At 41.5% G+C, this 72,089-nt stretch overlaps 1 protein-coding gene across 1 annotated transcript; it reads right to left on the reverse strand.

Moving 5' to 3' along the window:
• Window positions 1-20,445: 20,445 nt before the first annotated feature.
• On the reverse strand, window positions 20,446-53,956 carry LOC134602777 (pendrin-like). The gene is made up of 20 exons (XM_063448086.1): window positions 53,814-53,956; window positions 52,397-52,536; window positions 50,417-50,527; window positions 49,777-49,958; window positions 48,974-49,138; window positions 46,166-46,318; window positions 45,968-46,050; window positions 42,780-42,927; window positions 40,392-40,505; window positions 35,526-35,603; window positions 35,186-35,281; window positions 30,659-30,765; window positions 30,488-30,557; window positions 29,786-29,878; window positions 29,584-29,679; window positions 28,157-28,396; window positions 27,554-27,608; window positions 25,747-25,892; window positions 22,256-22,339; window positions 20,446-21,895 (listed from the first exon to the last, which is right to left on the reverse strand). The coding sequence occupies exons 1-20, from the start codon at window positions 53,948-53,950 to the stop codon at window positions 21,872-21,874; spliced, it is 2,322 nt and encodes a 773-aa protein (XP_063304156.1). The 5' UTR covers window positions 53,951-53,956; the 3' UTR covers window positions 20,446-21,871.
• Between the last annotated feature and the right edge of the window lie 18,133 nt (window positions 53,957-72,089).

The raw sequence follows: 72,089 nt of genomic DNA on the forward strand, positions 1-72,089 counted from the left end.
GTGATTTTACATAGCCCTATAGAGTGTGTAGCGGTTGTGCTTTGTTAAAAGTTTGGCACATGTTTATACTAGTGTTGTCAGTCTATAGGCATACAAGAGAGTTGCAGTAGGTTAGCGTGTGAGTTGTAGAACATAGCATATGAGCATAGGAGTAACACTATATTTCTCAGGGGAACAAGAAAAAAACTATGCCGTGATTGAGGGTGTGTCACTGGTGTGAGTTATAAGTCATCATTTAAGTAGTAAGAAATTACCATGAAGATGCCTAACAATTAAACACTTAAACATATAAAAACGATTGAACAGTTAGGAACATTCACGCTTTGAGGGTTGTTGTAAAGTTCTCTCCCGCTGTGAATCTCAGTTAGGGAGGCTGCGTGTTGGTCTGGTCGGCGTCTGTCATGGCATAACGGTCGATTAAGTGGGCCAGGTAGCGTAAATAGTCCAGGTGTGGATCGGTACAAATCAGTCTGTGAGAGAAGAGCGTGACGGTAACTGAAATGTCCAAGCTGCATATTAGTGGTCGATCACCCCATCCCTTGTCTTGGTACCTGGCTTCTTCGGGGTGTGAGAGTCTCAATGGCCCTGATCTTGTCGTGTTATTTTTCCCATACTTGAGTCGGGCTCCGGTTCCTGCGGGTCCGGCTGCGTGCAGCTCCTTCGCTGGCTCATTGCGGTGCAGTGCCGGCATGCTCTTGAAGCCTCATCTTCTGGAGGTGCGAGATGTGCGCAGGGAGGCTCACCCTTGCTGTTTTTAGCCCGGGGTAGTGGTGCTGAAGTTTAGTTGCTTTTGGGCTCCTGTAAGTGCCCGGGGGTCGATTGCGTTGCCTCTGCTGGTGTAGAGTGCATGGCGTGGAGTTTGCATGTTTAGCAGGTCGGTGAGTGGCAGTCGGCGAGCCTCACGGTGAGCTGTCGCCCCTTTCCCTCTCCTCTCGTTGCTCTTGCCTGACAGCGAGTTTGCGCCAGAAGTTGGCGAAGATTTCGTCCAGGCGCTTCATGGAAGTCGCAAGGCTGCCTTCACATGGCGCGTCCGCCATTTTGGGAAGGCTGATTTGAAAGGCCTCAGCTTACTAGGGTTTCTGCGGGATTACATGGGCCCCCTCTTTGCGATGGATAGTCGATTATATACCGAGATGTCTCTCACCGGCAAGGGGGGGAAAGGGGAGTCCGATCACCACTCCTTGTCAGGAAGAGTTTCAGCAAGGAGAACGGCCGTTTCTCACCAGCTGCTTCCACTGATATTTCTCAGAGATGCGTCGAGGTAAAATCACCATTCGATCGGCAATATGCCGTAGATTGTGGTGCAGGGTGTCCTCAGCAGGTTTTGTCAGATTTGCTCGGGTATTGAGTCAGTTTATCAGCTTTTTCTTATAGTTTAGCCAGGAGCTTACTTCTTGTGCGACCGCTCAGAAGGGCGGTTAACCCCCGCCCCACACTTTTGTTTTTGCCCCATTTTTCTTGAGCTGAACTCAAAGACTTTTTCTATGTACACAAAAGGCCTATTTCTCTCAAATTCACAAATCTGTCTAAATCGGTGTTAGTGAGCACTTCTCCTATGCCGAGATAATCCATCCACCTCACAGGTGTGGCATTACAAGATGCTGATTTTATTAAAGGACACGCAGGCTCATATTATGCTTTATCTACTTCTTTATTCCTCAGCAGCAAAGAAAGGATACTGTAACATTTTTAGGAGAATTCAAACATGCACCCTCAAAGGGTTAATAATATAAAATTACATCCAATAAGAATGCTCCTTGCACCAGATGTCCCCATGTGACCCTAAGTCACTCCTCTTTATTTGCTGCTGCCTCCTCAGCTAAGTTCAATTTATTTTTCTCCTGTCATTACCAGTAATTTTAGTGTAATTTTGTGTTTTCATAATTGATGTTTCATGACTTATGTTCCGTTTACCCAAGTCACTGGTTCTGTGCTTGGTGTTGTGTTTTTTTAGTGAGCTCTGTTGGCTCCCTCATTCTTCCCCTCCCTCCCCCTCCTCTCTGTGCTCATTGATGGGGTCCTGGTGTCTCACAACCCACTCCATTCTCTATCGGTCCAAGTGGACTGCGGCTCCAGGCATGGCCGGCGCCACCCGCGCATGCGCATGATGCGAGTGCGCATTGCGGCAGCCATATTGGGGTTGGCGATTTTGTAGTTTGGGGGCGGGTGCGTGACGATTGGCTGGCACAGTAACAAGGCAGCTCATTGGTGCTCTCCAGTGTGCTCTCCAGGGGCCATTCCTGAGGGAACACTCGTGAGCTTGCCTTTTTCAGATTGTCATCTGTGTTTATATTAGTGGCCAGTGTGGGTATCCCCTGCCTTGCCTGTGCTACTGAATTTGCACTGTACTAGATTCTCTAGGAGTCTTACCTAATCCCCCTTTGTGTTTTGTCCTGCCATTGTTACCCCCTTTTGTGTGTTTGGCACTTTATAATGCAATCACAGAAAGACTTGGACACTGCCACTAATGTTTCTACCTCTAGTGCCACTAGGCACCTTACACCCTAGGTGGTATCTAAACCCCCTAGCCTGTCTACCCAGCGGACATATACCTACATTTCTCCTAACCGAAGAAATCAGTTACCACTGGTGGGCGCAAAGCGGCCAAAAAATCCTGTCACCTAGTCGAAGATGCCTCCAAAACAGGACAATCGGACAGAGAATGTCCGGTCATAGATGATGTGGTTGCACCACAACAAAGAGCCACCCACCGGGCAAAATCGGTGAGGAGTTAAAAAAGGGCAAAAGCCCTAAGGGAATCATCAGATTCTGAATCTGAATCGATTCCACTCTCCTCGCCCATCAGGGTGAACCACTTTTTGATCCGGAAGCACTGCAACATCAGAGATCTTCGGAGTGGTACCCTTTGGGTCACGTGGCAAAGTATATCACCTCACGTATCAGGAAGCCACTTGATGAAGTGGCATGGAATAATGCGTCCCCCCAGACGTAGACCCCAAACTGCCCAATTTCTGAACAAAACTGTGTGGAAGGCCAAGAAAGGCCTAGATTTTTCTTTACGTAACTGCCAAGACAAAGTAGTGGACGTCCTTGGACCCAGTACTGAAATATTTGACATGGTCGAAATGGCCCTGGCAGGGGGTACTCCTGCAGATTTGCTGGCCATCAGGGATTGGATCCAGCGATCTGTCTGATTGGCAATGCTAATACAGCTTTGGCCACTGACGTAAGGCAATCCTTATTAAGATCAAACCAAATTTAGTGAATTTGGCTATATCTGAGCCTGGGCCACAGGCAAAAGGCCTCCTTTTTGGGGACAATTTTGTGAAGGAACTGGGCACATATGTGGGGATTTCTACCGCACTTGATAAGGTGCAAGCCAATATGAAAAAGGTATTCTCCCAAAGAGTTTTTGGCAGGGCCGGCAGATATCTGGGCCGTCTGCCCGGCCGCTCCTCACGGGGTTCCCGAGGCTCAATGCACTCCCGATTCCCAGTTCCTGATCCTAAAACCACCTCACCATTCTTCCCAGTTTGTGGCAGGCCGTGGCAATCTCGTGGAACCAGAGGTTCTTCCTATGGCCGATGCCTTTATGGCAAGTTCGCTCCATCACATCTTTCTTCACTAGCAATTGTGGGGGGCAGATTATACCATTTTGTAAATGCCTGGCGCATGTTAACTTCGGACTTGTGGGTCCTACAAACTGTCCTGGGTTATTCCATAGATTTCGTACAATACCCTGTTCAAATGTGTCTACCCAACCAAATTGTTTTTTCTTCACACGACCGTTCCTTCGTAGCAACAGAGATAGTCTCTTGCTACAAAAGGCGCAATCTCAGAGATGCATTCAAACGCCGCGGTGTTCCTAAGCAGTCTCTTCATCGTACCCAAGAAAGGCAGGGGCGTCCGACCGGTCATCAATCTATGCCCCCTAAGCGCATTTGCGGCATACCACTTCCTCCGAGACCTACTTCAGCTGGGGGATTGGATGGTCAAGATTGACCTGAAAGACGCATACCTCACAGTTCCTGCAATTCCGGTCGGAGAGGACAATGTGGCGTTTCAATTGCCTGCCCTTCAGGCTCTCATCGGCCCCTTAGTGCTTCACAAAACTAATGAAACCAGTAGTTGCCCTCCTACGAAGCAGGGGAATTCGTCTGATTGTATACTTGGATGATATACTCGTGATGGCGCAGGACCCTCACATAATCTGCACCTGGCTTGAATGCTGACTTTACTATGCAATCTTGGCTTCCTTCTCAACTGGGACAAGTGGATCCTCAAACCCTCCCAGTCAATGGAATACCTCGGTTTCACCATCGATTCCATAGTGGGGGCTCTCCTACTGCCACCTTCCATGGTCAAAGCCATGTTCTTACACTGAGGCAACTAGCCAGGATCATCGGCCTTCTCTCAGCCTCAATCCAGGCCATTTTTCCAGGTCTGCTTCATTGCAGAGCCCTTCAACGCTTAAAAGCAAAACACCTTCTTTGGGGCACTCTTATTCAGACTCTGTTCCTCTCGACTGCTCAGCCAAATAAGAACTCAATTGGCTGCAGCACATGGAGATGTGAAACGGACGAGCAATCTTTGAGACTGCCTCATATCTCTTAGTGGAGTCAGATGCAAGCATGCTCGGTTGGGACGTGCACTGCGGTCCTATTTCCACCAGAGGGAAATGGTCCCTAAATGAACAGGGGTTACACATTAATTGCCTCGAACTACTGGCAGGCTCGTTTGAATTTCGGAGTCTATTAGGGGTGTCGACCAACTGCATCTCGGAGGCACGAGGTCCACAGTTTTGGCAGAACTGGCCAAGGAATTCTGGCAATTCTGCCTGGATCGCAATATCTCACTTAAAGCGGAATACATTCCCGGGATGTCCAACATAGTAGCAGATTGGAACTCCAGATACCTATGGGATGCCAGCAATTTGCAGCTGAATTGTGCCATTTTCCTACACCTGCAGTCACTCACTTTGAATATCAACCTTTGTGCATCACGGTTGAACTCCCAACTACCTAAGTTCTTCAGTTGGAGACCAGACCAAGAGGCCCTGGCGTCGGATTTTTTCCTTCGGCTGTGGCTGAACACTCGTCATTACGCTTTTCCTCCCTTCTCACTGATAGCTCGGACACTACTACATCTGAGACGTTGCCGGACCTCCTCTGATCCTCATATCTCCATTCTGGCCAGCTCAACCATGTTTCCCTAGACTCATGGAAATGTCCATAGACTATCTGAGGTTGCTCCCTACTTCACCAGACCTCTTGCTGGACCCCAACGGGAACTAACACTCCCTTCTATTACAAGGGCACCCCAGGTTACTGGCATGGCTCCTCTCTTCATCCCAAATGTTCCACAGTCAACTCTGGACCTCCTGGCAGGAGCTTGGGCTCCAGGCACACGAAAGTCCTACCTGCAAGCCTGGAATTCATGGAATAGTTGGTGCATGGAACAACACGTGGATCCCATATCGGCACCTGCGAGTCATGTGTTGAGGTTCCTCACTTCACTGCTTGACCATGGCCTAGCCTACCGTACGATAAATTTATACCGATCAGCTATTTCTGCCGGACACAATGGCTTGGACAGCTACCTGACAGGAAAACATCTCTTGGTGTGCCGTCTTTTTTGCGGCATCAGATTTGCACGCCCACCTCAACCTAAATACTCTTTGTTATGGGAAGTGGACCTTGTCCTTCGACTCTTCGAAAACTGGTCAAGGAATGAAGACCTTTCACTCAACTCACGGCGAAGCTGGTAATGCTGTTTTGCCTAATCTCCTGTAAACGTGTATCAGATATGTGTGCATTGGACCTTTCTGCACGTTCATTTACTCCTGAGGGTGTTTTTTTCGATATCTCAAGATGTACCAAAACGTAAATCTCCTATCTCTTCTTCCTAGCTTTTCTTTAGAATGTTAACTTGTGCCCAGTGACCTGTCTCGAGGAATGAGAGTCTAGGAAGTCCCTTCATGATCCATCACATCCAGACTTGTTAATAGTGATGTCGCGAACACAAAATTTTCGGTTCGCGAACGGCGAACGCGAACGTCCGCAAATGTTCGCGAACCGCCATAGACTTCAATGGGCAGGCGAATTTTAAAACCCACAGGGACTCTTTCTGGCCACAATAGTGATGGAAAAGTTGTTTCAAGGGGACTAACACCTGGACTGTGGCATGCCGGAGGGGGATCCATGGCAAAACTCCCATGGAAAATTACACAGTTGATGGAGAGTCTGGTTTTAATCCATAAAAGGCATAAATCACCTAACATTCCTAAATCACAATGGATATGGATTGACATATGACATATTGACACCTTGACATATGGATTGACACCTGTCCTCAGAGACCCTGATACACACTGACACAGAGCAGAATAGGGACTGTTCCCCCTACATAGGGTCACTTGGCAGATATGGATTGACACCTATCCTAAGGATCCCTGATACACACTGACACAGAGCAGAATAGGGACTGTTCCCCCTACATAGGGTCACTTGGCAGATATGGATTGACACCTATCCTAAGGATCCCTGATACACACTGACACAGAGAAGAATAGGGACTGTTCCCCCTACATAGGGTCACTTGGCAGATATGGATTGACACCTGTCCTCAGGGACCCTGATACACACTGGGGGGGGACCTACTGTCCTCCCCCCGCCCCCACCGCTGCGTGGTGGGTGGGGGCCATAAAAATAATGAGGGGGTACCTACTGTCCTCCCCCCGGCCCCCACCCCTGTGCGGGTGGGAGGGCCATAAATCACAATAGGGGGAGGACCTACTGTCCTCCCCCCACCCCTACGCGGTGGGTGGGGGCCATAAAAATAATATGGGGTGGGAGCTACTGTCCTCCCCCCCCTGCGCGGTGGGTGGGGGCCATAAATCCCTCCCCCTGCCCCCACCCCTGCGTGGTGGGTGAGGGCCAAAAAAATAATGAGGGGGGGACCTACTGTCCTCCCCCCGGCCCCCACCCCTGCGCGGTGGGTGGGGGCCATAAATCACAATTGGGGTAGGACCTACTGTCCTCCCACCGCTCCCACCCCTGCACGGTGGGTGGGGGGCCATAAAAATAATGAGGGGGGGACCTATTGTCCTCACCCCCGGCCCCCACCCCTGCACGGTGGGTGGGGTCCATAAAAATAATGATGGCGGGGACCTACTGTCCTTCCTCCTTGGCCCCCACCCCTGAGCGGTGGGTGGGGACCCTAAACAAAACAATAAGGGGGGGACCTACTGTCCCCCCCAGCCCCCACCCCTGAGTGGTGGGTGGGGGCCCTAAATAAAAATCCCCCCGCCAATCAAAGTTGACTACAGGTCCCCAAGCCCCTAGTCACCCACCCCAAAAAAGTTACCCCCTACCTACCCCCCTCACCCTAAAAAATAGTGAAGGGGGAATAAAATAACTAACCTGTAAAGAAAAATTCAACTTACCATTTGACGTCTTCTTTTTTCTAAAATCTTCTTTTTTCAGCCCCCAAAAAGGGCAAATAAAAAGCCATATGAACCGACGCAATTAAAAAAAATAAAAAATTATCCATCTTCACCCATGGAGGGCTCCGCGCAGACTGAGCTCTGCAGGGCGGGGGAAGGCTTATAAAGCCTTGCCACGCCCTGAAATTAGGCTAAGAACACTCTGATTGGCTGGTTTAAGCCAATCAGAGTGCTCCTTGTCATTTTACACAGCGTGGGGAAATTCCAAAGAACTTTCCCACGCTGTGTAAAATGACACAGCGCACTCTGATTGGTTAGATTCCAAGCCCACCAATCACAGTGCTCTGTGTCATTTTACACAGCGTGGGAAAGTTATTTGGAATTTTCCCACGCTGTGTAAAATGACAGAGAGCACTCTGATTGGTGGGCTTGGAATCTAACCAATCAGAGTGCTCTTTGTCATTTTACACAGCGTGGGAAAATTCCAAAGAACTTTCCCACGCTGTGTAAAATGACAAAGAGCACTCTGATTGGTGGGCTTGGAATCTAACCAATCAGAGTGCTCTGTGTAATTTTACACAGCGTGGGAAAGTTCTTTAGAATTTTCCGACGCTGTGTAAATTGACAAAGAGCACTCTGATTGGCTTAAACCAGCCAATCAGAGTGTTCTTAGCCTAATTGCAGGGCGTGGCAAGGCTTTATAAGCCTCCCGCGCCCTGCAGAGCTCAGTCTGCGCGGAGCCCTCCATGGGTGAAGATGGATTATTTTTTTTGGCGCTCGTTTTTTTTTTTTTTTTATTGCGTCGGTTCTTATGGCTTTTTATTTGGCCTTTTTTGGGGCTGAAAAAAGAAGACATCAAATGGTAAGTTGAATTTTTCTTTAAAGGTTAGTTCTTTTATTCCCCCCTCACTATTTTTTAGGGTGAGGGGGGTAGGTAGGGGGTAACTTCTTTTTGGGTGGGGGGGGGGGGGGTGACTAGGGGCTTGGGGACCCCTAGTCACCTTTGATTGGGGGGGGGATTTTTATTTAGGGCCCCCACCCACGCCTCAGGGGTGGGGGCTGGTGGGGGACAGTAGGTCCCGCCCTTATTTATTTTTTTTAGGGCCCCCACCCAGTAGGTCCTCCCCCTCATTATTTTTATGGCCCCCCACCCCATTGTGATTTATGGCCCCCACCCACCGTGCAGGGGTGGGGGGGAGGACAGTAGGTGTCCGCCCCCCAGTGTGTATCAGGGTCCCTGAGGACAGATGTCAATCCATATCTGCCAAGTGACCCTATGTAGGGGGAACAGTCCCTATTCTGCTCTGTGTCAGTGTGTATCAGGGATCCTTAGGATAGATGTCAATCCATATCTGCCAAGTGACCCTAGGTAGGAGGAACAGTCCCTATTCTGCTCTGTGTCAGTGTCTGGGAGGAGTATCTGCAGTAATACAGAGTGTCTGGAGGAAGTATCTGCAGTAACACAGGGTGTCTGTCTGGAGTATCTGCAGTAACACAGAGTGTCTGCAGGGAGTATCTGCAGTAACACATGGGTATCTGGAGGGAGTATCTGCAGTAACACAGAGTGTCTGGAGGGAGTATCTGCAGTAACACAGAGTGTCTGGAGGGAGTATCTGCAGTAACACAGGGTGTCTGGAGGGAGTATCTGCGGTAACACAGAGTGTCTGGACGGAGTATCTTCAGTAACACAGAGTGTCTGGGGGGAGTATCTGCAGTAATACAGAGTGTCTGGGGGGAGTATCTGCTTGTAATATTTATATGCACTAAAAAAAATAATAATAATACATTGAAAAAAATAAATAAAATGGTTGCAGCTTCCGAATGAATCTAAAATGGATGCTGTCCAGTAGGTGGGTGGGTCTGCTAGGGAGGGTGTGCTGCTGATTGGCGCGAATGTGGTACAAGATCAAAGTTTACTCAATGATAAAGAATAGGGGGCGGACCGAACATCGCATGTGTTCGCCCGCGGTGGCAAACGAGAACATACTATGTTCGCCGGGAACTATTCGCCAGCGAACCGTTCGGGACATCACTACTTGTTAATAGCACTCCGACGCCCACACCACCATGTCTCTGCAGTTACACTGTCTCGTTGGGTTAAATCGATTATGAAGTTAGTTGGCATCGACACTTCAGCATTTGGGGCACACTCTGTTAGGGGAGCCATGGCGTCTAAAGCTTTCTCCAGGGGGTGTAAATTAGAAGACCTTCTCCGGGCTGCTGACTGGTCCTGGGAATCTACTTTTTGAGAATTTTATTTTCATTCACTTTCTCATTTTTCATATTATGCTAGTTTCACAGCTTTGAACTAGCATAATATGAGCCTCTGTGTCCTTTAATAAAATTACCAGATTTTACTAATTTCATGACGTAAAGTCATGATTTTATTAGGGACACAGAGGCGAGTATTATCCCACCTGATACAGGTAAGTTGCGCCCTCCCTTATATGGCTTTTCTCATGAGTTTATTATATGGTCTCTTCGCTGTCGCTGTATATTTACCTAATTGAAGGTTCTATTATGATACTAAGTATACAAAGTAATCTGTGTTAACAGGCGCTTAAAATAATTTCCAAAATAAGGTGCTCTTAGTGCAGCAGCTCCCACACAAAAAATAGGAACTCTCCAATCCTATTATAATCCAGTACAATAAATCCACTATATACACAACCAATATGTGATAGTGAGAGTGTGTAGCGCTCAGTAATTAATCACTTACTCCCCAGCAATTTCTTAAGGGTATGTAAGATATCTGGGTAGTATTCGATCCGTTTGTTGTATGTTCCTCAAAAAAGAACAAAAAGAAAACAGGGAAAATTCGCCCTGGTGTTGAAATCCTTATAACTTTTAGTATCAGAAATAAAGGTGGAGGTATTCTTCTCACCTGAGTAAGAGCCTGTAACCTGGCTCTGAGTGTAATGGCCCGTGAGTCCTTTTAAGGGATGACTCCTTCCCCCTTTCAGCAGGATAGAAGATGTACCAGATGCATGTAAGTCAATAAAGATTTATTCATACGAACATTTAAAACCATTTAAAATACAAACAATATCCTGGTAGTTGTCCAAAACGCGTTTCGCCGATCTCACTCGGCTTTCTCAATTGGTAACTTCCATCCTGGTTTGTTATATTTAAATATCCCTCCTTCCATCCGGATTGGAGGAAACGGACCGCATTCCAGCCAATCATGGGCGTTCTCATGGGGGAGTATGAGGAAATTCAGCTGAAAGTACTCTATCCCTTATTGGTGACATCATCGCGCACGCACGTGAAATAGAGCGCGTGATGTCACTTCCGGGAATCTGAATAGTCTCTATCCATCCCACTATTCGATGATGCCTCCTTCCCGGTCACGTGGGATCCAGCTTCCTTTCCTGTGATGTAGATTCGTGTTCAGGTTTCCACATATGCAGAGGGTGATTTCGCCATTTTGTTCGAGGGCAAAGTGCTGGCAAAAGAATGTCCTTAATAATGTCCACATAAAAGTCCATATTCGTCCCTTTATTTGGATGGTATGCCCATATTAGAGCATTGTAAACACATAAATAAAGAGATACAGATTATTAGTCAATCCCAAATACATTAAAAATCATTATACCATCTCCACCAAAAAGCAACCCAAAACACTGTGCAAAAAAAGGGGGGGGGTTCTTTCTATAATGGTTACTATGATGATTTCTCCACCTCAATTTGTAAAAAAATAGAATACAAAAAGTTTTTACAAAAATTTTAAAATTAGTAAATAGATAAGAAAATATTGTGATAAAAATGTGTAGCCAATAATTTTGTAAAAATTATGTTAAATGTATATAAAATATATATATAAAAAAATATATAATAAAAAGAATTTATAAAAAGTGGCATATTTCAAAATCATCATTAAGACCATAAGGTTGCATAGTGTTCAAATTAAAAATCCATTTCATCTCTGCTTGTCCAATTAGTTTTATGGGATCCCCGCCTCTCCAATTTCCAATTACTTTTTGGATTCCCATAAACTCCATTAGATGTGGATTACTATTGTGATAATTTTTAAAATGTAAAGATACACTGTGTTTTAAAAACCCATTTTTAATATTTCTAATGTGTTCCTGAATCCTAGTTTTAAGAGTCCTAGTGGTCCTCCCTATGTAAGCTAACCCACAGGGGCATGTAATCATATAAATTATCTTTGTAGAGTGACAGGTAATAACTTGTTTTACTTTAAACTTAGTGTTTTTATCTTGTGGGTGGCAAAATTCTCTCACTGCTCTTTTGCTGCTTTTAGAATTTCTACAAGCCCCACACATCCCGCATCCATAAAAACCAAACTTTTCTTTAAAAAATTGATTTGTCAATTTTCTTGTTGGTATATGGTTCTTGACTAAGGTGCTTTTAAGATTTGGTACCCCTCTATACACTATGTCTGGTGTGTTCGGGAGTATTGAATTTAAAACTGAATCATTCTTTAGTATTGGCCAATATTTTCGGATAATCTTCTTAAGGCGTCCACCACTATAATTAAAATCGCAGATAAACTTTACATTTTGTGGTTCTGTACTATCCTTAGTGCCTTTGTACTCTATTAATTTCATCCTGTCCTCATCCACTACTTCAGAAAGGGCTTTCTCTAGGATACCATCATTGTACCCTTTTTCTTTAAAATCATTAATGATTTTTACCGCCTGTTCGTGGAATTTATGTTGATCTGTGCAGTTTCTTTTAATTCTGAGCAGTTGTGTCTTCGGGGCGTTTAGTAGCCAAGGGGAGAAATGGCAACTATTCTCCCCTATGCAACTGTTAACGTCAACCTTTTTAAAATGAGTGCAGGTTTTTAGTACATTTTGCTCCACATAAATATTAAGGTCTAAAAATTCTACGGCATTTTTGCTAAAATTACTTGTAAGTTTAATGCCCCATTCATTCGTATTAAGATGATTTAAAAACACTTTTAGTGATGTCTCGTCTCCATTCCAGATAAAAAATATATCGTCAATATAGCGGCGATAGGTCACGAGGTTCGCATCCCATCTACGGTCATTCTGGATAAATTCTAATTCCCAATGTGACATAAATAAATTCGCATAGCTGGGTGCGAACCTCGGGCCCATCGCCGTGCCGCAGATTTGCAAGTAAAACTCCTCCCTATACCAGAAATAATTATTGGTTAAAATCCAATTTATCCCCTCTACAATAAAAACAATTTATGGTTGTTGAAATCTTTTGGAACATTCTAGAAAGTGCTTAGTTGCATTACACCCTCTCGTATGTGAAATTATTGTGTATAGGGAGTTTACATCAGCAGTTACGAGGTAGTAATTATCATTCCATTCTATATCTCTAATTACTTGTAAAATATTGATAGTGTCTTTGAGGTAGCTAGGGCATGTGCGAACAATAGGCTGTAAGCATCTGTCAATATACTGACATAATTTACTAGAAATTGAGCCTATCCCGGAGACTATGGGTCTTCCGGGAGGTTTATCTTTATTTTTATGTACCTTAGGTAAATAGTAAAATACAGGAACTTTAGGGTGTTGTATATTCAAAAAATTATATTCTTTCTGATTTAAAATATTTAAAATCTTACCTTTCTCAATTAAAATATTATAACTTTTTTTAAAATCTTTAGTGGGATCAGTTTTTAGAATACGGTATGTTTGCTCATCTCCTAACAGTCTCTGTGTCTCTTTATCATAATCATCAAAATCTAGAATGACAATCCCCCCCCCCTTATCTGCTGGTTTAATTACCAGGGACTCATCCTCTCTTAACTCCTTCAAGGCCTGTCTCTCATGAATATTCAGATTATAATTACTTGATTTGGGTTTATTAATTTTATTAATGTCATTCATTACCATTTTTTCAAATGTCACCATTTCCTCACAAATGAAATGGCGAGGGAAAAAAGTGGAATTCTCTTTTAGGTCTGTATGGATAATGTCAGACTTGTGTTCACCTATAAAGTTGTGGATGGCAGGATGTTTCAAAAAGAATTTCTTTAGACAAAGTTTACGTTTAAAACGATTTAAGTCTAGATAAACACTGAACCTGTCTATCGGCTTGGTTGGGGCAAATTTCAAACCCTTCGCCAATAGGCTCATTTGAGATTTAGTCAGTTCCTTTTGTGAGAGATTAAAGATTCCATTCTGTTTGGATATCTTTCTCTCTTTTCTTTTTTGTAGGAATGTTCCTCCTCTAGCTCCCCTTCTTCTATACTGCGTCCCCGTTTCCCTGGGGATAATCGGGGCATTGGGGATTCCTTGTGACGATCCCTCACCTGTCTGTGCCAAAAATCCTCATCTACCGAGGGTGCGGAGAGAACCTGAAATCTATTCCGTGAGGTGACTTCATTATCACTATTTTGGTGTGGTCTGTGTGTAGTCCCAGATTTGTCTCTCACAGTAGTCCCAGATTTGTCTTTCACAGTAGTCAGACCAAATCTGGGTGATTTTATTCCCTCCTTTACTGGGGGCACAGGCCACTTTTTCTTAACCACTGGTTCCCACCTTCTGTTGTCACGCCTTGGTGAGTTCCCAACTCTCCATGATGACCTTTCTCTTTGGCTATACCCCCTATCACCGGGGGTCCTTACCACCTGATCTCTACTTTCCCTCCATTCATTTCTATTGGAGTCAGGTTTAGCACTTCTATATCGTTCACCCTTATTACTATATCTTGTATTCCTATATGATTGTTCTCCCCCCTTTGCATATGTCCTAACCTGATTTTGTGCGTAGTCTTCCTTATCACGTAAATATTTCCTCTTTTTAATTTCAATAACATTGTTTTCTGTTCTCTCCAAATTCTTTTGGATATCAATTAGAGTGTTATTATACTGTTCATGTGTCATATTTTCATTCAGGAAATTCTTTAATTCCATTATTTCCGAATCTAATTTGGGTAAGGTATTATTCCGTCTCTTAATAATCAGACTCATCATACCGAATGAAAAACTCTCCAAGAGGTCTGTCCACTCCTGTATAAAGTCTTCTTCTTCTTGATCGAATGAAGGACTTTTGGAGAACCTCAGGCCTCTTGGAGTAATTTGTTCTCTAGCATATTTATCCAGCGTAGCTATTTCCCATTTTATTTTAATCTCTCTAATTAATAGCTTCTCCAATTTATAGCATGCATTACGTAGTTTTATTTTCAAATCTTGTTCATTTTCTACCCTTGGAGTCAATGTATCATTAAATAGAGTATCAATATTCTGTCCATACTTGGATCTCTTCTCAAAAAGAGACATTTGAATCGTAGCAGCACACACAGAGATGAAGAGTTTATGATACTATTCTGTTCATATTGGATATGTTCTTATGTTTAATTATGCATTATAGATGTATGTTAATGTCCGGAAACACATTTTACCAGTTGTTTCTCTGTTCCTTTCAGCTTTCTTACTGGAATGCACGGGTTTGCATTCTTTCCTTTCATGTTCCAACGGAGGATCATGTCTTCCATGGAATACTGGTGTCATTCACCTACGAAGTTGGGGTTTCTTCATGTTTGATCATATGTTGTTTTTTTAGATTGAGATGTTAGTCGGTATCTTCCAGGTCTACTACACTACAAAACTATGCACTGACTGTAAGCCCATTATCTGCGGACGGGTCACGCTTACGGCCATTGGATACCAGTAACGCCCGAAGGAAGGGCCGAACTCCATTGGTGATTATTTCACATGCAGGTGTGAAATGGCTACATATCGGTGGTTCGATACATAAACCGCTTGGGCAGAGCATGATTCCAGGATCTCACAGAGGCGACAACCAACATGTACCGATTCGGCCTGCCTCGCAACACCACTCTACTTGCAGTAATCTTACCAGGATTTGACAACCTACGGGCGGACTGGGTTTCTCGACTCTGGAGGGACGTCAACGGATGGAGACTGAACTTCTCAATATTCCGCACACTGTGGACTCTGTGGAGTCTGCTCCAGTTGAACAATTTGCATCCCGGTCCAAGAGGCAATTACAGAGCTATTTCAGCTGGCTTCCGGATCCGGAGTACAAACTAGTGGACGCTTTACTTCGGAATTGGACGTTCCAAGGAGCCTATGCTCTTCCTCTGTCCTCCAGATTGGTGAGAGTCCTTCATCACTTGCTGATCCACAAGCTCACTCTGTTAAGCTTGATGTCCGGATTTACTGGAACTATCTCAGGATCACCCCTATAATCCTTATCGCGTCTTTTGACGAACACCCAAGGGGAATTGCATCCACTGGTCCTCCAAAGACACTTGGACCTAGTGGCCTGGGGCCCCAGGCAATAGAGGGAGCCACGACTCCACATGGGCCGGATGGAGTAATTGATGTATGGAGAGGGACCTCGATCCCTTTATGGCACCTGTTACTGCCGTGCTAAATTTCTTATCCCATCCCCTTTGCATCGGGAAAGTCGTATCGCCCTATCAATGTTACACAATTGCTATCTTGGCTGCTCATGTCCCCATGCCGCTCCCAAATATTCGCCTATGTGGGACATGGATCTAGTTTTAAATTTTCGTTGTGTATGGCCAGACAATACGAAATTGTCTTTGCGCCAACTCTCGGCGACACTTAAACCTTTGTGTCCTTTTCTTTCAACGGATTACGATCGTTCAAGCGTTCGTCGTAGACGTTTTTTCCTTCATTCTGGAAGGAATGTATTTTCTATCTCGCGTCGGACTAAGATGGAACTTCCTCCGTCTCATATCCTGTTTTTCGGACTGTTTACCGCTTCTGCATGGTGGACACTTTACTAGGATAGGTGGAGCGTACCGCTCCTCTATGGACACCCTAGTCGGGACCTCTTATTTTCCCTTTTGCTGGCGGATATCCCTAGCGGGTGAAGACTCTTGTTTTGGCGCTCACTCAGTTCAGGGCGCAACCACATCGAAGGTCTTTCCGGCGGGTGCTTCGTCTACCGACATTTTGCAGTCCGCGGACTGGACTAGAGAGTACATTCCGTGTTTGTTCATTCCGTCAGGTTTCTCATGCTTCTTTTGCTCTTCATCCACAGCTTTAAAAATTCAAAATACAAAGCCTCCTGTCATGTTATAAAACTGTAGATTATGCTAAGGCAGTGTACCTATATTCTTAATTGTATTAATGACAGGAGGCAAGTATTTTCCCACCCTTTTTTCCCCTCCCTGTTTATATGATTCATTGGTTTGCACTTCAATAAAGATTTGAATTCAGGGCGATGTGTTTACTTCATTATTATGTGGTTTATTTTATAATACACATCTTGAGATTGTGATTATTATCTGATATGATTACTTATTACATTCAATTTGACTATGTATATTAATGTATTTATCCTCAACTACCTGTTACAAAATGTCATTGTCTCATTTGGTAAATTCCCCTCTTTTTGTGAAGCACTGTGGAATAAGCTGGCACTATATAAATAGTGCCAGTAGCTGTGGGCACTATATAAATAGTGCCAGTAGCTGTGGGCACTACTGCAGACCCCAAGATCGGGAGCTTTGGAGACCCGGAGGGTTATACACAGCTTTGGAGCCTGTGGCCTAAACGGGAGAGAAGCAGGGTGGACGGCCGCCACCCTGCTCTACATTCTAGCAGCCACACAGCAGCCCTGTGACAATCCTCACAGGCCCCGTTCCCCCCCCCGGACCGGGGGGGTTATCCCGGTCCACAATGGAGAGATCCGGCGCCATCAGGAGCAGATCCCACAAATCTTAGCCTGCTCTCGGACACCCGCGCTTTTTACACAAAATGGCGGCCTCACAGTCTGGAATGGAAAAGCTGACTGCCAGCAGACGGGAACCACAACACCGCAACGGGCGGGCTGGAGCACCCAGTCAGGCCACACCAGCTGAGGAAATGGCAGCCCAAGCCTGTGTGCTCGGCGACTGGGTCCGGCCCCAATGCTGCACTCCAGGGCATTGAGCCCGTTTGCAGGCACTACCGGACCTCACCAAGCCTCGAACTGACCCACAGAGGCCTCCTGGATTACCCTTCCTTCAAGCCAAAGCCTGACAGCAAAGACCTACACTCACTCCGCGGAAAGGACGGGCGACACTTCAGGAGACCCAACCATCCGACCGAAGCTGGTGTCTCTGCCGCACACCTCTGCTGTAAAGCCAGCCAACCTTCCCCAGCCTGCCGTAAGAGAACCGCGGATGTTCCGCCTAAATTTTCCACCGACCTACACCCGCATGTTTTGGGGAATATACAATCAGCAAATCACCTCCACCATGATTGGACTCAGAAAGACCTCCAGCGGGGTCCCGGTGCCTCCTCCCTCCTCCGGGCAGGGTAACAAGAAGACCCACAAATACATCGGCTGCCCGCAACCATTACCGCACCACGGGGTTTACCGACACTTGTAGAGGCAGAAGAGCACTCACCTCAACCCCTGCTACAGTGGAGATCCCCACAGGCGGTAAGCACACCGCAGTGACTTCACCAAGCGACTAGCAGCAACCCGAACACACTCCAGCACAGCAAGTCTGTAGGGGGGGGGGGGCTATCTTTCATTTGCCTTCAGAGGGACTTTCTATTACTGAGACTGACCTGTCTATCTAACCACCCAAAACCCTGTGCCTTTATCGTTCAGGAGCTCTGCTCCCCGGTGGTATACCGTATCCTCAAGCTTGCGTTAAAATCGTTTTCTAAACCTGAATGTGCATACTGTCAGTATAATCAGCCTGTTTTGTTTTTTTTTTATTTTTTTTTTCTATCTGCCATTCACTGTATTCTTAACAGCATTATTGATCTTTCTCTAACTACGTGTATACGTGTAGAATACGAATGAGCACACTTCACAGCTTGTTAATATGACTTAGATACTGACCAACTCATAACCAACTGACAGACCCAGTACTAGCATTGGTATATCTTAAAACTGAAAAACGTTTGGTTTAACGAGTTTACTCTTACTATAAAATATAAAATGTGCAGTATTCTTCAAATGCCATGAAAATGTACAAACTGTAACTATCTTAATAGCCGGTATATGCTGTTGTGGCACACCGGGCATGTTCTGTAATTCCCTGCACGCAATAAATAAAGAATTTAAAAAAAAAAAAAAGAGGGAGGATCAAACCAATCCTCAGAGGCACGTATGTGTAGATTAAGGGTAAATCCTCCCTAAAATATCTCATAGTGACCTCGACTCGAAATCATAGTAGGTCTATAGTGTATATATATCTGCTGAATAGGGGATTAGAAAAGCCCTTATAAGCAGGCTTGGAAATGGCTAACCTCTAGGACATCTTATCATAGTCTCCACTAGGAGACTGTGCCCCAGAGTTGCCAAAATGCCCTAGACTTAAGCCCCACAAGTACTCTTATTAGAAAAGATCATGTGCAGTTCTCTTAAAGGACCACTCTAGGCACCCAGACCACTTCAGCTTAATGAAGTGGTCTGGGTGCCAGGTCCAGCTAGGGTTAACCCATTTTTTCATAAACATAGCAGTTTCAGAGAAACTGCTATGTTTATTAATGGGTTAAGCCTTCCCCCAAATCCTCTAGTGGCTGTCTCATTGACAGCCGCTAGAGGCGCTTGCGTGATTCTCACTGTGAAAATCACAGTGAGAGCACGCAAGCGTCCATAGGAAAGCATTGTAAATGCTTTCCTATGCGACCGGCTGGATGCGCGCGCAGCTCTTGCCGCGCGTGCGCATTCAGCCGACGGGGCGGAACGGAGGAGGATCGGAGGCAGAGATCCTCCCTTTCCAGCGCTGGAAAAAGGTAAGTTTTACCCCTTTTCCCCTTTCCAGAGCCGGGCGGGAGGGGGACCCTGACGGTGGGGGCACCCTCAGGGCACTCTAGTGCCAGGAAAACGAGTATGTTTTCCTGGCACTAGAGTGGTCCTTTAATAAAAAAAACTCAGGATATGCTGTCTGTAAAGGAAGAGATGAAGTCTGTGAAAGAGATAGATTAGTGTGATTTAACCATCAAAACTGTCAGTAGCGAAAAACAATTTGCACCAAGTTGCTAATTTGTATCTGTGCAGTCTGTAGGAGCACTGCTATTAGTTAGTTTCCAAACTGCTTATGATAAAGCTGAAGTTCTCTCTATACAGACAGTAGAACTGGAATTACAGACACAACCTCACAGCCCTGCTATAAATCATAATTAGTGTATTGCTTAAACAAGCATCAGTTCAGCAACTCATCAGCCAATTTTTAATGGCAGCTTATTCTGAGACTTTTTTTTTATCAGAGAATGTTTGCCTTGCAGTATACCAGCAGAAGCCTGTTGCTAGCATAAATGCCACAGGATCAGTAATTGGGAGCCCTGTTATTTGTGGAATTAACCTACATTTGCTTTTGAATGATCAGATTTGGACCATGGACTTGAGACCTGATTTCTTCATATTGCTACCATCGTTGTTTGTTGTACATGGGTCACTGAGAGAGACATGAGAAATGCCAGTGTGCCTTGTATGACAACGAATTGATTGAAATTCATATACCATTTAATTATTGTGCTGACACACACCTGTGAAGATCTATACTTGTACTTATACTTGGCTTTTCCTAGACTGGCTCCATGTAGCAAAAAGGATTGTTTTTGATTTTCTCTTGTACATGATGTTCTTCTCTGTTGTGTGTTCAGTACATGACACAAGAGAATGGGAGATGTATAAAAGTAATCTGTTGTAAAATGTGGTCTAAGCATGTAAAAGAGGAGTCGTCCCCAATGTGTCTGCTGGTTCCACTGATTTCTATGGTGATTGCACTTTTAGTACTTTAGACTGTTTTTAGAACAGAAGATTTTGATAAATCTCACCCATATTCTCTTACACTGCATGTCTTTACACTGACCATTTTTCTTCCACTTGACTGCTTAGCATATGAAACCTTTATTTCTTTCCCATGGGAATTTACTTAATTTGTAGTACACTATATACGTGTAATTTATGTATGTATCAATCATGAAAAGATCACTAACAGTGCCTGAAGGCTGAAGATACCTAACGTTTATTTTAAATGCTTTTATAAAGTGCATAGTCACATGTACACCTTTGTCATTTTTAATACAATTAAAATAATATATTGAGTGTTCTCCCTTTGTTTAGTAAATACAAAAAATAAAGACGTAAGAATACTTTTTCTCAGTAATAATCCAGCATACATAGAGGTTTAACATCGATTAAAATTTACAAGATACATTTTGGTTATCAATACACCAAAGAGATAGTAAAAGGTTCTTAAAATTATTCTTCACAGTCATAAGTTTCATAGATAAAATGCATCATAAGACTTATAGACGGATGATTTAATCTTCAGAAAATAAATAATTCATTATAAAGAAGCACCTAAAATATATGTATATAAATATTTTTTTAGTGGACAGAACGCTATATTAAATGGTGCATTTGTGTAGGTACTTACAATTTTAGGATCTTAAAAAGTATTTGTATTTAGTTATGCAGTTTAGATATTCGGTTCATACAACATATTATTGTGCCTGGATTTTTTTTTTTCTGTTCCAGCAAATAAGAGAATAATTACAATGATGTCTGTCTGGTATTTATGTAGGAAAACTGCTGTAGATTGAAACACCTGGAAACTGGCCCATAACTAGAGGAGACTTAAAACAACATCTCTCCCCCACCCAAGGACTAGGGTAGTCAAATCCTTTCATGTCATGACATGCCAGCATATCATCAGTCCTTAAGGGGTTAAACTTCAGTTCTTGTTTGTTATGAAATAAGGCACTGCTGTGTAGTATAAGCCCATAAAGGTAATATGTCATGATTAGCTACAAGTAGGATTGCATGTAATACCATTGCCCAGATCTGCTCAAGTCTCCCATAGGCCTTATTTTATTTTTGTTACGATAAAACCAGGAGGAGGCAATTTGGATTAAAATATCATGTGAAAACCTATGGCAAACATCTGAAAGGGGAGCAATCACCAACAGAATTTTTTTTTAAACTATTGCCTACCTTTTATGTTGCCACGTTTGCAATCTATTAATAAACTCATAACTTCTCTCTTTTTTTGTCTTATATTCTGCAGTCCTTTTTAACTTGCTATTTTTTTGTCATAACTGCTTTGTCGAGAATTTACATTCAATTGTCTTTAATAAAATAAACCTGAATGCCTAGCGATATCCCCATAGCTCCATTTTCTTTTTCTATGCACTTTATCGCCTTTTCTTATTGCCATGTTGTGTGTGGAGTATGTAAATTAAAAATAAATTTTAAAAAACCCTATATGCTGTATTTAATAAATTGCACGTTTTCCTATTTAGAAGCCATTTTTATTTGTATGTTGAAAATCTTATTTTTAGGTATGGTTTGCGGCATGCCAATGTTCTTTTTTCTAAGGCAATGATTTATCTGTATGCACTAAGAATATGGCAAATTCCTTCACAGGCAGCATGTATAGTAAATATTGATAGAAATGGTTAGAATGTAAACTGGCAAGTGGTTAATTAAAAAGGAAATGTTTACATGTTGTTGTAGAAATTATGTGAAGGCAAATTCTGCCTAACCAAAAGCTAGACAATTCTGGCGCAATTCTTCATGAAGCAAGTCTTCGGAGAGCCTGTGAATAAGAGCAGAAAATACATTTAGCTGATTAATTATTACATTTCTTTTGGCAATAGGCCAAAGGTTTTGAATTGCTGACCTCAATAATCATTCCTAAAACACCAAAAATAAACTATAAAATGATGGGGATAAAACTGACATTTGGAGATACAGCATTGCTATATAAATGTGGGGGCTTTATTAGTGAGATAATGCAAGATGTTATTGTCTTTACACATTTATCTTAACCACTGCTTGTAAAACTGTCATTTTGAAACACCCCATAAAATTACTAACTGGGAAAATAAATAAGAAGCAGAAATCTCAAGTTGTTTCCTCATATTTTACATCATAGGAATTGAAAAGAGGATCTTACTTCTTCTTGAGCATCTAACTCATTCTCCATGGGTTCCACATCTGCATATTCAGGTGGGTCTTTAGAGTCTTGCATTAGTGAAATCTGGAAGAAAAAAAATGTCATTCATGACATCATGTTCATGTACTCAGTTTCTAAAACTACACTGTACTCTGTAATGACTAAAGAAAATCTTCTGTCTGACATTTTCTTTCTAAGACATTGTGAACACTGGATTCCTACATATAAAAACACAAACACATCCACTGCCCTATTGTGCTTGATATATTCTTTTTTTGAGTGCATTCATTAAAGATGACCATTTTTGTATGTTAGAGTGACATTAAAAGGTGAATGCTAAATAAATAATGAGCCATACAATAGACATGCTTGGGAATACTTTGTGAAGTAGGGTGCAATCCCCCATGACACCGACACTCTGCTTTCATTGCTGGCTATGAGATATAACAAAAATCTCACAGACTATCCCAAATCCCTTTGCACATTTAAATAACTTGTCTTTACCCGTGTGTCTCACTTACTCAATTCCAACTCTCTCCTTGACCCTCTTCAATCTGGAATCTGCCTTCTCCACTCTACTGAGACTGCGCTTATCAAAGTTACTAACGACCTAATCACAGCTAAATCCAAAGGCCGCTACTCCATACTAATTCTTCTTGACCTCTCTGCTGCCTTTGACATAGTTGATCATGCTCTCCTTCTTCAAACTCTTCAATCACTCGGTCTCTGTGACTCTGTCCTCTCGTGGTTTTCCTCCTATCTCTCCCAACGCTCATTCAGTGTCTCCTTTTCTAATGATACCTCCTCCCCTCGTCCTGTCTTGGTTGCAGTCCCCCAAGGCTAGGTCCTTGGTCCCCTTTTATGTTGTCTTTATACTGCCTCTCTTGGCAAACTTATTGCCTCTTTTGGATTCCACTACCACCTGTACGCTGATGACACCCAGACCTCTCTCCTACCATCCTGCAATGTGTCACTGCTTGCCTTTCTTCCATCTCTGACTGGGTGTCCTCCCACTTTCTGAAACTCAATCTCTCTAAAACTGAGCTCCTTGTCTTTCCTCCTCCTAATACTGATCCTCCTCTTTCACTCTCCTTTCAAGTTAGTGGTATTCAAATAAGTCCATCCTTGCAAGCACACTGTCTTGGCATCATACTTGATTCTGGCCTCACATTTGAGCCTCACATCCAGTATGTTGCCAAATCCTGTAGATTCAATCTTAAAAAATAGCCCGCATCCGCCCCTTTCTTACGCAAGATGCTACCAAGGAGCTTGTCCATGCTCTAGTAATTTCCTGCATGGATTATTGTAACCGTCTCCTGATTGGTCTTGCCAAAAGAATTACTGCACAGCTACAGTCCCTAATGAATGCTGCTGCCAGACTGATTTTCCTCTCTAGTCAGTTCTCTCACAACTCACCCCTCTGTCAGTCCTTACTTTGGCTTCCTGTATCCTTTACGAGTCAACTCAAGGTACTAATTCACACCTATAAAGCACTGAACAATTCTAGCCCCTCTTATATCTCCTCACAGATCCATAGATAGGTATGTCCCTTCTCGTTCTCTCCGCTCTGCACGTGACCTTCTCCTGTCCGTTGTTTGCACCCATACGGCCAATTCACGCTTGCATGACTTCTCACGGGCTCCTTCCTATGGAATAGCCTGCCTACCGCCATCAGACTCTCCCCTAGTCTTGCATCTTTTAAAAAAGTGCCTTAAAACCCATCTCTTTAGGAAAGCTTATGGTCTCCCAGAGTAACCTCTACCTCACCTACCTGTCTCTTGCTCTCTACTCTCTCCTCCAGCTCTGCCTCACTCCCACCTTATTTGATTGTGAATTCCTGTCCTATTGTGTTTTATAGCCCACCTACTATAGAATGTAAGCTTGTTTGAGCAGGGCCCTCTTCAACCTATTGTTCCTGTAAGTTTTCTGTTAATTGTCTTATTTATAGTTAAATCCCCCTCTCATAAAATTGTGAAGCGCTACGGAATCGGTTGGCGCTATATAAATGGCAGATGAGCTTACACTTAAATATCACTCTAATGACGGCCATTTAAGTGTAAGCTCATCTGCCACATCAAGACAAATCTGAGTCCTACACTAACAAATTACCTTGCTGTTCTCAGTTAAAAGGCAAAATCTCTAAATGAGACCGAAAAGGATATTTTTCTGAACCCCTACACACTTATTAACCCTTAATGGAATGACCATGTGGTGGGCTGTAGCAAAGCCGTCTAATACAAAAGCAAACACAAACTCACAAAATGTAGCCCTGTGCTCGAACTCAAATTTTGAGCTCAGGGCAACTTTGTGTGTGTTTGCTTTAATGATTAAATGTACTATTTATAAATTAAAATAGTGTATGTACCATGATAAGTAAAGTTAAAATCCTTTACTTGCAAATGTGTCCAGATTTAAAGTGAACCTGTAATGAAAAAATTACCTTAAATCGCTTCCATTTATATTGAATACACCATATATCTTAAAGATACGCCATGTATTCAATGTAAAATATAAAGATTTACTCACTTTTCCTTCATTCTAGTGCTGCAGCTGTTTCATGGGTGTAACATACACTTCCAGACCGCCCTCTGCTCTTACTGTGCTCTGCCTCTGTTCTTTTTTCGCATCCCCAAGCAGGGCAAAGCTTCGTTGCCAGCAAGCCGGAGTCCAAACTGAGCGACGTCACTCCATCCCTATACTCCTATCGCCGGCTAGGGAGTTTCCATAGCACCCGCAGCGCATGCCTCCTGTGGTAGGGCTTTCCTGCCCTCCCTTGTCAGTCAATGTCTCAGCACCCCAAGGTATTGACTGAAAGCTAGGAGAAAAAACTATTTGTAAATAGTTTTTTTCTCCTAATCTATTCATTTGCTAGCAAAATTGCTAGCACAATGTCTAGATAAAATTATATCTTCAATCTAATGAAGATATGATGTGCCCTTTAATAAACAAACATAACAGTGCTGTTTTTTTTTTTCCAACAAGCTATTAGTAGAAAGTAACAAATAGTACATTTTCTTCTGAGAACTGGAAATAGTTTGTTTTTTCTCCTACACACATGGTCCAAGGAAGCTCTCAAGTGTGAGGCCATTTAAATGTTAATATCAGAAATAAAATGACTCCACAAAACAAATATCTGTTATGCTAAATTAGAATTATTGGTGCTAGTTTTGTTTCCATTTTATAACTAAAAGACTAAAGACTTTAACTAAAAAAAAAAGCCAACAGACATAGCTTTTTCTTACTCAAGTATAAATTGTGTTGTGTCAATGAATAACATTTGCTAATAACATTTGCTCTCTATATTTAAACTACTTATAGTGTAGGTAGCATCTTATCCCCCTTGCAACGTTATTACAGCATTTTTACCATACCTTCCCTGTTTGCAGTTGCTCTATGTCTGAAAAATGTTGTTTGTGTTAAGAGTCAATGGTGGACCACATCCACACTAAAAATATCACAAACCATGCTTACAATAAAAAATATTATGTCACCTTTTCCAGTAGCGGATCATGACCATCGCTGAACTTTTTCTTGTTCTCTATGTATAGTACAGCATCATGAACAGTCACAAAAAAGATGTCTGGTTTGATTGTATCATCAAAAAATAGACACTCTTCCATTTTTTTATAAACTTGATCTGTGTGAGTAATAAAACACAATATGTAAGATATTAACAAAGAAATACTGCAGGTATCTATGTGCATAATGTAGTATATTATCCTAGAACATAGAACTGGGTGGATTGATATTATTACGCTAGTTAAGCCTGTGCTGTTTGTGAAATAACTTCTGCAGTAAAGAAAAAGGAAGGTAGCAGTAAATGGAGAGAGAGGTAGGGATACAGATGAGAAAATCAGGATCAGGCAACAATGTAAAAAAAAGCTTGTAAAGTAAGATAAAGTATTCACTAAACTGAAAAGTGACAAGAAAGTTTCACATTTCAGGCCAAAATAGCCCACCAGGAAAGAAAATCTAAAGCAGCTGATTTTTTCACTTCACTACGTTGGCCTAATATTCCCTACTCAAATCCTAAAAATGTCCAGTTTAAAGGACCACTATAGGCACCAGACCACTTCAGCTTAATGAAGTGGTCTGGGTGCCTGGTCCAGCTAGGGCTAACCCTTTTTATATAGACATAGCAGTTTCACTGCTATGTTTATATTAGGGTTAATTCAGCCTCTAGTGGCTGTCTCATTGACAGCCCCTAGAGGGCTTGCGTGCTTCTCACTGTGAAAATCACAGTGAGAAGATGCAAGCGTCCATAGGAAAGCATTATAAATGCTTTCCTATGACACCGGCTGAATGCGCGCGCGTATCCTGCCGCGCATGCGCATTCAGCCGAGGAGACGGAGAGGAGGAGGGGAGGAGAGGAGGAGGAGAGCAGGAGGAGAGCTCCCCGCCCGGCGCTGGAAAAAGAGGTAAGTTTAACCCCTTCCTCCAACTTCAGCCCGGCAGGAGGGGGTCCCTGAGGGTGGGGGCACCCTCAGGGCACTATAGTGCCAGGAAAACAAGTATGTTTTCCTGGCACTATAGTGGTCCTTTAATGAATAACGCTAAATGAAAATACTGAAGAATAGATCACTTGTCTATTGACATTCGTTTTCAAATGTAGCAAATTAAGTAACTAGTCAGATTTAAACATTGCAAGGTTACTCCAACCACCATGACCACTTCAGTGATTTGACGTAGTCATGGTGGTAGGAATATGTATGTGCAGTGCTTTTGCTTGAAACACTGCACATACTGAGATTTTAATATCACCTGTGCACCCCCAGCTCAGGTGCCATTGGCAGCCCAGAACTCTGTTCCCTAATGACTAATGTCAATTCTGTGCATATTTTACTTCTGTCAGCAAGCATAGCCTCCTTTACAGATGTAAAGATATTCTCCTTGCAGGCAAAGCGAGCTCTCCCCTTACACCATCCCTCTATCTGGGCGCTCCAGATCACTTCCCTCTGTCACTTAAACAAGCTTAAAATTAAAATAACCCTCCCTGACCCTTCTTAGGCCCGTTGTGTGAGCATGCACTCTGAGTCAGCAAAACCAGCCAATCACAGGCTTCACGGATGACATCAGGACGGGGCATGGAAGCTTAGCCCGGCTCTAGATTCAGATAAGTAATAAACTTTTTTTTCTGATTATGGGGTGGGCAGGGGCAACCAAACAGTAATGCCCTACAAGGCGTTTTCAGTTGAAAAAAAGGTTTTAGATTTGCTAAGTGTTGAAGTAATCCTTTAATAATCCATATGTAACAAAATCTTCCTGAAAAAACATGCTTATGTAAGTAAATGTGTTTACCATCACATGCTGCTATGTAGACTTCTACATCAATCCTCTTGAATTCTTTATATATCTAAAAAATAAAATAGCATTTTATAATATTTATAATTCTCTATTGTACGCGTTCTAAAATTATTTACAATAGCACTCCACAGGGACGTTGTTTCCTTGAAAGCACTGTGATCTAATTTCTGTATAAAATGCACCTTTAGGGTAATGACATTGGCACTTCTATATAGTGTGATATTAGGGAATCTCTTACATTACCTCTTGAAGCTGAAGTATTTCAATAGTTTGGAGTGTTTCTTTAATACCTCTGCCAGATTCATTGAATTTAGGAATAAACTGTTTTTCTTTCAGGATTTCTTTCAGGATTAAATTCAAACTTCTGTCTCCGGTTAATAAAGTCTTTATAGCTATTTCCCACTGCACACATATCCATTAAAAGAGTGGTTTCCAACATGGAACATGCAATCCGTGAACCATGTTACTTATGGGCTCCTGTTGAGGAAACCGAACTACCTCCCTTAACTAGACCACGTTGACTAGTCTCATTAAAATATGCTCATGGCCCTGTACTATGTTTCTGGAGAATGAGTTGACTTTTAGATAAGTACTTACCACTTTCAGGGATCTAACTGCTACCACATCAAGAAAAGATATTTGTCCAAAATCAAAGATAAGGCTATGGATAGAGACTTTTGGCACCGAAACTTTTACAGGCAAGTCTGAATTCCAGTCTACTTTGATTTCCACTTCTGTGGTTTGCACTTCTGGATTCTCTGCTTCCTCAGGGTCCTCTGGGTCATCATCGGGCTCATAAGCTTCATTATCAGTACCTGCATCAGTGAAAACACCGTTCTAAAGAGAAAAGCACAATATTTCAGACTCTTTTAAAATAAATTCAGCATATCTCCTTTTAGGAAAATATGTAACTTTGATATAATGCAGATACTTGTCTCTCTACATCGCCCACTATCCACATTTGATTGTGTGTCATTTAGAAGAACTTAGTTGTACTGCACCATTTCATAAAATACAAATAATTATTCTTAGATATATACATGCTCTCCAAACTTCACAAGAAAAATATAAAATACAATATATTGAATTTAAAATTTCTCCAATACTCTGCCTCATGATGTTGCCCTACCCCCTCAGCCTGCCAGCAAGCTGGGGGCATAGCCTGATCCGGGATTTTACACTCTAAGCACTTAGATAGCTGGCGGTCTGGCCCATACGCTGGATTCGCCCACTGTTTATAGCATGGCAACCTACATGTACATTTTTCTCATGGTTTGGCTCACAGTGAGCACCATTATTACCTAATTTGATTATTTTGCCTGTCAATATGCTGTAGCTTCCCTTATCTTTTATATTGTACGCTTGTTACTAATAGAAGCAGCTTGCTATCACACAAACTACAAGTTAGCCGCTATGACACTGCCTAGTATAGATACATACCCAAGGCACACACCTGGCCCTAACATCCACCAGCTGCGGCAGTTACACCCAAACACGAAGCACTCATCATCATACCCGTCTTGGAGAGATTGTGCCCAATACATGTAAAACGCAACCATCCACAAGGAGGTAGACCCAGTGGTCTTACAAGCCAGTAACCCTAACATGATGTTTATGCTATAATAACATTCTCAAGTATATCTAATATCTAGCCTGAAACACTCTGTTTTTAGTGTATACATGCCATCGCAGTATACTCATTGATATCTAGCCTGATATATCGTGTTTTTAGCATGTTTATTCCACAACAATCCACTCATGAATACCTAGCCTGATATTTACACCATTCCAGTTTCCATCTCCCCAGATCACTGCTTGAATTGTAATCCCCTGAGTGCAGGAGGATTAAGAAAAGGGGCCACTATATTTGTGGTGTGGACTGTTCAATCTTGGGATTTCTTAAAATCACAAAATGATGTCTGTTATGAACTTCAGAAGGTGTAGAAGATATATATATATTTTTACAATGAAAATGTACTTCTACAGAGTGCATTCTATTAGAATGGTTAGTTATAAATCATTACCTTAGTTGTCCTTAGTTGCCCTTTCTTAATAAGTTTGCGTATTTTCTGCAGTGCTTTATTCCTTTTGTTGAAAACTCTGATGGCATCAAATCCAACCTGTTGTAAAATCAGACAATGTATAATTTTATTGATCAGTAAACCAAATGTAAAAAATACACACATTTTTTCCAAACAAAAATATTTAAAATATGAAATCGCTCACAATGGATTTTATGCCACTTTTCAGTCCATCTACATTGCCATAGAAAATGCCACTTGTGAATCGAACTATTTTTACTCCATCTACTTCAGTCAACTGTAAAAAAAAAACACACACATATCTTGAATTAGATGATAAAACTACACACCAACGACAACAAGGTCAATACATCAACGAAGTCAAATATAAGTTTTTATATAGTTGCAAAGAGATGAAGGTTGGTCATTACGTGTCTGTTCCATTAAGTGAAGGGTGTGATGAGAACTGACTTATATGTGTTTCTTTGATTTAGTTTAGTTGGAAAAAAAAAGTTCAGTCTCCAGTTCAAAGCAGTAGGATAGATTTCTCTATTGCCAACTCACCACTGCCCTCTAGGTAGAGAATTGAATACATACTTGGTTATTCGGTGTACATTTTTGAAAGTGTAAATGTAAATTGTTGAAATCAACTAATTCTTCTCTGCCAATAAACGCAGGTAGGATTTATTTCACTACTGCAAAAGTAATATGCAGTACGTTTGTTTTAGACATGAAAGAATTTCCTTTCAAATATGTTCACCTTGTCCAAATATGCCACCTGACACTAGGCAACTCATCCATTTTCCAATGCACTGTGGTGCGAAAATCGTTAAATTATGGGTTTTGTTTGTTTTGTTCAAATAAAAATGAGAAATGGCTATGATTAGTCTAATTAAAATGTGCATACATTTTTGTATTTCTTGACTTCCTTGTAGATATCTGTGCCAGGGACATTTCCAAGAGAACCACATGAAGGGCTAAAATAAAATAAGAAAAATGCATGAGAAAAGTACAGAAAGTTAAATTGAATTAATCAATATATTTTTTTTATCTGCAGAAATTTAGCAGATGTACTTACAACTGAACACGTAAAACTACAGTCAGTAATCCAAACACTAGGCCAGCCAGCAAACCTAAATCCAGTCCCAGAAGAATGGATGCAATACACGTGAAAACCCAAATAACCTGAAAGAGAAGTTAACGATGGATAGAAACACTTGTTGTTACTTTAAGCAGATAGGAAACAAATTTTATGGAATATAATGTACAGGAGCTACCTGATAGGAAAGTGATACAATTGTGTGCCAAGATATTAAATTGCATTTAAAAGAATGATTGTATTAAAGTAGAAAAAGTTTAGTTGTGCAGGTGATAACAATCATGCTTGCGATGCCACAATAGCATTACAAAGTATTTCAAAAGTGTACAATGTCAAGGCATTGAGAACAGTTGCACATTTTCTTTTGTAGTATTATAAACACAAACTAGTATTAGAAAATTATGACATGTCTAACTATAGAGTAAGGTGTAAGCTGATCATAATCAAGCTAGGTGGTAGTTCAATTTTACAACGTTTATGCAAACATGACATGAAGGTAGTTGGTAAAGAAATGCTTAGTAGTAATGCTTGGTAGTAACCATGCTAAATTATGCTGGCATTTAAATAAGAAAAAGTCAAACAAATAGCAATTTCAATGTCCGACAAAACGTGTGACCACAGGGGACTAATATCTTGGGGATACTGAGGAGAAACAACAGCGCTGCAGTGGTTAGAGTCAGGTGCAGCAGCAGAGCTGAACGAGGATCTCTCCTGTTTCACTCGGCCCATGCCACTAATGGGCCAGAGTAGGAAGGGTATGTTGGTATCAGGCAGTTCAAACAAAAGGTAAAATGAGCAAGCAATTAGTATCCACATTTTTAAATGAGTAAATAAGTAGATAATGTTAGTGCTGTGTGCACATTTCTTAGCTATTAATACAATCATTTAGGCTGAATCTCATGCTTAATCTAGTAGGAGTGAGCGTGTATATATTCTAGCTGTGTCCTGGGGTCAGAGTGGGTCAGCTAGTGAGATTAGGTCTCAGTGCCATAGTATGGGCTAATATTGATTCAGCTATAGGTGCAGTAGCTGCTGTCGCTGGGGTTGGGGGGTAGGGTTTCAGAAGCCATCTCATCGTGATTTATACGCTGGTGTGGGGGGGGTCCCGGCGGTACCTTTTTGTCAGCCTGGGGGTGTCTGCGGTTCTCATCGCTTATGAGCGTGTATGGTTTCACTGCTATGTGTCTGTTTCCTGGGGGGTGTAAGAGGCTGTAACCCGCCCAGCAAGAAGCGATAAAAACAGAACGGGAGAGTAAGATACATACGGGTTAGTAATGAAGTGCCTGTATTGCTGTTTGGCAAGGAGAGTGATAGTGATCTGTCCTTGGGGGGGCTGACTCATGGTTCTGTGAGTATGCCGGGTCTCGGCTGCGGGTTGGGAGGACAATATTCATCCCGTGCACTCGTGTTGCTCTCGGGGCAAATGGAGCGATGTTATCCACGTCCCAGTGGTGTCCTTAAGGTCCATCCGGCGGTCGGTCCTCAGAGGGGGACAGATCCTTGGTGAGCAAGAAATATTGGCCCTTTGCTGGGGAGTTAAGCTTGTGAACAGTCCCGTCTTTGGTGACATGTAAGGAGCGTGTTGTGCTCCAGCGGTAGGTAATGTTCTTGGCCTGCAGCACTCCTGTAACCAAGCACATTGATTGTCTCCAGAGCATCGTTGGTCTGGATAGGTCGTTATAGAATTCTAATGTGTGTTGCTCAAAGTTCAGTGAGGGTAAATTTCTTACCGCTGCCGTCCTGTCCAGGTGCGTGACAAATTGACATTGCTGGTAGGCTGCTGTGATGACTGGCTCTGTGTGCGGATCTTGTAGATATTGTCGATGAGTATGGCTTTTGCCTGCTTTTGGGGTAGTAAGTGCTGGATCAGGTGTCGCAGGAAGTGCTGTTGTTCTGTTTGGTCCACTATATTGCTGAAGCCTTTGATTTTAATATTTTTCCGGCAGCTCCAATCCTCCACCTCTGCGAGCCTCTGCGCCATGATAGCCTGCGACAGCTTGACTTGCTTGTGTTCCGCCGCAAGTGAGGCCTGTTCAGCCTTGAGGTGAGGTGAGTCCGCCTCCATTGTCTTGACTTGCCTGCGAGAGTGAGCAAGCTTTCCCGGACTATGGACAGGTTGGCCTGGAACATGGAGTGGATGTCCCGCAGTAGCGTTTTAATGTTGCCTTTAATGTTGCCTTTTGTAGCAGGGGTGTTGTCGTCCTCGTCCGAGGATTTGTGGTGTAGGCCGCCAGATGTAGGAGTCTCGTCCAGGGTATCCATGGATGGTTCCTCCTCGGACGATGAGTCCTCCGCTTGTTGCTCCGCCATCTGGCCTCCACGCATTAAGTCGCCGATATCTCGGGATCCTGAGCCCATATGATTTTTATTTTTCTTGGCTCGTTTCCACATTGCGGTAACGTAACTAGTGGTAGCTTTTTGACGGCTTTTTTTAATCCGGTTTGCAGGGTAATCGTAGCTTGGCAGCAGGGCCGGCCTTAGGCATTTTTACGCCCTGTGCGAAAAATCTTCACAGCGCCCCCCCCTCTCCCCCCCCCCCTCATCCATGTATGCTGTAATGTTTGTGTTGTCTGTGTATGTGATAGTAGGTGTGATGACTGTGTGTGATATGTATGCTATGTGTGATATTTGTAATGGGTGTATTAACAGTGTGTGATATGCGTGTATTGGTTGTATGTGACACACACACACACACACAGAGTTAGACGGCCATACACACACACAGGAAGACATCCACACACACACACAGGCAGACAGTCATACACACACACACAGACACACAAAGGCAGACAGTCAGTCATACACACAGACACAGACAGTAATACACACAGACACACACAGAGGCAGACAGTAATACACACAGACAAACACGCAGACAGTCATACACACAGACACACACAGGCAGACAGCCATACAGCCATACACACAGAGGCAGACAGCCATACACACAGAGGCAGACAGCCATACACACAGAGGCAGACAGCCATACACACAGAGGCAGTCATACACACAATCACACACACAGAGGTAGACAGTCATACACAGACACACACAGGCAGACAGTCATACACACAGACACACACAGGCAGACAGCCATACAGCCATACACACAGAGGCAGACAGCCATACACACAGAGGCAGACAGCCATACACACAGAGGCAGACAGCCATACACACAGAGGCAGTCATACACACAATCACACACACAGAGGTAGACAGTCATACACAGACACACACAGGCAGACAGTCATACACACAGACACACACAGGCAGACAGCCATACAGCCATACACACAGAGGCAGACAGCCATACACACAGAGGCAGACAGCCATACACACAGAGGCAGACAGCCATACACACAGAGGCAGTCATACACACAATCACACACACAGAGGTAGACAGTCATACACAGACACACACAGGCAGACAGTCATACACACAGACACACACAGGCAGACAGCCATACAGCCATACACACAGAGGCAGACAGCCATACACACAGAGGCAGACAGCCATACACACAGAGGCAGACAGCCATACACACAGAGGCAGTCATACACACAATCACACACACAGAGGTAGACAGTCATACACAGACACACACAGGCAGACAGTCATACACACAGACACACACAGGCAGACAGCCATACAGCCATACACACAGAGGCAGACAGCCATACACACAGAGGCAGACAGCCATACACACAGAGGCAGACAGCCATACACACAGAGGCAGACAGCCATACACACAGAGGCAGACAGCCATACACACAGAGGCAGTCATACACACAATCACACACACAGAGGTAGACAGTCATACACACAGACACACACAGGCAGACAGTCATACACACACAGACAGTAATACACACAGGCAGAGAGTCATACACACAGACACACAGAGGCAGACAGTCATACACACACACACACAGACAGTAATACAGACAGGCAGAGAGTCACACTCACCTGACAATCCCACAGTTACCTGTGGAGTTCATTGTGGAGGCAGTGCAGCTCCTGGTGACTGTTTGGTGGGGAAGCAGGGACTCCTTCCTGCTTCCCCTGCAGCAGTTTTCCGGCGCTTTTAGCTCCGCCCCCGCCGCACGGTAAGCTCCGCCCCCGCCGCACGGTAAGCTCCGCCCCCGCTGCAAATGTAAAAAAAAAAAAAAAAAATTTTTTTTTTTTTTTTTTTTTTAAATCCACGGCGCCCCCTGCTCCATGGCGCCCTGTGCGGCCGCACAGCTCGCACACCCCTAAGGCCGGCCCTGCTTGGCAGCACGGAGCTACAGCGCTACATGTCTGCTCGGTTTGCTGGTTGGCTCCGCCCCCATTTTTAAGGAATATTTTAACACATTTTCAGCACAATGCACTTGTTCCTAGGAAACTACTAAAATGGTTTCATCGTTATTTAATGCATCATGTATTAGCTTCTAGCATGTGATCATAGAGCAGCCGCTAACTGAGACACAAATTGTTAAAAAAATAAGGAAGTATTGTGATCTTACCGAGTCCCACTTGTTCTGTCTCCACAAACGAGGGACATCTCCTACTTGCCAGAACATTCCCTTCAGATTTGCTATAACAATGGCTGCTAGTACTGACTGTAATGAAGAGAATAATACAGGTTAATGGCTATACAGTTTTTTGAAAGTGTAAATATATGAATGCTCTTTTTGGTTAAAGCCTTGAGCATAATACATGTAATGTCTATAGGCTAATAAAATAAAGTGTATATTAAAAGCAGTCAGTATCAAGAGATTTAAGATATGCAATGTCTGATTGCATGCTAAGTGGAAACTCTATGTCCAGTAAGTGTGAAATGCAAATATGAAAGCCTTTCCATACCTTTTGCAGGGGTTCAAGGAGTCGGCCAAGTGCCACAATAGCAATCAGCACAATAAAAGCCGAAATAATACCCGCAATCTGAAAAACATATAGGTTTTATGACTTTGAGGTTTAGATTTTGCAGAATAAGAATTATAGTAAAACTATAAAGCAGTGTTATTTTCAACATCTACAGTGGTAACCAGCCCTTTCCCTTTAAATTAGTTTGCCTAATTATGTGTTGTACTGTCTGTAATCACTACTTTTTGTTAATGTATCCATTGTACAGTTCTTTGAAATATGTAGGAGCTTTGAAAATAAAAGTAATGATAAATATAATATAACTGAAGGCCAACCCAAGTGTGTAAGCCCTGTAGAAGCTGTATGAAATAACATAAGATCATACAATTATTATCTCTGGTTTGATCTTTGGGTCAACTTTACATTAGCAAATATTCATCTATGTTTTAACTAGCTGAGGGTAATGTGAGCTATGACCCAGCAACCGCTGCAGCACATATTCTTTACAAGTGTTGTCTGTCGATGGGAATTATTCATGTGTTTGTATTTACTCTATACTGTAAGCATCATATTCTATGTATGTCATACAGATTGATAGCGTGGTATGAAAAAAGCACCATAAAAATCCCTGTTATAGTGATTATTATAAAAATTGAGATTTAGTTGCATCTTTTTTTCTTTGAATTTTTAGAGATTTTTAAAGTGAGGTTCATAGGCAGCTAAAGTTACAGTATCTAGCTAGTATAAAGCAGTAAATATAACAGAATTAAAACAAAAAAACAATATTGTTTTTAGTAAAAAAAGTATCTAAAAGTTTTTTTTAATGTTAAAATTACCCTTATTATTTTATCATCTGTGTGAAATAAATCCTACTTAGCTGCTATGCATATCACTTTTAAAAACTAACTGAGAACTCAAGTATTATCTACAAAAATGTTTTTTTTTTTAAATATGTGTACGTGATAACAGACAGGCTTGCGATACCACAAACAATAGTAAAAGCAAGCCAATTAAAACAATTCTAGTAAAACAGTGTCATGGTATCAGGAACATTTGCAAAAAAATTTGTATATGATAACATGGTAACAATGAAGATTAATGGCAGGATAGACGAGTTATGTTAAAACAAGCTTATATTGGTAGCCTAATACTCTATCTTTAAGCTGCAGGATGTCGTATTAAGAATACGTGTCTACATAAGTGTATACTGCTTGGACAAGTAGACTGGGTATAGATCCACTAGTGAGACAATCAGGCTGAACTAGACATGTAGTGTCGTGTGATTGCATTGTGACGTGCTCATCGTGTGTGGGTCATGGATAATACGGCACCGAGTAACAAATGCCTAAAATAACATAATGAGTCATAGCAGGTTACGCTGAAGGTTATTTATTACTGAGGTCCAGAGTCTTATTGAGAATGCATTCTGCTCCCGAAGCTTTACATGGTTGTGTGAGACAGCATGTCTAAGATAAAATAACAGCTCAGTAACATGGTTAAGAGGGTGCTAGAGATGTGAGACAGTGTCTCTCTTTTAACCGATGCCCTCTGTTGGGAAATGACTGGAGCTCGCCGGTGGGCCACGGGGGGGCCACTGATGCACAGGTGCTAGTGAAGGTGTCCCTCCAGCACCAGGCTGGTGTACATGCCTGCATCTCTTGACCACAAACTCGGTGACTTCTGGAGCCCAAGTTTCCTAAATGTGTGGGAGTTTCGAAGGGCCTGGCCGTCATCCATCGCATGAGGCACGTGTGCCTCCGCAGATGTGGGCAATGCTACTGGGTCTTCACCCTAATGATCTTCAGCTTGGAGGGGCTAAGTAGAGTGGGAATGGGTGGGTGTATTGATGCGGCGCCCGAAGGTATCTCCTTCACTACCCGTTGCCCGAAGCCCCGCTCACCTGTTGTCGGCAAGTTTTGCTGCTTGGTCTGGGCTGCTCTCTACCCCTCCCAGAGTCTATCCCAGAAGCGGTTAAATATTTCTTCCAGAAACTGCATGGTATCACAGTGGAGCCGTTGGTTTGAGAGCAGGATCTGCTTGTGTGATGTGCTGTCAGTTGCCATCTTAAGTGTGTCATGTCACCGCTGTTTCGTTGCATCAGGCTTAGGGCTTAATCCAGGCTGATGCCCAGTGAGGTCCAGGATATCTCCAAAGGGTAAGTAGGAGGTAAGAGAGCTGAGGAATCCATACATGGGCTTGCCAGTGAGTAGAGCGTCCGAGGGAAACTAGTGAGGAGAGCGTCCGCCTCTCCCTGGCTCAATCACCAGTAGGCCTCAGTCGATTAGTACGGATTCCCAGTTAGTGATAGGCTTGCGTCTGGTGTTAAAAGATGCACCCGTGTGTCCCTGACTCGTCTGCTGCCCTCCATATTGCGAACATGCCGATTTCAGATTTTCCCCCTGAATCTGCTTTTTTTTGTCAGGAGCTGATTCTCGGCACGTCCGTTCAGCCCGGAAGCTAGGCTCCGTCCTCCCATCTACAACATTTTTAATGGTTCAAGCTCTTACAATGCAAATATGTTGCTACTATCTGAAGAGCAGTTTTGGGGCATAATTATGAAGGTAGATCAGTCGCATTAGATGCGAACAATACAATCATATTGGTTGCTCAGCTTTTAAAACTTTGGCCTGTATTTTGTTTTTTTTATATACAATAATCTTATTGCATCCTGTTGTGTTTAGGTATTGTAGTGTAATGGGAAGCAGTTTGTGTAGGGAATGTAGTGTATGTGTAAAGGAGATGCAGGGTTTATACTTCAGCATATAGTGGATGTAGTATAGTTGGTTCTATATTAGATGCAGTGTATGTTTAAGAGGTGCTGTGTGTGTATAGTGGATGTAGTGGATGTGTCTAAGAGGTACAGTGTGTGTGTGTAGTGGATGCAGTGTGTTTGTGTAGTGGATGCAGAGTATGTGTGTGTAAGGGATACATGCAGTGTGTGTAAGGGATGCATTTTGTGTGTGTGCGATAAAGAGAGAGTTTGTGGGATAGGATGTGGGCTGATTTTTGTGGGAGTGAGAGGAAAGAGCAGCTTTTAGTTTTTTTACTATTTTGCTTTTGAAAAGATCTGAGACAGAGCAGTCCTTGTTGATCTGGTGGTACTGTATAGGCTCTCCGCCTTCACGTCTACTGGGTGAAGGCTCTTCTTGCGAGTGTGAAGGAATAACTCCATCACATTCGGCTCCTTTCGTGGGCTTGGACTAATGTTTAATTTAAATTTGATTTTTTAGTTCGGTTCCTGAACAAAGACCACCCCTGAGACACATTAGAACGAAAACAAAAACTGCAAAGGAACTAATTAATTGAATGCTCCACTAGGTGGCGGTCATTTCGTGGAAGCGAACGCACGTGGTTGGGAAAATGGATAGCAGCTCCCGAACGCAAGCAGCGGGATTTGGTCGTCGGCTGCCTGGAACTAATTTCAGCCAGGCACTGCCATGAACACCGGTCACCAGAGACCTGCTGCCCGTTACAGTTCTACTACACTTACACGAACGGCGTTCAGGATATATAGACTACCGAATACGGGGAGCATTCTACACTGATCCGCTTTCATCTAACTTATCCGGTTTTCGTACAAAACCCCACGAACGGAGACCGGCTCTTGCCACCAATTCCCTGGAACTATTTTGGGCTTCGACTTCGTGGCAGACTGGTCAAAACTTCCCCGCGATGGCGATCCAAAACTACCACACTGATCTGGGTGATTTTTGGATATATTGTTCGCCCAGATCCCAGCTATCTGGGGATTATACTTTTGTGGGGTTACCTTGTATTTTGTGGGTACTTTTGGGGTGGTTAAAAATTGTTATGATTTTCTGAGAGATAATGTAATTATAAATGTAAATGCGACACCGGCGACATTATACCTTGTGGATTATTCGCATTGTTTTATTGGGAAAAGGGCATCTGTGGCAGTTATACTTTGGCAAACCACCACAGCGAGCCTCTGAAAAATGTGGTATCAGAGTGTTGCCATGGTAACCAACTGCAACTCTCTGAAACCCACAGCTTGCGATAACGAGAGGGCCTGCCAACAGAGGTGAAGGTTGAGAGCATATATAGTACCACTGGACCACCAGGGAATGCTCTGTCAGCAAAGGCCAGGTTAGGGAGATATTTGATCTATGTATATCATGTGTATATATATATATATATATATATATATATATATATATAAAAAATCAAAATGAGATAGCACTCCCAGGACTTGTAAATCAAAAGGTAAAACTTAACTTTTAATTAGCTTGAAAGATCTTTTTTCAAGCTAATTAAAAATTAAAAGTTAAGTTTTACCTTTTGATTTACAAGTCCTGGGAGTGCTATCTCATTTTGATTTTTTGTATTTTCTGGACAAGCACCGGGCCAATATACTTTGTGAGTGGAGTGCAGGATTATTTTTCTTGTTATATATATATATATATATATATATATATATATATATATAATCTATGTATACATATATATGGAATAAGTGGATTAATCTCGTAAGAGCAAGCATTAGGTTGCTTGCATAGGACCTGCCAAAAATGGGCTACATTGGCGTTGCATCATCCACGGTATGATGATATACTGTAACTAAACCCCCACTGTTGTTGCATAGATTAGGTTTTTCAAAAATAAATATTAAAATCTATGAGTTTTGAAGTTGCTGTTTAGTGAATGAGTGATTGTGCTGGATCTTGTATGATATATAGGGCCCAGCATATAGGGCCCAGAATTGACAGGTCCCCTGGTGGCCCTGACTTCTAACATGTGTAGAGGTTGTAGACTCAAGATGATGGCCCTGCCTGTCATAGTTTAAAATTCCTGAACAGGATTGAAATTTTCTTGTAGAAACATTTTAGATGCCTTTCTGTTACTGACCTGAGTTTTCCCTCCAGTACTTTCCTGGACAGCAGTACGGGACAGGGCAGTGGTGGCACAGAAACAAGAGAAAGCTCCACCGAATAAGTTGCTGATTCCAAATGCAATAAACTCCTGCCAAGGAAATAACGCATATTCATTTCAGTTTTTCATTATATTCATGAGACTAAGCGCAAACCATTCTTGAGTTGCTAAATAGGTAATCAATTTACATTCATCTGATTAAATATGTTGCTATCTTGAAAACATGTCATCTACAAACTGTGCTTGACCAATAATTGCAGGTTAAAGTAGTAAAGATGTGAGATATTCAAAGGGTGAACACATACTTTGGCTGTATTGGACTTTAGGTGAGGATAGATACTAGCCATGTTTTAAAATGGAAGAAGCATGGAGATTGGGTGAATTCTAGGAGTGAAAGAGAGGTTAGATTTAAAGAGAACACCAAGGCAGGAAACCTGGGGAGTAGAGCTTATGGTAACATAATGGCACTGTCAAGTAGGTAATTAAAGAGGTTTAGAGGAACAGCAGAAGATCTAGGTGACATCACTATAAAAGTGTTATTGAAGGAAATGATTACATTATCACCTAGAGAGGGAGTATAAAGTGAGACCAAGAGACTTCAAAACACAACATCATTAGGCAATACTGACACAAAGAGGTAAGAGGGGGAGACATTATAAGAGTAATGGAAATGTTAAGGTGAGGAATGTGAAAAAGCAAAGTCACATACACTGACCAACCACAACATTAAAACCAACTGCCTAATATAATGTAGGTACCCCATGGGCTGCAAAAACAGTTCTGATACGTCAAGCTATGGACTCCACAAGACTTCTGAATGTATCATGTGATATCTCGCACCAAGACACGGCAGATCCTTTCATTCCTGCAATTCGCAATGTGTGTACTCCATGGATCGGAGTTGTTGTTCCAGCACATCCCACAGATGCTTAATCAGATTAAGACCTGGTGAATTTGGAAGCCAAGGCAACACCTTAATCACTTTTTCATGTTCCTCAAACCATTCATGAACATTTTTTGCAGTGTGGCAGAGTGCATTACCCTGCTAAAGTAAGCCACTGCTATCAGGGAACTCTTGCTGGGGTCTGCAATAATCTCTAGATAGGTGGTATTTGTCAAAGTAAAATCCACATGAATGCTAGGATCCAAAGCAGAATGCTAAGATTCCCAGCAGAACATTGCCCAGAGCACAACACTGCCTCCGCTGGCCTTCCTTCGTCCCATAGTGCATCCTGCTGCCATCACGTCCCCCAGATAAATGATGCACATGTACCCGGCCATCCACCTGTGAGTCATCAGAACAGGCAACCTTCTTCCATTGCTCCATGTTCCAGTTCTGACACTCAGGTCCCAATTGAAGGCACTTTCAACAGTGGACAGAGGTCACCATGGGCACTCTGACTGGTCTGCAGCTATGCAGCTCAATACTCAGCAAACTGTGATGTGCTTTCTGTTCTGACAACTTTTTATGATGGTCAACAATATGTTTTTCAGCAATTTGAGCTACAGTAGCTCTTCTGTGTGATCGGACAGGCTATCCTTCGCTCCCCAAATGCATCGAAAAACTTTGGGCGCTCATGACCCTGATTGTTCACCAGTTGTCAAAGTCATTGCGAATTTTTTGCTTGCCCATATTTCCAACACATGAAATTTAAGAACTGACTGACTATAAAATCCCGGCCTTGACAGGTGCGATTGCAACAATATAATCAATGCTATTTACTTCATCTGTCGGTCGTTTTAATGTTGTAGCTGCAGTGTAGGATAAGGTTATGGAAGTAGTAGACGAATCTGGTGGTCCACAGTGGGAAAAGCATCAACAGGATCAAGATTAATTATTAGAGAGTAGTCACCTTTGGATTTATGAGAAATTAAGTCACTGACCATTTTGATATAGCATCCTTTTTGAAGTAAATCTGGTCATTTCTAAAGAGTGTGGAGTAAAGAGTATAGTATTAAAAAAACTTGCTACTTAAAGTGGATCTGTCACTGTCTGGGATCTTCACATAATTTGCAAAGACCACCGATAGTGACATCACCATTGGGATCCAGTGTCCATAGGGAGCAGGAAAAGGTGGGCTGTACTTACCTGAACCTGTCTCTCACAGGCCCTGCCATGATCTTCTGTCCGGTCCTCTTGGTCCCTACTTTGTCTCAGTTTATCTTTTGACTGGGTTGGAATTTTAGAGTAATTTTTTAACACAGTCAATATGAGTATTTCATAAAGATTTTATTTTTATGGAATAATCATTTTGGATATGGAGGTTCTTGGTAATAAATGAGGACCATGGGTTTCTCAATTTCCTTACACAAATAGAAAAAATATAGACCTTAGTATAGTGAATACAACAAAATTATATTAACCTGATTTCCATCAATCACATAGTTATGCTTTGTGGCATAGACTTTTCCTACTGACACAGCAACAGCATATCCTACTATTCCAATGGAGAAGGCTGAACCAATCATCTCGGTAAACATGCTTACATCTGGTGTCATAGGTGGGATGAAACTGTAATAACAAACATTATTTTTTGTAAGCCAAATATAATATACTAATCATATACATGTATGTGACATTTGCAAATTATTGTGTGTTCAGTCATCTAAGAGAATGGGCAGGTAATAGTCCGATCTGTTTATTTCTCTACTGCCATATAATAATTATGTTGTACTATCAAAGGTAATGAATTGAATATTATTATTGGTATTTATATAGCGCCAGCTTATTCCGCAGCGCTTTACAATACAAGGTGAATTTACCAAATTAGACAATAACAAAATGTAACAGGAACAATAGGTAGCTGAGGACCCTACTCAAACGAGCTTACAGTCTAGAGGAGGTGAGGTATAAAAACACAATAGGAAGGGTATTGAGAGAGACAGCAAATAAAAGTTGAACATAAATTACCAGGACTTTTGGTGCAATAACTAACATTATCAAAAACAGTTATTATTTAACCCCTTAAGGACAGCTGGCGTGCTATGCTGTCCTTGGGGATCTGGCTCAAATCCGGCCCTAAGCACGTCGCCACTGTTCTATGCCAATTCTATGCCGGCGATCGCGGTGGGGGACTCACCGGGCATCCCAGGGAGTCCCTGTGCTGCCGTTCCGGCCCTCCTGGGCCATGTGATCGCGAGGTCCTTGCAAGGACCTCACGATCACATGGACGACTTAGCCGTCCACAGCAGTGCCAGCAGGGGAGTGCCTGTAATTACAGGTAGTCCCCCTGCTGCCTGAAAAAAAAATTAAATAAAGTTTAAAACAGTTTCAAATAAAATTATATATACTTAGATCATGATCTAAGTATATATATATATATATATATATATATATATATATATATATATATATATACACATACATACACATACACTGCCTAAGTGTATTTTAGTATTAATATATATATAAATATATATGTATGAATATATATTAATATCAAAATACACATAGAATTCTATTGATTAAATATATATATAATTATAATTATCTATATATATTTATATATAATATAAAATAAATAAATATACAAATACGTTTAAAAAATAAATAATTTTAAAGAATATATATATGTGTAATTTCGTTCTAACTGTATTTTGATATTAATATGTATCTATATATTGATAACAAAATACACGTAGAACGAAATAATATATATATCTATATACATAAGTATATACGGATATATCACTATATATATATACCTATATATAAATAAAAATTATTTTTAAAAATGATATATATATATACAAACATATATATTTATATAATTATATATATATATATATATATATATATATATATATATATAATAATTCTACATATATATTTATGTAATATTTGTACATAATTAGGTCATTTTATTAATTACAATTTGCCGAAAGTCCAGGGAATTTAATTTGCTAGCACTATATTTAACCCTGTAACATTCCAAGACACCATAAAACCTGTACATGGGGGGTACTGCTTTACTCGGAAGACTTCGCTGAACACAAATATTAGTGTTTCAAAACAGTAAAATGTATTACAACAATGATATTGTCAGTGAAAGTGATTTTAAAAAAAAAAAATTACACACAAATGGCACTTACACTGACAATATAATTGTTATAATACATTCTACTGTTTTGAAACACTAATATTTGTGTTCAGCGAAGTCTCACGAGTGTAACAGTACCCCTCATGTACAGGTTTTATGGTGTTTTCAAAAGTTACAGCGTCAAATATAAGGCTTGTGTTTAATTTTTTCACATTAAAATTCGCCAGATTGGTTACGTTACCTTTGAGACCCTATGGTAGCCCAAGAATGAAAATTACCCCTATGATGTCTGTAACGGACCGTTTTGCTCAAAAGGGGATAAAAATCGTTTAGGCGATAATCCCCTTTTTCCTAGACCAGCAGCTACAGCAATCACCAATCTCCCGAATTCCAAACTGTACGAATTCTGGAAACTCCCGAACTGGAAACACACGAACCCTGGAATCAGCCGAACAGGAAAAGCATACAATCCGCTTACACTCCTGGCAGTCAGCATACAATCCAGTTCCCCCAAAAACGAGACGACACATCGGTTTGAGGGTCAAGCAGAATCTGTTTTACTGAGGGCTACCTGCTCAGTATTTATGCAGGTCTCCCACTTGGTGGACACTCCCCTAAGGGACCAAATGGAAGACTGAAACAGCAGACAGACATGTATCACTTTCGTACACACAGCCACAATACTTTCCCACAATGCATCCTGGTTTCCTCCTCTCTGTCCTGGAGATAATTAATGAAGTAATTCAATTATCTCCCAGGACAAAGGCAAGACTCCATTATACACGTGGTGACACAGAAACAGTATATCACTTTAAAATACATAAAGACACATTTTATACATTAAACACAGACATGTAACATATCCCCAGATAGCTCAGGTCTGGGTGCACAGTATTAGGTGAATCGCACTCAGACCACCCGAATACAGTTTAATTGCCATGGAGCTAAAGTATTTAATTATACGAACAGGCTCCATGGCATTGCTATCTGGGTTAAAACATTCGCATAAAACATAAAATACCGAATTTCCCTGCATTCACCAAATCCATACGAATTAGAACCAGGGGCTGGAGGTTCAGCGGTGCCTGCACGTAAAAGTGTCCGATTTTGGTGCTTGAAAGCCGGGCAGAAAAGCGCTGGCTGCCCGGGGAGCTCCAGAACACCGCCACCTAGCGGCCGCTAAGTGTAACAGCGGCCACCCAGTAACAATCAATTAAGCTGCGGTTAACCGCAGCTTCAGGGAGGTAAATAGGAGGCACACTCCAGCTTCTGGGTGGCCCATTAACAACGCCGGCCGGCTTCCCACGGCTCTGGGGAGGTTGGTAAACGGCTGTTTGTTCGGTAGATGGAAGTTGGTTTTGCCACAATACCCACAAGCACTTCAACAAGAATATTTTCACAGACAAAAATTAGCATAGTATTTGTTTAGAAAAATTAATGGAGAAGTGGATGGATGTTAGATCAGAAGAGTGAGTGTTTAGTGTTTGTATGGATGCTATCAGTCACACTTACCCACTGGGGATAGTTTTCACAATTCCTGCATTGTATTTTCCTGCCAGGTTAGCGCCATAGGAAATACCTGTAGCTACTATTGTCTAAAATAGAGGAAGTAGAATTAGCTGCTGAAAGGAGTTCATATAAATACCAATTTGTAAATAGAAAATACCAATTTATAACAAACCATTATGTAATTACTCATTCATAACTTACCACCAAAATTTCTATAGGAATTGGCACACGAAGTATGTGTTTGTATCGATCATTTATTTCTTTCACCACCACACATACAACTAAAGTTAGCAATCCGGCAATCAGGTCAGCAATATTGGTTTTTCCAATGTTGGCAAAGATTTCGATGATTGTCTGAAAATGATAACATAATATAAAAATGCAGGTATGGGCAAATTACGTAAAACAAATACCAAGGGAGGCAGGGCCTGACAGCCAAGATGGATGGACGTGCTTGCCAACAGCTCCGGCATAAACAAGCACAAACCATGTCTTTAATGTTAAGTACCTCTTACTGAGTAAAATATTTTGTGACCGGTGGACTGTCCTGCATCCCAGTGGGCATGAAGGGATTACTGAATCTTGTAGTTACACCTGATGGATACGCAGTTCAGCCGTGTGGCCTAGTCTGAAGCTCAGCCTGGTGTACTGGGAAGACAGCCAGTCCCTCAGCATGGGACACACTCTAATTTCTGACTCTCTGGGAGCCCCGCAGCTCCCCCCCTTTGGACTGATGGGGGATATCCCGGTCCCCACTGGGGCTACTCACCTTTCTGCCACAGTGAACTTTGCTGCAACTACAAGGTATACCAAAAATGCCTGCCACATCGCTGCCTCCACAACCTCAGAGTCCTGAATATTTTGTTGCCTACAGCAGTGTGCACGTGAACTTTGCCTCTAAGTTAGATGCATTATTTGCAGATTTTTGGTGAAAACTATCCCAACGCCAGCAGAAGCTTACTAACAGTGAGCGAAGCAGCGACCCACCTCTAAGCTACTCTGGATTAATTGAACAGGCTGATGGGCAAGAGTTCCAGTGCCACGGGGGCCAACCTCATGTTCCGACCTCCCCTGCTGTGCCTCAGTCCCCCATGGCTGCTGAGATTGCCATATCTTCTTCTGGGCTGGGGCCTAATTGAAACCTATTCCAACCCACTGTCCATATACCCAGAAGGGTCTCTGGATCTCAGAGCTCCCGAGGACCCAAGATCCTACAACACGTGGCTCAAAGATCCATAGACACAGGGCAGTGGCTCCCTTTAAAGCCTGGGCTCGAGGATATGAGCGATTGCAGTGCCCAAGGCAAACAGTATGCCTAGAAAGTCAGTGCTTTCTACTGAATCCTGAAGGGGTAGGAGAAAGCATTGTGTTTAGCAGAGAGACTGACCCTTTTTCATGGCCTGTATGCAAAATTGGCTGAACGTCGGCAGAGTCCCAGTTGCCTCTCCATGGTGGGAATTGGATAAAGGGGAACTTTAGTTGTCTACAGTCCTGACACCCCAAAATGTATGTTTTCTGCCTTTGGTATCCACCATTATGCTCTAATGTTTTTATTTAATTTTGGCACATTGTCAGCAGTAATTTTCTATGTAAGCTATATCTAATCACCATGTCGAGATAACTACTATTTTTCTTATATTATCTAGCCCGTGTGTTATGTGTTTGGTGCTGGCCAATAAGCTTGACTCCTCGACTACAGATATCTCATACCCAGTGGTTTAACTGTCTATCATATAATTATTATTATTATTATTATCGCCATTTATATAGTGCCAACAGATTCCGCAGCGCTTTACAATAAATCAATAAGTTCAGTCTGCTATATTAATAGTTGTGCTAAACGACTAGACTAACTCACCTGATATTATCCTATTTCTTTGCATGACTTCGATTGATAAAACTTGTTTAGGCATGTTCACTTGCCACAAATAATTGTGCTGACTTATCGAATGCCATGATATTGTCTAATCTGAATTATTTCTTATACGCCTGTACCTGTCTGTTAATCTACACACTGAAAAATAAAGATTAACAATAAAAAAAATAAAAAAAATACCAAGGGGTTTATTTTCAAAAGAGCTTGGTATATGCTAGGTTTAACAATTAAAGTTTAATATGTCTATTGTTGGTGAATAGTCTCACTTTAACAGTTGAATCTTTTTTAACTGTACATGTGTTGTGCTTTTGCAAATGTATATATAATAAAACAGTTATAATTATAAAAATCAAGAATACCAAAAATGTGGTCAAGTAAACAAAAATGTGTCAGAAAAGGTAAAAGTGCAACATGTAAAATCAGCGAACATTGGTTTGCTAGAGGCCAGATATAGATATAAGTCCCGAATAAATTTAAATCACCGTCACCTTGAAGGGGAAGAGTCAGCGTGGGTGGGGCCATGGATTTGAAATTTAAAAGAAAATGCCAAAATTAAAATAATAAAGAGAAGAAGACAGGGTAGTAAAAAATAATACAGCTGTGTCCTTTAAGAAGGCTAACATGCATCTCCAGTGCTTTAAAGTACACATTCAAAAGGCTTCCTACATTCAATGTTAACATTTAAATAGTTAGTTGTTATAGATGGGGCATAGGTCGCATTGTGGAAGAGTAAGGATACATACAGGCATAGGCAAAATTGTCTGTGGCTAACCCTATATAGAAGTGAGAATACTTTCGCGATATCTCAGTGGGTAGATCTCCTGCTGTGGTATTTCGGAGTTCCAGACTCAGTTACCAACAAAGGTCAACTCAGCCTTTCATCTTTCCAAAGTCAATAAAATAAGTACCATTAAAAAGAGTATTAATAATATCTTGAAAACGAATGACAAGCTAAACGTACCTTCCCTGCTTAAATCATATTAGTATAGATCCAGTTATGTCTTTGGCTTGCTCTTTCAAACAGCCCTTTTGTTGCTGTGCTACAACATAGTATAAGCATATCGTATTCCAGAGCATTTGTGAGCAAAAATCACTAAAACATTTAAATGATCTCTGTAGTATAATCAACTCACATATATTATAGAAAGTACTCCATTGTAGTTCTTCGTTGGGACATTAAGAATTAGTTTGAATTGTGAAACAAACACTTGGAAAGCCGCAGCAGTGGTAAAACCGCCCACTAGTGGATCAGCCAGGTATCTGACAATGAAACCAATCTGCAGAATACCCATTGCAAGCTGTAAATAGACAAATATGGTTAGACATGTTTAGTTGTAGGGGGAAAACTGTTTAAATTGTTAATATCAGCAATAACCTCTAATAAAATAACAAGGTGAAGGAAACTCTAAATGGCACAAAAAAATATATAATATGGGTCCTGTTGTTACATTATGTTGTTACATTATGTTGCTGATGACTATCCCTCTATCACTATCCCTCTAAGCTGATCTTGTACATAACATATAGAAGTCAGTACAAGTTGCCTTACATTTGCTATACCTAATAAATGGTTAAATCACATAAAAGTATTTTAGTAATTGTACTGCTTTGTTAAGAATGTTAATAGTGACTATTATATATGAATATACAAAACCCAAAGTCAGAGTTTAATTAATTACTAAGCAATGTAAACCTCATCAATTGTTGTGAAGTCATCAAATACATCACTATAGTTGGCAATGCATATGTGTCTTATTGGGAAGTGTTATGTGGTATAACCTTTCCATGGCTCCAATCTTGATTCAAAACTCAATGTAAAGAAAGATATGTTGAGATAAAGCTTGGTATGAATGTAAACAATCAGTATAAATTAATTACATGGAATCCATATTAATGTACTGCAACGAAAGTAAAGAAGGCCATTGGAAACATATACCTGTAAAATTCCAATTAGGAAGGATAGCGTCCCAGAAACAGCAATTCTTGCTGCGTCTCTAGCCACAGTGTCTATAATTGTTTTGTTAAGCCCTGTAGAGTTGCTTAACATAGTAAATTTCTCATCTGGTGCCATAGAAAGAACGACTGTTCCCACCATTAGGCTGACCACTGGAAAAGGTCCTGTTAAAGAAAAACAATCCACATTTAGTTGAATACTGACATATTTCATAGAGAGACCAGATGAATTATTAGATGCACAGATGTGGGGGCCCTTAGTCACACAAAGGCAAGGGTGGCCTGGTTCAGTCACGGACAAAAAGATCTCGCCACCCATCGCAGCAATTTTCTGACTTGGCTGATTAACTCAAATAATCCAGGGAGATCTTAAACCATCCTATTTAATGTCGGATCCCCTCTTATTTGTCATAGACAACAGCCAAGATGATATTAGTCACAAGGCCAAGGTTATATTTATTTTACGTAATTGAATGAATGTAAGTCCAGATGAGCCCCTACTGTCACTTTAACAGTTGAAAAAGTTTGAATGATATGGTAAGAAAAGGCAGTTTCTTACAATGCATGATACTATGTGGTTCCTATGCACCATGTCTTGTTTTTAACAATGTAGGCTTACTTACCAACTGAAATGTGTCTGGATGTCCCTAGAAAGAAGTATGTCAGAATAGGAAAGAAGGACGAATAGAGTCCATATCCAACAGGGACTGAAGCAAGTAGTGCAAATGCCAATCCTGAAATACACATTCAAAGAGCTGGCTGTAACTGTAATGTAAGTTATGTCAAAATTCCAAACGATTAAGAAAATGCATACATTAATACATTGATACTATCACAGCCTTACTTTACTGTGTTACTGTAGTTGTGTTTGAGTTTAATAGTTCAATGCTGTTTAATACAATGTTGCTCAGAATTCCATCCTATGTCTGTAAAACACTACAGATGATTAGAGCTGGATTACAGCAAGGGGAAACAAAGTTAGCATGTTTTCCAAATTACCAGGATGAGTTTAAAAATGTGTCCCCATTAGGCAATTTGTGCACCAAAATCATTAAACCTATTGCAGACTTTGCATGGGATTGAGTTTTGCACATCTAAACATTGTCCTTTCCATCTTTGCCTAGTGGGTGATGAGTTAATAACAGAGTAGGTGAACAGATGAATGAGCCATATAAATAATTCAATTATGGTAGGATCTGCCAAGCGATATCCCCTATCCCTTATCAATGATGGTGAATGAGAGGATAGTAATCATAAATGGAGACTCCCATCCTGGCACCCTGGGGATGGATAAATGAACAAGCGGTCAGCCGCACTCCCCACTCACTCCATTATTAACCTCTAATCCACCATGCATGGTCGATGTCAAGAGGAGAATCATTCAGGAGGTACTCCCCTAAGGTATATGATGTTCCTTTAGACCTTTAAAGTTTCCATTCCACCACATAGGAGCAGGGCCGTTTTTAACAAGGGGCAAAAGAGGCAGCTGCCCCAGGCCCAGTTATTACTGGGGGGCCCAAAGCAGCTGCCCCTTGAGCCTGCAACAATTTAATCAGGGACCCGTGGCCCTTTAAAATTCCCCCGGACTGAGCTCCATTTCGTGTCATAATCGCCTCTCTGGCCCTGTCACACTCACCTTTCCACAGTTATCCCTTTTCTCTCCCTGTCATAGTCACCCCCTGAAGACAGTCATCATACGCACACAGTCATGAAACATAGCTGCGCCATAAACACAGTGCACAAAGACCACAGGCGGTCCCCCATACACACACAACACATTGCAAACAGTTACCACACACACATATGGCCCCGGACACAAACATACACATGGTCACAGAGACGTACACTTGAACACAGGGACACTCACTGTCAAACTCACACTCAGACACAGTGACTGTGATAGTTATTAATGGGCAAAGGGGACTAGGGGGCCCAAGCAAATGCTTGCCCAGGGTCCAATCTATATTAAAGACGGCCCTGCATAGGAGATGTGTTGTGGAATGAGTGGGTTACTGAGACTGTTGCCCCTAGCTATTACCAGCCCTTACCAGAGGGGAAGGTGAGAACCATTAAGCATAGGTCCTCATTATATTCTCTTGTTTTACTATTTTAACTGTTTAAAAAAAATGTGATCAATTCACGTGCAGTAACTTTGCGCTATACTTATCTAATTAAGTTCAGAAAGTGCTGGCAATAAGGTAGCAATGTTTATCACTGTGGTTTCTGTGCAGAAACAAAATGTGCATGTGAAAAAGTATTTATTGCATGCCAAAAAGCTTGTCAATGGTGGCAATAGGATAACAGTACAACTGATAACTTATCACTTTATGTATTTTATGGTACTTTGGTAGACCAAAATAGCTCAACTGGAAACTTCTGGAATAAAAGGGAATCATGACATGTCATACATGTCATGTGTCCTTAAGGGGTTAAATTTGACTTACAATTTTAAATTATCAGATTTATTCCTGACTTAATAAGTAACCCTGTCAATACATTCAAGCTGGAAATTCCCTTGATATATTTAACATGCATATCATTTTTAGAGAACTTCATAGTAAAGAGTATGTGAACTTAAAATATTGGATGAATTTATAACTTACCCTGCAAGGTACCAATAAGTCCTGTACTGACTCCAGAGATGAGATCATGTACAAACCATTCCTTCCATCTGTATTTTGGTAGCCAATCTAAGATTGGGAATAATGACTTGAGTTTTAGGTACGCCTGTCTAGAGGTGCAGCTGTTAAATAAAGGAGAAATAATTCAGACTATCAGCAAGTGATCTAACACCATTAAAATGTGCTTTGATCAATAATACAATGTAACTTAGCTCTCTACCTGTTAAACTATTACTCTCAAACTGCTCTGCTACTCTATGTTCAGAACCCCCAAAATATGGTGTGGTGGGCATCCTTTATTTTCTAAGGAAACAATTTACTAAAAGAACATACATGAAGATGAGTTTCTTAAGGCATAAAGTAACCATACATGTTAGATACAACAAACTTATGTTCTATAGTTTGTATATATATATATATATATATATACTAGTGTAATGTAAATAAAGTCTGATGCATTAATTACATTTCATAAACATTTTATTTCAAATGTACTCTATCTTACTTAAAGGAGAACCTACTACTACTACTATCGATCTGTCAAGGAAATTCAATAAGACCGTTCAATTCTCACCCCCAAGACATGATTTAGTAAATAAACCACAGGGTGGTAAAACACAGACACATATGCAAAAGTAAACATTAAAGTTGCCCCAACCATTGATGAAAGTACCTTAATGAATGCACAATGTACCATCATTGCTTGGTTGGATCTGCCCCATAATAAAATGATATTAATCCTCCCCCACTTTGTAAACCAATGAATACAGATGCACACTTGTTGTTTAAATCTACAAGGCTACATTATAGCTGCCCTGGTCTGTTTAAAAAAAAATCTACATGGCTTCGTTAGACCTACCTTGGGCTGAATTTAACATTATTTAAATTTAGTAGAAGCAGCTTCTACTATTACAAATACAATAGTTCCAAGACGGAGTTTGTTTTATACTGTAAATACAGCAATCTATATCCCAGTGCTATGGACCATATTTATCAAGGCAAAAACAGTGTTGATCAAGGAGTAATAACCAGCCACTGTGTCTTGATGAAGTCTTTGCCCTGGAATAGCCTCTGTTTTGTATTGATAAATATGAGCTTAGAACATAAAATTATTTTCCTTAAAGTTTGAGGCCAGAAATCTGTGTAATAATATAATCCATTACATTAATAGAGGATTATTAAATGTGGAATATATATATATATATATTTGACAAATATTTCCTGCCTTAATAGATATTGCTTAACGTAACACATGAAATATACACATTTGCACAGGTAAAACTACCCCAATTATCTTTGTATCAGGCATTTGATTGTTTTCCATTTACTAATGTTCACTGTGTTTTAAAAAAAAAAAAAAAGCATAGCCAAAGTCCAGAATAATTATAGGAATTACAACCTGCAGTTTTTTTTCAGCCGTTCCTGCAAAGGTTTAGGAATAATTTCTTTCTTCTCATTATTGTCCTGGAAGACAGGTTCTGAATATACAGGTCTGGCAACCACGTACTGGTTGTAAGCAGGGCTGGGGATATCCATCCTTCCTGATTCCGTGGAGAAGAAAAGGAAATCTTTAGCTAATGATGCAATATAATGTTAAATATCTTAAGAAATAAGTCTGAAATAATTGTTAACTTTATATAAATCACAGTAGATATATTACAAAGTGATGGTGCTTACAACAAAACTATTACTTAGACCAGAAATAAAATTCTATTTAGTAAATATATATAATAAACAATACACAAGATCCAGCGCACTCTCCTATCTACTAAACAGCAACTTCAATGTTAACAGATTTATTTATTTTTTTAAAGTTTATTTATATAAATATATATAAAATTATATATATATATTATAAAATAAATACATAGAAATGCCCTCCACCTAGACAAGATTTTCTGTTTCTACGTACCTGGAGAGCTAAAGCCCCCAGCAACATTGGCTGGATTAGTACATTTTGCAGAATATATATACTCCTTAAGGAATCTGTATTTATGGTAAAACAGAGGCTGCCAACACCAGTTTAAAGGAGAAAAAACTCGCCAACCATCAACGCACACACACACTTGCAAGCACATACACACTTTTTATTCTCTTGGTTACCCTGGCCAGAAATTAACCCTTCCTTCTTGTCATGCATTATGTGACTTGTATAATCCATAATAGGTTCCCCGTGAATGTATTTATTAATATGTTTCCAGTAATTCTTTTAAAAATGTAAGCCTTAGAAGATTTTTGATTTGATTATTGGAAATCCTTTCATTAGTTGTATGAGTTGCTTTTTGTCAACATAAAATACTGTGAATGCATCTGTGAATAACTGTATAAAAACTGTATAAAAACTATTTTTAAATAACTGTGTTTATATTGGTATCTTACTTCTGTAATGGTAATATATTTAATTATGAGTGAATCAAGCCGTTATATAATAACTTTATGGTAGATTGTGCTAATTTTATCTATATTGATGTACATGTATATGTGTTTAGTATTAATTGTGATACTTTGTATGTGCTTTCTTTAGAAATCAGAAATCACACTGTTAATGTCTTTCGACAGTAATTTCCTGCAATTTGTAATTTCTCACAAATTGATTGGTGTCTACAAGCTGAATTCTACTTAGTTACTATTTGTTTTACATAATACCAGCATATTCACAAGTGATTGGACACAATGAGTATACTTTGTACAAATTTTATCATTATAATACAAAAGGGGTAGAGGATCCCATATACGAGCCTATAACTGAATACATACAAAAAATGTACACAAACATTTCATTGCATGATTGGCAGCTGCTCGTGAACTTAAATAATGCATTAAAACAAAGTTAAATAGATATACTTGGAATAACTTGAAAAATAGTAACAAAAAATAAATATATATATATATATATATATAATAAATACATTAAAACCTTTAACAAATTATGCATGTTACTCGTTTATTACTATATTCTAGTTTAATTTGTTTCTTAAATAGTATACAATATCTTTATGTACCCTGCTTGATCAGGTTCAGACAAATCCTTTACTATGATAGTTTTTACATGTATGATCGATTGCCCTGAAGAGATAAGCAGTCTAAACATAGGTAATTAAGTAAAAATAGAATAAGAGACTGGAAATGACTGGAAAGCAGGTATTTTTGGAAATCAGAACTAAATACACAGATAATAGCAAACGCAATAGAAGATAAATGTAAAATAATATATAAAATGCAATTGGAAAAAATATTAGGCCTAGACAAAATAAACAATAAACAAGCTTAGCGAGTACTATCTAAATTCTATGGTATACCCCAAAATATGATATGATTCAGTAACTAAGGACAACACAGCTCTGCCTTATATAGGATGGGCCAAAATTCAGAGTAGGGTTTCAGAAGTCACTAACTTTTTTTATTAATGAACCAATTTCAATGATATTACATATAATAAATAATGTATGGAGATTTGTTTGACTAGATACGGAACATGATATCTTTTAAATGAGCTCCATTTGCCTGTAAAGTCTGGCTTTTTTGATTGCATTGTTCTCATAACGTTACTTCATGTTTAAGTCTCCAGCACTCAAATTTATGAACGAAAATTCTCATAAATATTCACTGCTCAAGTGTACATGGTTTGTTCATGTACACCTGCTCCTGCAGATACCTTCAAGAGAAGTAATCAGGAGCTGAAAGTTCGGGCGAACGTTGCGGCAAATTAATCTGGGAATTTCTTGAAATTCTCTGCTCACTGAACAGTTGTTATTTTGAAAATAAGATTCCACTAATTTTATTTGTTGTTCTTTTGTTAAATTACCCATGATGATTCTCCCAAGACTCAGTTATAATATGTCAAGCTTGCTTTGTCAAGCTTGATAAAGACCCATTGGGTCAAAACTTTACTGTTTTTACTCCAATAAAGCTGCCTTTTGGCTATTACCTAAGTGCCTGGACCAATACTTTATTTCATATATCAACTTGGGCTCTGACCATCATTGGATCCGGTGTACCTTGGCTCCCTGGTGAGTGTGGCTTCCTCTATCTATCTACCATTAATAAATCTAGACACCAAGACTTGAGGAGGAAATGATCCATGGACAGGACCTGGGGCACCAGGAATGGATTAGCAAAATCCATATCTGTGACAAAAATTAAGAGATATCCATACATCAGAACTATAAAAGAAAATGGCAAGTCACTATGGTATTGAATTTTTTGAGACTGTAATGATTGTGTGAGATTTTCTGAGATGATCTCTACTAGTTAGTGAAAATTCACAAAGTGAAAAATTAAAATGTAAAAGTTATCACATATTTTCCAGTAGTCTCAGATCTGGTGTGACACTTCCAATTGTGGATCCCTGTTCCATTATCCTACTTTTTAAGTGTGTTTTCCAAGTGGAGTGGAGTAATATTAAATGATCTTTTGCCATGTTAGTTCATTGCTCTTTGCAATAATTACTAAAGGAAATTGTGAAGAATTCAGATGAATGCAGGACGGGTAATGGTAATAAGAAACAACAGGTATTAGATAGTTGTTTTATTGCTAGGTGGTCCCCTTTGTTCTTATTTGTACATTAAAGTAACACTATAGTGTCAGGAATAAAAATATGTATTCTTATTGCTATAGAGTTCTAGTCACTATGTAGTTACTATCCCCTCCCCCACACATTATTTCCTCCAGTGTAGCTGCAGGATCAGGCCAGACCAAGACATTGTTCTGCCTGGGTCGACGGAAGAAATGCTATCCCCCAAACCTTGCGCACATCCATTTTGTTATGCAGTGTGTGTAGTGAATGCAGTGTCTGTATAAGAGATGCAGTGTGTGTATTGTGTACATTGTGTATAATTAATGCATTGTGTGCATGTGCATAGTGGATACAGAGTATGTGTTTGTGTGGTGGATGCAGTGTCTGTATTTGTATGTGTAGTGGAAGCAGTATCTGTGTTTGTGTAGTGGATGCTGTGTAGTGGGTGCAGTGTCTGTGTAGTAGATACTGTGTAGTTGGTGCAGTGTCTGTGGACGGGGTGCAGTGTTTGTGTTTGTGTAGTGGATGCTGTGTAGTGGGTACAGTGTCTGTGTGTAGTTGCTGCAGAGAGTGTGTGTGTGTAGTGGATGCATTGTGTGTTTGGTGTGTGCAGTGGATGTAGTGTGTGTAGTGGATACAGTGTCTGTGTGTAGTGCATGTAATGTGTGAAGTGTGTGTAGTGGATGCAGTGCCTGTGTGAAGTGCATGTAATGTGTGCAGTGTGTGTAGTAGATTCAGAGTATGTTTGGTTGGTGTAGTGTATGCAGTGTCTGTGTGCAGTGTATGTAGTGTGTGCAGTGGGGCTGTGAAAGGTGAGCATTTTTCCTTGTAGTCAGGGAGAGGGGACAATAGTTTCAATAGTACATTATACTGTGCGTGGTGAAGAGGGGGCCCAGAAGTCTGATCTTCCCCTCCTTCAACATCATGACTTCTCCTCTCACGAGCCGTGTGAGCATTGCCATAAGTTGCTATGGTAATGATATGCACGGCACGTAAGGCATATCACAGCATTGCCATGGTAGCCCGCTGCACCTCTCTCGCGGTTTGCTAGAGGAGCATATATGAAGCTGAAGGAAGGGAACTGCATAAATATATAATGGTAATCGCTAAAGTGTACAGGAGCAGCAAAATTATGCCCCTATAAAAGTGCAACCTGGAGCCATGGCCTCACTGGGACCAATAGACGGGGCAGCTCTGTGCCTGATTCACAAAGAACTCCACCATAGGAAAGCATTGAATCAATGCTTTCCCATGGGATTTTAGCTGACACTGGATGTCCTCATGCAAACCAAAAGTCTGCTAAGGACCTGGAAGGTGGAGTTAACCCTGCAAGGTAATTATTGCAGTTTCTCAATAACTGCAATGATTACATTTACTAAGTTAGGGGGATGGGGAAAGTGCACCCAGACCACTTTAATTAGATGCAGTGGCATGGGTGCCTATAGTGTCTCTTTAAGGGGGAACATGATCTATCCCCATAAATTAAAGGTAAGGTAGCTGGCCTCCTGCCTCAAACAATGTATAGCTACTGGTGAGGATCTTATGATGGGGTGGCTGCCCCGGTCACCCTGCTCCCCTAGTGGCGCCCCCGGTGGCCGGCAAGGGGAAGGCGACCTATGCAAATAAATGACAGGTTAATTCTAGTTCTAGACATGCCTAGTTAGGAGTAGCTCCTAATTTACCTATACTTGGTCATGAAATTCACTAATGTACATAACTGACAAGGAAAAACAAAATAAAATGTAAAAGTATATGCAACAAAAAAAACAAAACAAAACCAAAGAATGACAATGGGACGGGGGCAGAGCTAACCAGCACACTAAATGGATCCCTGAGTTCCGGCACAGTGGCTGCTATTAATTCTGACCTAACCCACTTGAACAACAGATCTTGATCTGAAGGGCTACTACCCAATATAGGGGACCATGGGGAAGCATTCCTGGAAATCTAAGGGACCAAATGGGGGGGGGGGGGGGGAGGCATACCATATCAGTCCCTTACTTTCACAGTCGTCTAGACCTAAAATGGCATATCTAATGCCTGACTCACCTCATGGCTCTACGTCGGCCTCAGATGTTGAGGACCTGGGACCAGTGGAGCTACAGTCACAGCCCTGAAGCAGTAGGGACTTCTGCAGCAATTCAAATCTCAGTGGGCCACTAAAACTGATATCCCCACAATGATGCCAGATGCCAGTTTGGACGCTTGATTTGCATCCAAACTGGCAGCTTTAAAGGACGAGCTGAGCAGACTATCCGCAGAATATGGGCCAAAGAGGAGGATATTCACAGCTTTGGAAAAAAGAAATAAAAGCAGGACTCAGCTACAATTCAGCTACATGAGGTGCCTAACACTTGTGCAGCACTGAGTGCTAAGGTGGGGCAGCTAGAGGATATATTGCAACCTGAAATAAGGGAGGCCCGTCATATCTTGCAAACTGCCACAGTTAATCAGAAGGTTGTTCTCTGCCACCTTGACACACAAATAGGCTAAGGGACTACTACTGGATGGACTTTACCACCTACCTGGGAGTCCTAGCAACAAGGCCTTTCTACCCAGAGATGCTATCCTGTGCTTCATGTCACAGAATGACAAAAAACATTCTTAACAACAGTTAAAGGACATTCACATTTGTTTTTGAACAACATTCATTGAGCTTCTTCCATGACTTCATCAGATCAATGTTACAATGGTGTGTGTCCTTGAAGGAGGTGACCTCTCAGCTATGAGCAGCTTATGTTCAGTACAAGTAAGGGTCCCCACAAGCTCTTTTAGTTGAGCAAAGTGGTCAGTGTTTTAAGCTAACCTCAATGTCCAATGCATGGACTATCCTACAATACTTGGGAATGGCTACCTACACCACTTCTCGGATCAACAGACCTACCCTTCACCTAATCTAATCTTCACATCTGTGATACTTTAAAAAAACAACAACACTTTAATACTTGAATGCACTTATTAGAATGCACAGATTAAAAATTATATATAATAAGAAGCTCTTTCAGACTAAAGATATCTCTGATAAAGTCACAACACATATTTTATAAAAACTTGTATTTTGTCTTATTAGACATTAGAAATATGTTGATCCACAATATTCTGGTGGGTATTTTCAATAATGAACAAATCACTATTGCAACTATTTATACCCCTAATGACAACCAAATTGGTTGTTGTTGTTTTTTGTCCAAATGCTTTACTGGAATAGTTCAAATGAAAGAGGGGAGATTATTAATCTTAGATATTTTAATTGCACCTTGAATTCCATTTGGGATACAACTGGGACACCGTTGCACTTACCTTTTTTTTAATTGACAGTTTGGTGAGCTACTATCTATTCATGGTTTACATGACACCTGGAGGGACTATATGCCTTGAGGGAAAGACTATTCAGCACATAAAAAATATTCCTGAATTCTTTGTTTGGTAGACTCTCTAGCCCTCTGATAAAAGCCCTAACACTACTAGTCCACTCAGAACATGGCTCATAGAACAGTTATTTTTGGCCATTTCATTAAACTGCCATTAAAGAATATCGACAAAAACTGAAGATAAATTAACAAAAATTATGCAGGCCATAAAGGGCAAAATACTTGCCATCCAAACTACTACTTTACAGTCTAACCTCCTTCCCTTACAACTGCCCCACACCAAAAATTATTTACGTAATGTAAGGCAAACCTATTGCTTAGAAGGCATCAGAGCCAATAAATTAAATTAGCTTCCAAACTTAAAGCTCAGGGATCCAAGATTACTTACTAACTCTTCTAAAATAGTCAACATGTTTGCAGACTTCTCCCAAAAGCTGTATAATTTATCTCAATATCCCTCTACACACACTTCCACAGCAGAAGAAACTATCTCATACTTTCAGGTAGTACCATACCAGTTATTTTCCCCTTTCAGTCTATAGAATTAGGTTAGGCAATTTCAATTTAGACACTATTTAAACACTACCTAGTAATAAAGTTATGGGTCCAGATGGCTTCTGATATGCCTATTACAAAGTGTTTGCAGATATTCCTGCTCCCATCTCACAACACTACATAACTGTTATCTGACAATATTGGCACATTACTTGAGCCAAGCAAAGCACCCATGGCCTGTGCAAAGTTCAGGACCATTTCACACTCAATAATAAGATTTTGGCCAACTCATTTCTCCTGACCAAATCGGCTTTGTCCCCATTAGTCAACCTCAGATAAAACAAGACAAGCTTTGGATGCATTAGAACTCACCTGAAAATTCTTCAAGGATACCTAGTATCCTCCTTGCTTTAGACACCAAAAAGGCATTTGATAGATTGAATTGGCAATATATCTATTTAACTCTGCAACTGCCCAACATTTGAAAGTCTTTATACGATCCCATCAGCCATAATGATTTAATTTGGTTTTATGTCTGACTCATTCCCAATTAGCACTGGCATCTACCACGGTTGCCCCCGGTCACCCCATATTTTTATGATGGCAATAAGGTCATTGGTTTATAAATGTACTATCTCTGTATTCGTTTTAAGTATTTCTACTTCTCTAGGTGTGGAAAAATGTATTTGTTCGCTGATGGCATTCTACTAACACTCTCTTCTCTGGAGTTCTCGATCATTAATCTGATGTCACTACTTCATGATTATAAACAAGTTGTTTCCTTTTATAAAAAGAATTCAAGGATTCCCTGAAAGCTTTATAAACAAAATATACCTTTGACCAAAGTAGCGTAAACTCTCTTATTTGGGAATTTAACTTATGGCAATAAGTTTTCCCTTATTAAAGAAAATCCTCTTCATCCATAAATCAAAGCACAGCTGGACATCTAGATAAAGTTGTAAATGTCCTGGTTGAGGCATGATTTCCCATGGATATTGTACTTATTTTTCTACTTTACCTGTCCCTTTACCAATTTATTGGCTATGTAAATTTCAAGTAATGATCTGCAATTATATTTGGAAAAAATGTCCCCTTAGACAAGGCTTCCCCAAACTCCGGCCCTCCAGATGTTGCTGAACTACAACTCCCATGATTCTATGAATGAAATAGATAGGCTGAGAATCATGGGAGTTGTAGTTCAGCATCGTCTGGAGGGCTGGAGTTTGGGTAAGCCTGCCCTACACTGTTTTACAAACTGATGAATATGCACTCCTACCGAGAAGGCCTGGACGTACCTGGTAACCATGAATATTATTATATATACTATATAACAATTTGCAAATTAGATTGACCTTAGCTCACCTTCCTTTGGTTTCCCTTAACCCCTTAAGGACACATGACATGTGTGACATGTCACGATTCCCTTTTATTGCAGAAGTTTGGTCCTTAAGGGGTTAAAAGTGCTTAACTCTTCCCATTTACATTAGAGCAACTACTATGGATGTCCTTACTTATTTTTGCCCACTGCTTCCTATAGCCTTTTCCCTGAACTCTTTAAAGGACCACTCTAGTGCCAGGAAAACATACTCGTTTTCCTGGCACTAGAGTGCCCTGAGGGTGCCCCCACCCTCAGGGTCCCCCTCCCGCCCGGCTCTGAAAAGGGGAAAAGGGGTAAAACCTTTTTCCAGCGCTGGACGGGGAGCTCTCTGCCTCCTCTCCGCCTCCGTTCCGCCCTGTCGGCTGAATACGCACGCGTGGCAAGAGCTGCGCGCGCATTCAGCCGGTCGCATAGGAAAGCATTTACAATGCTTTCCTATGGACGCTTGCGTGCTCTCACTGTGATTTTCACAGTGAGAATCACGCAAGCGCCTCTAGCGGCTGTCAATGAGACAGCCACTAGAGGATTAGGGGGAAGGCTTAACCCATTAATAAACAAAGCAGTTTCTCTGAAACTGCTATGTTTATAAAAAAAAAATGGGTTAACCCTAGCTGGACCTGGCACCCAGACCACTTCATTAAGCTGAAGTGGTCTGGGTGCCTAGAGTGGTCCTTTAAACGTATTTAGATGATGGCGCCAGAGGTTTATTCTTGAGCCGAGTTGCTCTTTGCTCCTATTATGCTCCTGTTATCTCATGATTTCCAGTATGCAAGTTGGTCCCCTTTGGAAATAAACATGATAAAACAAGTTTTATCCTTTATATACATAATCCCATCCCCTTCCCAAAACTTATTCAGACATATCTTCTGTTTCCCTCCGATATGTTTTCTTATATCAAAATTAAACATGCCCTACAGACATCTGGAGTACACCAGTCAGTCCAGTTCCTTTTATTTTCTTTAATTTCCAACAACATTAAAGCCCCTATCTATGGATTCTAGATTCCTTTTAGTTATACCTGAGAAGCCTTGAATATAAAAAAAAAAATAGGAAGCAGAGCTGCAATTTACAGGATCCATTGAGCTATGGTTATCACCTGCTACCAATTTTTGTGAAGTATCCAAATGCCTATCCCACTGAATGACAATACTACTACCACTACTACTACTAATAATACAAATAATCTCTATGAGACCTGCCTATATGGAACCAGGCTGCTCACCACAATGTTGGCATTGCACCTCTGATATTGGAACCGTGATCCACATATTGTGCAGCTGTACAACATTTTTTGATTATTGGCATTCTATTTGAACGGGTCAATATCTCCCATGAGCTCCACAAATCTACTAGATATGTTTCCGCCCTATATTCTGAAATTGATTAGACACTTACTTGTGCATATATTGGTGGCTGCTAAAAATAAGATGGAAATCTGTAGCCCCACCCCAATACACATGCTCTGATTTGCATTACCAAGCGCTTGGGTTAAAGCTCTGGATTGGATGGGATCGATTTTAACTTAAAGGCAATACTACTCTTTCCCTTCCAGTAGGACTTCCTTATGTTTTCCCCATCATTTCAAGGTGCAATATTTGATCCTTAGTGCCTTTGTTGTAACTACTCTGTGTTCCAGAACTCTAAAATTTCCTGTTGTACTTTTGAAAATTCGTTAAAAAAAATTGTAAAAATTAAAAAAGGTATTACAACTTACTATAATACTCCATACTTTGCAAACAAGTAAAAACAGACAGGTTGAAAGTGGATACTGAGAAAGTATTCTTTGGTTGGTTGCCATTCAGATCTCATGCTAGTTTTAGCTCACTTGTAAAATTACAGAGATAACCTAAACCATTTATAAGGGCAGTCCAGATCCAAATTACTGGCAAGTTTCCTTGGCACAAGAGATACAGCAACAACAGACTGAATGATTTGCAGTTTATTCATTTCTCTAAACCACAGAGATGGCATTATTTACCCGTCACCATTGTGTATCTTATATTACATTACATTTTTCAGTTACAGTTAGTGTGCTATGGTTAAAATTAGATTTAGGGCTGTGGTTGGTGCTGGAATATTGTATTGGTTAAGAGTTAGTTGTTAAGGGCTTTTTTTCAGTTGGGGTGATATACTTAGTGGTATTTATATTCCAACCTGCAGTTATTTTAGCTGCCTCCATTAAATTGAGTTCAGCTGCCGCGTGTGCATGTAACTCCTACCAATCTTCATCAGACCATTCTCTGAACAGCTCAAAGGTGATTCCATTAATTACAGGGAATAACCGCATGGATGACATGTCACCATCTGTGTAATATAGTATTTTAAAATATGATCTGACCATTGAAATAATGGTTGTTCATGTCATATATATATATATATATATATATATATATATATATATATATATATATATATGTATATGTAAATTATCCTGCAGAACCAGTGAATTGTAGATGGTGCAGGATGTTGTCCTTAGCAACTTGTAAATTACAATGTCACAGTATCTATAACAGTGCCATATAGAGCTATAGCACTAGGCTAGCAGGTTTGGTTACCACAGTAAGAATTCAAAGTGAACATCACATGTTTAAGGCAAGAGAAGCTGGATTGGCATATTGATCATATTGACACCCAGATTGGCAATTTTGAAATGCACTTTTAATTCATCTTGAATTCTCACTTTACTAAATAAGATTAGCAGGGTTCATTTTTTACCAACAAGCAAGGAAACAAGCCCTACATATTCCTTTTTTTATTATAATGTTTTTATTGTGTTTATTCAAGACTGGACAATAAATAATTTGCTGATACTTGAAAACAAGAAAAAAAAAAAGGATAAAAAAATATTTGCTTACAACACCTTTGTTCACTTTTGTTATTGTAACAAGGAAGGTCACATTATATTACAGGACATTCCATAATAGCTGACAAAAAAAAACAAAATACAACATTTTCTTTCACACTACTATTCTTTACTTGCTCAAGGACCTTTAGAATAAAACCATTGAACAAAAAAGTCTTCAATACCAATTCCCTGCCATGTGTCCATATAAATAGTGTCGTTTGACTAAAAGTGTAGGTGAGAACATCTAGCTCAGCATTATGAATGCCGGGTGCTCTGATAGGATCAAGGAGTGCAGTGTTTATTTTTAGTCAGATGTTGCAACAACAAAAATGGGAACAGATACATTATGAGAGATTTATTATAGATTAGTAATTGGACAATGTGTCATAATTATTCTTACCCAATAGTTAGCAGTGGCTAGGGTGTCATTCCTGAATTCAGTGGTTATTAAACACTTTGGGCACAGACGTTATATGGCCAAAAGTATGTGGACAACAATACTAATTATTGTGTTCAGGAATTTTAGCCTCACCGATTGTTAACAGGTGCATAAAATCCAGCATATAGCTATATATTCTCTATATTATTATTGCCATTTATATAGCGCCAACAGATTCCATGGCGCTTTACAATATTATGAGAGGGGGGATTTAACTATAAATAGGACAATTATAAGAAAACATACAGGAACGATAGGTTGAAGAGGACTTGCAATCTATAGGAGGTGGGGTATAAGACACATTAGCACAGGAAATTGAAATCAAATAAGGTGGGAGTGAAGCAGAGCTGGAGGAGAGAGTAAAGTGCTGCCCTTTAGGAGAGAGCAAGAGACAGGTATGTGAGGTAGAGGTTACTCTGGGAGGCCATAAGCTTTCCTAAATAGATGGGTTTTAAGGCACTTCTTAAACGATTAAAGACTAGGGGAGAGTCAGATGGCAGTAGGCAGGCTATTCCACAGGAAGGGAGCTGCCCGCGAGAAGTCCTGCAAGTGTGAGTTGGCCATACGGGTGCGAGCAGCGGACAGGAGAAGGTCACGGGCAGAGTGGAGAGACCAAGAAGGGGCATACCTATGGATCTGTGAAGAGATATAAGAGGGGCTAGGATTGTTCAATGCTTTATAGGTATGGGTTAGCACTTTGAATTGACTCCTATAGGATACAGGAAGCCAATGTAAGAACTGAATGCCACCTTTGCCACAATTAATTCATTAAATTTTTGCCCTACTAAATCCACCAAAGACAACTGTAAATTTATTATTCTAAAGTGGAAACATCTAGGAGCAACAACAGCCCAGCCATGAACAGGTAAATGCAGGGCTGCAGTGTGTGTGTGTGTGTGTGTGTGTGTGAGGGGTGAAGTATGGGTGAACAGTGCAATGTGTGTATGAAGGCAGGGCCGGCACTTACTTAAGGCGGCGTAGGCGGCCGCCTTAGGGCGCACCAAGGGTGCGCAAATGTCCAGGTGAACATCACATCGAGCACCAGTATCTCCGTGCAGCCCAGCGCCCGACTATGTGCATGCTACAGACTATGTGGAAGGTTCAGGGATATAGATTACATCATATCCCTGCTCCCTGTATAGCACACAATGTGGCTGGCATCCACTGATGGGGCTAAGCTGAGGGATAGGACTCCACAGATCAGAGCCAGACAGCATGTTTCCCAGGGACATGAGATGTAAGCATGTCATTGTGACTGTATGTATGACTGTCTGTATGTCTCTGTATGACTGTATGTCTGTGTATGTATGCATGCCTGTCTGTATGTCTCTGTATGACTGCATGTCTGTGATTGTATGTCTTTGTATGCCTATGTCTGTGTTTCTGTATGACTGTGTTCGTATGTCTCTGTATGCCTTGTTCTGTATGTTACTGTATGCCTGCGTCTGTATGTCTCTGCATGGCTGTGTCTGCATGGCAATCTATGTGTGTCTTTGTATGAGTGTATTTCTGTGTTTGTATGACAGTGTACCTGCATCTGTAGATTTTATAAATGTGTGCCTGTATGGCATGTATTGTCTGAGTTAGATTTTGTCCCTTTTATGACTGTGTTTCTGTATATCTTTGTGACTTTTTGCCTTACTAATTATGTATGTATGCCGGTATGGTTGTGTGTCTGTATGTTTATGTCTTTGTGCGTGTGTGTTTTTTCTGCCTGTATATCTATACCTGTATGGCTTGGGAGTCAGAAACCACGAGAAAGAGACACAGAAAGAGGCTGGGGGGCAGAAAGCAACACAGAAAGGGGCTGCAGGAAAAGTAAGTGACACGCAAGGAGGATAAAATACACTAAAGGGGGTGTAAGACACACAAAGGGGCAAACGGGTAAGACATTCAAAAGAGGGGATATGAAACACTAAAGGGGTAAGAAATGTAAAAAGGGGGTTATGAGACACACAGGTAAAGACGCATTGTTTGGCCAAAACTCCTTGCATCAGCCCTGTGAGAGGGGTGCAGTGTGTGACTGTGTTGGATGGTGTAGGGCCCATATATTGTGTTTGGGGGAGTTGGAATGGAAGCAAATGAATTTATTTTGTTTTATTATTATTTGAAAAACAAAACAAAAACCCCTCTGAACTGCCTAGCTTGCCGGAGGAATGCTGAGCGTCTTGGTACTCTTTTCCCCTCACTCTTCTGCAGTGAAGTGCCTGTGGGCCAGTGAGGGAGTACTTTAACCCCTTAGTGACCAGACCAGTTTCTTACTGTTTTTCTTACTGTTAAGGACCAGGGCTTTTACATTTCTGTGGTGTTTAGCTGTAATATTCCTCTTACTCATTTACTGTATTCACACATATTATACACTGTTTTTCTCACCATTAAATGGTCTTTCTAAAGATACCATTATTTTCATCATATCATATAATTGACTATAAAAAAACATAAAATATGATGAAAAAATAAAAATTTGCTGTTTCAAAATATACATTTTTTAAAATGTATCAATAGTGACATTGTAACACTGTTATCTGTCATAAATCTCTGAATCACACCTCCCATGTACATATTTTTTTAGAGTAGACAAACCAGGGTATTCAATATGGGGTGTGTCCAGTCTTTTCTAACCTGCACCTGAGTTGGTGGGAGAACCATATTGTATGTTCAGAACATCTGAAACATTACATGGACTACGTCTATTTATGGAAACGTTACATAGACGATATCCTAGTAATATGTACAGGTACGAAATAACTTTTCACTGAATTTGTGGAAGCTCTTAATGAGAATGACTTAAACTTGCGTTTGACCATGGAGATAGGCATATCCACACTGAACTTTTCTTGACTGTACATTTACCATTACTGATGAACTACAGATTCACACCACCATATACCGTAAACCCACATCTACCAACAATATGTTAAGTTGGGGAAGCTATCACCCCACCTCACTTACTCCAGTGGGGCAGTATCTGAGACTAAAAAGAAATTGTTCCTCCCTTGAGGACTTCACACAAAAGGCTGCCCTGTTAAAAGCTAGATTTAAAGCTAGAGGGTACCCAAATAGGTGCCTTAAACAGGCATACCAAAGAGCACTTCGGAGCGAACGCGAGACCCTCTTGGAAGACGAACCCAAACCCTGCCCCCCAAAAATAATTAGGTGTGTGGCAAATTACGATGCAGGGTGGGTTACAGCGAAAAAGATTTTGGCAAGATTTTGGCCACTGTTTACTCAAGACCGTCACTTGAAAGATGTAATCCCCCCGCGAGTTTCCATAACTGCCAAAAGAGAAAAACATTTAAAGGATCTTCTGGTACCAAGTCACTTTTCTAAACCTAATACGAATAAGAAGAGTTGGATTAATGTGCAGGGTACCTATCAATGCGGACGGTGTGTAGCCTGCCGCTATATAGATAAGGACTCTAAGTTTGTAACCGACTCTTCTGGTACGTTGAGGATCCCAATTAAACAGTTCTTTAACTGTAATTCAACAGGGGTAGTCGGTAAAAAATATGTAGGGAAAACTATACGCCCCTTAAAAAGACGCATGATGGAACATATCCATTCAGTAACATCTGAAAGAGACACCCCTGTTGCTAGACACGCTAGGTTACATCACAGCGATTCACCTAGAAGCTTTAAATTCGTCTGTGTTGAAAAAGTACAAATGGGTAAAAGGGGAGGCGATCTGGATTTGACCCTGAAAAGAAAAGAGTGCTTTTGGATTCACAAGTTGGACATTTTGTCTCCAAATGGCCTCAATGAAGGCTTTACATTTACCCCTTTTATCGAATCTTAGACCATACCCTAATGAGTATATATTAGTTAACTTGTTACTACCTATACTGATTTAGGATTTACATCATAATCATGGACCGCTGAGGACAATATACCGTTATATGGATTATATGTATTTACTGTGTTAGTCTATGTCTGTCTACGTTATTCTCCTTAATTTAAGAAAGTGTGTATGATATTGTTTTAAATAAATCCTTCTATAATCCATTTCTATATATAAGCTTTTATAGCAACTTAACATTGTGACTCACGCAGCAACGGATTTCCTATATGGATTCCCAGGTCTCCCTCTACCAAGACCTGTCCACTATCACATTAGATGCACGCCGGGCCCTGAGACCGCTAACCCGGATGCTGCAGGAGAAGAGGATTCCCTACAAGTGGGGGTTCCCGTTTAGCCTACAAGCGAGAACGGGTAACATGTGGCACCAGGGGCGGACTGACCGGTCGGGCACTTCGGACATGGTCCGAGGGCCCGGCCGGGAGGGGGGCCCGCCATCAGGGGGCCCGGCCGCCCCTTTAAATGCTGCAGCCGCCTGAGCGCTCTCTTAAGAGCGCTCAGGCGGCTGCAGTTTCTCACCTCCCCTCCCCGTAGCGTGGCCGAGCTGCTCTGCGTCCGCGGTGCCGGCCGGATTGATAGGAAGGTGCACACACACTGAGTGTGCACCTTCCTGTCAGTCCGGCCGGGTACATGAAACAGAAACTCCTGTTCCGCAGAGCAGCTCGGCCACGCTACGGGGAGGGGGTAAAAAGAGAGGGGGGGGGAGTTAAAAGAGAGAGGGGGAGTTAAAAGAGAGAGGGGGGGAGTTAAAAGAGAGAGGGGGGGAGTTAAAAGAGAGAGGGAGGGGAGGTTAAAAGAGGGAGGGGGGGGTAAAAGAGAGAGGGAGGGGGGGGTTAAAAGAGAGAGGGAGGGGGGGTTAAAAGAGATGGGTTAAAAGAGAGAGGGATGGGGGTTTAAAAGAGGGAGGGGGTTAAAAGAGAGAGGGAGGGGGGTTAAAAGAGAGAGGGGGGGTTAAAAGAGAGAGGGGGGTTGTTAAAAGAGAGAGGGAGGGGAGGTTAAAAGAGAGAGGGGGTTAAAAGAGAGAGGGAGGGGGGTAAAAAGAGAGAGGGGGGGGGTAAAAAGAGAGAGGGAAGGGGGTAAAAAGAGAGAGGGAGGGGGGTAAAAAGAGAGAGGGAGGGGGTAAGAAGAGAGAGGGAGGGGGGTAAGAGGAGGGAGGGGGGTAAGAAGGGAGGTGGGTAAGAAGAGGGAGGGGGGTAAGAAGGGAGGGGGGAGTAAGAAGGGGGTAAGAAGAGGGGGAGGGGGGAGTAAAAGAGGAAGGGGGGAGTAAGAAGAGGGGGAGGGGAGAGTAAGAAGAGGGGGAGGGGGGTAAGAAGAGGGGAGAGTAAGAAGAGAGGGGGGGAGTAAAGGGGGTAAGAAGAGGGGAGGGGGGAGTAAAAAGAGGAAGGGGGAGTAAGAAGAGGGGGTAAGAAGAGCGGGGAGGGGGTAAGAAGAGGGGGGAGGGGGTAAGAAGAGGGGGGAGTAAGAAGAGGGAGGAGTAAGAAGAGGTGGGAGTAAGAAGAGGGGGAGGGGGGAGTAAGAAGAGGGGGAGAGTAAGAAGGGTGGTAAGAAGAGAGTGGGAGTAAGAAGAGGGGGAGGGGGGAGTAAGAGGAGGGCAATTGCCCCCTCCCCTGTCCGCAGGCACCGTGCGGGCAGCCGGCAGGGGAGGGAGGAAGAGAGGACCCGGGAGCTCAACCTGCAGCTCCTCTGGGTCCTTCTTGCGCGAGCACAGATCGTTGCCGCGGTTACCACGGCAACGTTACGGCTCTTGCGAGAGTAAACTCTAGCCCTGGAGCTACGGGCTAGAGTTCACTCTCAACACTGCGACCACCAGGTATTCCTGGTGGTCGCAGTGGTGAGAGTGAACTTTAGCCCCATAAACACACTGCCCCCACACACCAAACACATTCACACACTGCCCCCACACACACCATACACATTTACACACATTGCCTCACACACACACATACACTGCCCACCCATACACACACAGCCCCCCATACTAACATTGCCACACACATACACAGCCCCCTCGTACACACATTGCCCCACACACCCTACACATTCACACACTACACCCCCTCACACACACTGAACCTTTCACACACACTGCACCCCTTACACATTGCACCACTGCTCCTATACCCTACTACAGCCTCATATCCCAGCAGACCCCAGGTAAGTTGTCAAACTGTTCTTAAACGGTTTTACTACTTACTCTGGGAGGGGGGCCCGGCCCTCCTGGCACCATAACGACTACACAGAGTAGTAGTGGTTATTGTGCATGGATTATTTCTTTAACCCCTTAAGGACACATGACGTGTGTGACACGTCATGATTCCATTTTATTCCAGAAGTTTGGTCCTTAAGGGGTTAAATAATCTACGAGTGCCCCAGTAGCCAGCAAGCCAGCCAACCCACAGGCCAGCCAGCCCACAGGCTGGCCAGTAGACAGCCAGCCAGCCTACAGGCCACCAGTTAGGCTTAAAGCCAGCAAACCCACAGCCTGCCAACCGCAGTCAGCAAGCCACAGCCTGCCAGCCAGCAAGCCACAGCCTGCCAGCCGCAGCCAGCAAGCCCACAGCCTGCCAGCAAGCCCACAGCCTGCCAGCCGCAGCCAGTAAGCCCACAGCCTTCCAGCAAGCCCACAGCCTGCCAGCCGCAGCCAGCAAGCCCACAGCCTGCCGGCAGTAGCCAGCAAGCCCACAGCCTGCCAGCAAGCCCACAACCTGCCAGCCGCAGCCAGTAAGCCCACAGCCTTCCAGCAAGCCCACAGACTGCCAGCCAGCAACAGTAATT

This window comes from Pelobates fuscus, chromosome 3, assembly GCF_036172605.1.
Source record: "Pelobates fuscus isolate aPelFus1 chromosome 3, aPelFus1.pri, whole genome shotgun sequence".
Classification (NCBI taxonomy): domain Eukaryota; kingdom Metazoa; phylum Chordata; class Amphibia; order Anura; family Pelobatidae; genus Pelobates; species Pelobates fuscus.

Excerpts from the sequence above, each read along its gene's own strand:
- LOC134602777 (XM_063448086.1), bottom strand. The coding sequence starts at position 53,950 with ATGGATATCCCCAGCCCTGCTTACAACCAGTACGTGGTTGCCAGACCT. Across the intron at positions 50,528-52,396 it reads ACTTATTGGTACCTTGCAGG|GATTGGCATTTGCACTACTT; the intron begins GTAAGTTATAAA and ends TGTGTATTTCAG. Across the intron at positions 42,928-45,967 it reads GTGAAAACTATCCCCAGTGG|TTTCATCCCACCTATGACAC; the intron begins GTAAGTGTGACT and ends TTGTTATTACAG.